The sequence below is a fragment of the Carassius carassius genome, chromosome 2 (genome assembly GCF_963082965.1).
Source record: "Carassius carassius chromosome 2, fCarCar2.1, whole genome shotgun sequence".
Lineage (NCBI taxonomy): Eukaryota > Metazoa > Chordata > Actinopteri > Cypriniformes > Cyprinidae > Carassius > Carassius carassius.
In genome coordinates, this window is record NC_081756.1 from 7,351,382 (window position 1) to 7,412,329 (window position 60,948).

General features: G+C 36.0%; 2 protein-coding genes and 1 pseudogene across 2 annotated transcripts; 1 reads left to right on the top strand and 2 right to left on the bottom strand.

The window, feature by feature from the left end:
• Positions 1-10,123: 10,123 nt before the first annotated feature.
• On the bottom strand, positions 10,124-21,464 carry LOC132096109 (5-formyltetrahydrofolate cyclo-ligase-like; annotated as a pseudogene).
• Positions 21,465-27,014: 5,550 nt separating this feature from the next.
• Positions 27,015-40,664, top strand: LOC132101343 (fumarylacetoacetase-like). Its single transcript, XM_059506235.1, has 14 exons — positions 27,015-27,194; positions 27,665-27,775; positions 27,859-27,980; positions 28,362-28,411; positions 30,407-30,497; positions 31,925-32,022; positions 33,142-33,194; positions 33,988-34,087; positions 36,647-36,777; positions 39,146-39,221; positions 39,321-39,367; positions 40,063-40,164; positions 40,246-40,363; positions 40,464-40,664. The coding sequence occupies exons 1-14, from the start codon at positions 27,030-27,032 to the stop codon at positions 40,538-40,540; spliced, it is 1,341 nt and encodes a 446-aa protein (XP_059362218.1). The 5' UTR covers positions 27,015-27,029; the 3' UTR covers positions 40,541-40,664.
• An 8,542-nt stretch (positions 40,665-49,206) lies between these two features.
• LOC132096428 (cortexin domain-containing 1 protein) lies at positions 49,207-60,284 on the bottom strand. Its single transcript, XM_059501776.1, has 2 exons — positions 60,182-60,284; positions 49,207-50,471 (listed from the first exon to the last, which is right to left on the bottom strand). Exon 2 carries the CDS (start codon positions 50,415-50,417, stop codon positions 50,238-50,240), a length of 180 nt encoding a protein of 59 aa, XP_059357759.1. The 5' UTR covers positions 50,418-50,471; positions 60,182-60,284; the 3' UTR covers positions 49,207-50,237.
• Between the last annotated feature and the right edge of the window lie 664 nt (positions 60,285-60,948).

The window sequence follows — 60,948 nt, forward strand, 5'->3', positions numbered from 1 at the left end:
TTGTCTCTGCTCTTGTGGAGAGGCTGGATCCCTGTCCTGCTGTCCTGCCAAGACAGACTCCAGTGGATGCCAGCCTGAGACTGTGTGATTTCTCCCCATGAAGGCTTCATGCTAAGTGCTATGTAAACTGTTGTGAGCTGTCCTCATCCTCTGGCACAGAGGAATCAGTTTCTAGGCTTCTGTGGAGCCACAGTGAGCGGGATCCTTTTGCCAAGCCATAAAAGCATGAATGTATACTAGATGCAAGCCTTTAATTCTTCAAAGGACTCTGAAACTGTTCCTCCTCCGAAGTCTCATATGATTGCCATTCATGCCCAGAAAACTTTGAAGGGATGTGCTGCTAATTTGATTTGAGATGTTCCATGAATATTCAGTGCTCAAATATAATCTATGAATACATATATGATTCAAGTCAGGATTTAGGTGTTAGAACAAAGATTAGAATAGTTTGGAAAGTATGGCTATTGTGTAGAAATCAGAAACATTTGTATTTGCTTTAAAACCTCATATATGACATAGTGTAAAGCATCCACATGGTCTTCCTGATATTGTACACCTTAACTAAACTGAAAGTTTTCATAAAAAAAAAAAAACAGGCAAAAAAATTATATTAATAATAATTTGAAATAAATGCATTTTTATTTAAACTTTGATTTTTTTTTTTTGCCTTTGCAACTACTTAAAAAAGTGAATAAGTACTAAAACTAAAAACTAATTATAAATAAATTAAAGCTAGGAAGAAATATTATATCCAACCAACCAAACAAAAAACAAACAAAACAAAGATAATTCGAAATACGAATTAATACCGTAATAGTATATAAATATATAAATACTAAAATAACACTGGGTTCTCCTCATAAAGTGATTAAATTTTAAAACGGCTGCCATTTTATTTTACTTATAAAGGCACCCTATGTGTAAAATGATTTACTTAATATATTTTGTGTGTATAGCAGGATTATGCATTTTAGATAATTTAGTAAATATAATAAAAAAAATATTAATATCATCTAATATTTCTGCAATATAATGTGTATAATAATGTGGGCGGTTCCTACTAAAAAAGAAACTATTAAAATAAAGCATTCTTAAAACATTTACAGAAGATATTTTAATTTCATTCCATTCTGCTTCCTGAAATTTAACATACCAGAAGTACACAAGACTCAAATACAATGCAGTAATCATCTGAAGTTGTTGAAAGTTGTGTCAGAAGATTCAGTGTTTTCATAATGTGTCTTAGTTGTAGTGTTTCGAAGCATTTGTGGTCTTGTTTCAATGCATGAACTGTTTATCTTGGCATCTATCTAATTTAATGACAAACAGAGAATTCATTTTACACATCATCCCTCAAACATCATGCCTTAGGTTGTCAATGAGCTCAGTTCTTGGTCCTTCGTGAATCTCAGTCCAGTTTTTCTGATGGCATTCTGATTTATTTCTCTTACCTCTGTTCAAAGCATTCTCCATTAACAGCGAATGAAACATTCATGAAGGAGAATTATTTAATAAACGTTGGTCGAAGACCAAGACAGGTCTATTAATCATTAGTTTCCAACAAAACAAGATTTCAGCCTTTGTTGTAGTTTTAGGATTGGAACCACTGTTCTTCTTTAATGTGTTAATTAAAAGTTATGCAGAAACCCTGAAACAAATGTGAGTCTTGTAAATGTTTAGCAACAGTGGTGGTTCCACAGTAAAGTTTTTGTTAGTGCACAAAAATCAAAGCCTTTTTGACCCTTACTGTTATGACCAACCTGACCTTGGAGACAAATTACAGACATCCTGCCAAAACATTTGTCAGCTAAAAATCACAGAAAAAAAATCTTTGTTGGTTTGACAAAGCCACGCAGCTTAACCTGAAAAGTTCTAAAAGCCTTAAAGTTGGAAAATTGGAAACGCCACATGCAGCCTACTTTTAATACTTCAAAATTCGTATGCATTAAGGTTACGGACAGGTGGCTGGATGGATGGATGGATATCTTTTATGCTATTACTGTGTGGCTGATCAAACTCCAGATGTGAACTTCTGGTTGCTCGGTATGTTCTGCATCATCTGGCTTCACCTGTTAAAGCATGAATCTCATCCACCGAGCGTCTTCATTTCACCTTATTAATTCTTTATAACGAGCGGCCGTGCTGTGAGCTGGCATTCCCTTTGATTTTTTTCCCTCCAATTAGTCATTCTCAGGAACCTAATGTTTTTGATTAAGCAGGAGGCAGTTTAAGAAGAAAACACAGAGCTGGGTGAGGAAACCTTCTGCTGTGTAATGAAAGCGTCCTCGTATAATGGGCAAAGTGCAGCTTTATTTTAATTATCACATCTATTGGGATTTCTCTGCAAATGCCAGACATTCAGAATATGAACGTATTAAGCAAACATTCACCCGAACAGTTTCGCAATTTTTTTTTGTCCCTTCCTGACCAGTTAGCCACAAGGCCAACGTTGAAATCAGATGCTTTTTTTTTTTTACTTTGAGGAACTTAAAGGGTTAGTTCACCCAGATAGCAAAATTATGTAATTAATAACTTACCCTCATGTTGTTTCAAACCAGTAAGACCTCCGTTCATCTTCTAAACACAGTTTAAGATATTTTAGATTTAGTCCGAGAGCTCTCAGTCCCTCCTTTGAACATATGTGTACGGTCTACTGTCCATGTCCAGAAAGGTAAGAAAAACATCATCAAAGTAGTCCATGTGACATCAGAGGGTCAGTTAGAATATCTTGAAGCATCGAAAAATACATTTTGGTCCAAAAATAGCAAAAACGACGACTTTATTCAGCATTGTCCTCTTCCGTGTCTGTTGTGAGAGTTTAAATCAAAGCAGTCTGGATATCTGGTTCGCAAACGAATCATTCAGTTCACCAAATTGAACTGAATCGTTTTAAACGGTTTGCATCTCTAATACGCATTAATCCACAAATGACTTAAGCTGTTAACTTTTTTTAATGTGGCTGACACTCCCTCTGAGTTCAAACAAACCAATATCCCAGAGTAATTCATTTACTCAAACAGTACACTGACTGAACTGCTGTGAAGAGAGAACTGAAGATTAACATTGAATGCATCCTTACTGAATACAAGTATTAATTTCATTTAAACTGTTTTATGGTAGGGATTCTTCATGCAATGAGTCAACATACAATGCACAAAGAAGCAGACAGAAAATTGAGTTTTTGAAAAGCAAAACAATCAGTGCTTGATTTAATAAATAATGTTTACATGAATCAGTCTGCACTTAGCTCCGTTTTATGAATTCACTGAGAACAGAACAAGAGTCATTTATGTAAGTGCACCCCCTGATTTTCTCCTATTTCTGCCTCTGTCATCATCTGAAAAGGACCAAATCAGGCACAATAACACTTGTTCCTGTAGTCGTCATGCCGAACTGCTCTGTGGAACTGCATTTATCTTGTGTTTTGTTCTTTACTGCTGCGTCTGATTTTACTGTTTTGATTAGACTAAGAAGAGCTTGTCTACATTACTGTGTTGTCTCCTAGCAATTCTTCTCATCTTCCCTCAGTAGAGGTCTGGGTGTGTTTGCTTTTCACCTGATTCTCCGTCTCAGGGCTTAGAGGCATAAGTCTCCTGAATATATGTTCATAGAAGTACAATCAAAATGTAGCTTTATAATGAATGAAATGCCACAAGGAAAAATTGTATCCTGATAAACTTAATGCAACTGCATATTTGCATTCAACAATTCGTCTCCTCTGTATCTCTCCACATCAGTTTGGAGAATATGAGCTGAACGCAGACAGCTTACGCTCTTCTGTAACAGTCGCGACACAAGGATGTGCTGTTTTCTTTCAAATCAAAGCATAAATACACGTAGAAAACACATCCTTGCGGCTGACACAGAAGAGCGTACTCTTGCGTTCAGCTCTTATTCTCCAAAATGGTGCTACGGTGATGCAGAGAGACACAGAGGAGATAAATTTGCGTACTCTCGTCAAGTATTCTTGTCACTTCTTTACGTTACGGTTGAACCACTGATGGCAGATGGACTATTCTGACAATGCTTTTTATACTTTTTTGGACCTTGACAGTGTAAGTTACTTGGCAGTCTATGGGACCAGTGTTTCCCCTAGGTTTACAGCTTTGGGGGGGGGGGAGCGGGGAGCGGGGGGGGGGGGGGGGGTTGGAAATCAAACACTTAAAGGAATCATGGTGTTCATTTGTTTCTTTTAATGGCAGCAGTGAATATATTAACTGAACAATTATTTGAATTACATTAAACTAAAAATTGGAAGATTTATTTTTATGTAATTTATCCACAAAGTGTGCAGCTTTTGTCACTGCAGTGTATCTTTCTGGGCTTCTGGAAGAACATTTCCAGAGCCTCTTGATATGGGAAGTCAGAAATGTCTGGCCCATTTATTGAGATCCGCATGCATGCTGCAAGATGGTCTCCTTGCAGCCTATTGCGGATGTTTGTCTTGACCTGCAAATGCATTAACTGTTAAATGTGATAGCTTAACATATAGCTAAAAGCAGCAAATCCTATTGTGAAAAGTTTGTATTACCCTGTTCATGGTTGAAAAGTCCCTTTCACAGTTTACACTACTGACTGGGACCGTCAGAGCAATAGAAGCCAGCAGGCTCATTGTTGGGTACAGGGCACCAAACTCCTCATATTTTGAAGACAGTTCAGACAATATTGCCAGCTGTGTCTTGTTCTAAAAAAAGGTTCAAAATGACATCAGTAACACAGTGTAGTGTTCAAGATAATGTCATGTAAAAATGTCACATTTGTAAGTTACCTTAAGTGGACCTGAGACCACTTGCTCCTTGAAAGAAGCCCATTCTTCAAGGACTGTTCCAAAATCGACACAGGAACAAAACTTCTCTACCAGTATCCTCAGTTTTGTGTGTGCAGTGTCATCAGGGAGTGTAGCTGCTTGTGGACCGAGTATTCCAAATGCAGCCACAACTCCAACCTCACAGAAACGTCTCTCGAGATGGGCAATGAGGCCATCCAAATATGGATCCATCACCTAATCAAACACATGAAACATGTTAGAAAACTATTAGGATAAATAAAACTGTGCAGCAGCTATATTTAATTTAGATCAATAAAGTCAGACAAAAGCCACATAATCATAACCTGTGATTGAAATCGTTGCCAGTACTGCTGTCTGTCTCCTGCATTACCCCCTCTTCTCCCTCTTTCCTGTTCAGCAGAGATGCAGAATGCACCCAGTCCTGAAGGGTCTTCCAAATTTTGGGTCAACTTACTCAGGTGTGAGCCAGGTTGATGACCACCAGAATCTTTTATGCCCTTTATTAAGGCCAGGGTGACTGGTACCTGGAAAAAATAAGCATATTGACTTAAGCATAAAGAATAATTGTGGTACCCTATAAATAAAAATAAATAAATAAGATAAAACATTGAGCTGAGTTATTTAAATTACCTGCTCTTTGATTGCCAGGAACATGACATCCTCCTTTTGAAAGAGCTTAGAGAGGCGTGCCAGGTGAGGGAGCACATCAGCTTGCAGATGAAGGGCGGCAATGAAGCGATAGGTGGCAAGGAATGAATAAAGTCCCTTAGCAGTAGGACATTTGCGGGTCTCTACTTCGTCTGCCAAGGCACCCAGTACAGCAGTTATGTTCCTTAGGAGGTTTTTTACTGCTTCATGTTGGGAGAGCCACCGTGTGTCCTTTACTTGCTAGTCAATGACAGAAAAAAAAAACAGTTTAAAAAATGAATATAAATGCAAGTAAAGTATTCATATGTCATTTTCTTTTAGGCATAACTTATTTACCTTCACTTTCAGCTCACACACACCGAGAATCTCTGCAGCGGCTTTCAGAGAAGCAGAGCGGTTTGCACTGTTTCTGAAGTACAGGTGTAACTGTTCCAAATGGTCTCTAAATGTAGCCATGTAAGGCACCTCTTCAGATGCATCCTTACAGGCTAGAGCTAGCCTATGTGCAGCACAGTGGACACTTAGGAGCTGTGGCCATTCCTCTGATAACTGTTTTGCTACTCCATTTTATTTATTATTATTGTTTATTAATTTAACAAGGAACAAAATATTGAAAACAGTTTAATTATTTATAAAAAGAAGGTGACACCTGTCATTACAGCAGCACCATCGGTTCCAAGGCCAAAGATTAGGTGTGTCGGTATGCCCTTCGTGTGAACAATATTTTTTAGTGCTGCCACTATTGAATCTGCTTTCCCGTCAGTAAGGCAAATCAGATCCAGGAATTGGCAGAAGACCTTACCCGCATTGTCCAAGTATCTATATGTAAAAAATTATACATTTTTTACTTTTCAATGATCTGTTATTTAAATTTTATTGGTCAATGAAATGTTGTTACACTTTGAGTAGATCTACCTCACATGAATGTCAAGCTGTCTGCACACAGATGCATCTGTGGTCTCATCAATCTCCAAGCCTATGGCTCGTGACTGAGAAATATCTCTCAATATTGGCTTTTCAATGACATTTGCCAGAATTTCAAGCATTTCATCAATTATTCTGTGTGATCTATAGTTGGTGCTTTTGCCAATCTAAAAAAGTGAAAAGATGTTTGACAAGTAAATGGAGTATGAATTCTTTAACTAATTTTATGTAAGAAACGTCCAATTACTTGTCCATATAGGGATCACATAAGACAAATAAGAAATATGGTAAACATTTACAAAAGAAACTTACATTGAGCTTGTCAAAATAGGTGCAGCCCAACAGATTAGCTAGTTGCAGCAAGGCTGGATAGTTGGTGTGGTGGGCTATTTCATGCTTTATTAGCCAGTACAAGCACTTGAATGCCCCCACCACAGCTTCATGTTCCAGGACAACTGTGGGCTCAAATGATGCAAGGACAGTGTTGCCTGAAATTATATGCATCATTTGTAATAAAGAATCAAACATATTATTGATCGAATCATAATAAAATAAAATTACCTGCTATCAAACTTGACTGGCGCTGACAGGCTGTTCTGTGATGCTCAGATGCCATATGTTTGTCAAGTTTGTCCTTTCTGTAGGACTGGCAGGGAGACTCTATAAATGGCCGGGTCTGGTTTCCTCTCACAACCGCTTGTTTATGCTGTCTACATATTCGACAGAACATTCCTAAAACCAAAAAGAAATAATTTCATTTTCATTCTTTATGTGCTATCTATCTATCTATCTATCTATCTATCTATCTATCTATCTATCTATCTATCTATCTATCTATCTATCTATCTCATAAATTGGTTGTCTGGGAGCGTAGCTTCGTAAACGTTAAAAAATGGTAACATAAGATATCTCTTTAAAAAAAATAAATTAAACGTATTTAAATATTTTTAAAATTGACTTTTGCAAATAACCTTTGTTAAATTTATAGAAGTATTTGTAAATATTAATGGACCAGAGCTTAAATAGTTTTATTTTTTAACTAACAACTAAAAAAAGATTTATAAATACTCATTCATTGTTCGTTAAGTAAGGGATATGTATAGCAACGCAGCTGTTATAGCAAATAACAACCCCGACATCTCTATAACAACCGCCTCGCTATACAGTACATTATCCCCCTTATTACATGGCCACCTACAAAATAAAAAAATAATTTGACACAAATGATTGATTTAAAAAGGAGTTTATTGATTTAAAAATGATTGTATTGCTTCCGCTAAAGAAAATAGTCCGTTCCGTGTCCATAGCAACGCTCTGTTTTTCATGGCAACGGTGTGTTATACTTCGCAGCGGTCTGTTATCAAGAAATAACAGACCGCATTCTATATTGGAATTCAACCAAGCCATGTAATAATGTTAGTTAATACATTTATATGATAAACAGATTTTAACTGGGCTTTTTTTTTAGAAGTTTTCTTTTCTATGATGCAGCATATTGGAGAGAATAATCCTGTCAGACGCAGCACTGCTGTGAACGCGCGCTGTTCTGAACGTCATCACGTGCGCAGGACATTCCCATACATTACAACACAGAGCGGCCTGCAAAGCGTATTAAATATCTCTTGTCTTATTTAATCAGCAGATTTACAATGTCCTGACTAAAAACATTTTAAACACACAAATGTAAATAGCAAGCGGCATGTAATTCATTAATATACATTTTATTGTTAATGAAATTACAGGTTTCAGTTACCCATCATGTATTACCACAATATATTATGAATAAGTTAATTGGCAAGTCATGTGTTAGATGAGAACCCTGCTGTCACATTTATATGTATGTATTTAGTTAGTTACTTACCAAGATCAGTCTTGTACAGCCAAGGGGAGTATTTCCCCTCTGACAGCCAAGCTGGGTCAAAACCTGTCATCCGGTGATGATGACTGGACTTTTGATGATTGTCAGGGGCAGCAGGATGCGCAGCACTTAGACTTGGACTGCTACTCGCAGTAGAGCGAGTGTTGCCATCTTTAAAAAACGCAAATATTTTTGTCTGGTTTAAATCTGGCTGACGCGACATATTTCCCGCCGCGCTGTCCGCTAGTGCTCATCTGTATGTGACGCAAGTGTTTGTTTGTTTGTTTGTGTGTGAGTGAGCGCGCGTGTGTGAGTGAGCGCGCGTGCGAACTAACTCGGATAACTGTAAACGCGCAAAAACAGACAGAAAAGACATAGGCCTACCATCGTGGAAATAAGATAAATAACATATTACTTAAGGGCTATTTAGTTTGTTTAATAAAATAAATTGTAATCTGGCGCTATAAAGAAAATCAAATCAAATTTACTTGACCTTCAAGGGGGGCGGGGCGAGCCGTTAGGGGGGCGGGGCGCCCCCCCTATATAATGGTAGGGGAAACCCTGGGGACAGTCACAAGCCTCCCTGTTTTCATCCAAAATCTCTTAAATTGTGTTCTGAAGATGAACAAAGCTTTATGGGTTTGGAACGACATTGGGGTAAGTGATTGAGACAGTTTTCATTTTGGGGTGGAGTGTCCCTTAAAGTTTTGGTTCGAAAGGGTTATTACGTTTGTCAAAAGTAGAACTTTTTATATTGAAAACAAACAAGCAAGTCCAGCCCAGATGTGAAAAAGGCAAAAGTACCATAAAAGTAATTCAATTGCTTACTCTTTTAGGGAGTAACGCAATATTGTAATGCATTACTTTTAAAAGTACTTTACCAAGATGAGTTTATTTTATTATTATAAATGTAAGAAGGTGCCATGCGTAATAAGGCAGAATAAGTACTGCCTTGTACATAACCAATCGCCAGTTGCTAATGTCATTGTTAATGCAGATAATGTTAGAAACTTCTTTAGCGCTATTTGTTACATAAGAAACAACATTCATGGGGAAGTTCATGTCAGATTTCGATGCTGATTTGAAATGTTATTTAAATGTGAGTGGTGCAAGCAGTTTTTAAGATTTTTGGAGTAATTACGACAGAGAGATACGGTATTAACGACAGTGAAATCCAATTAGTTAACTGTGGGGGTCTTAAAAGTAGCAAAAATACACCAAACTAAATTATAGCATTCTTAACTAAGAAATTATGCCATTTATTTACTCTCTCATGTTGTTTTAAACCTGGGGGGGGCGTGAAATGTATTTCAGGACAAGATAAGAGATCATCTCAGAGAAGTTCGCTGCAATTAGGTCAACACAGAGATATATGGAGAAAGCAGGAGGCAGATAGAGTCATTGTGGCAGAGCCTGTGACAGATGTGACCATTTCTAATTAATTTTATCCAAATGCAAATGAGAATAGAACAAAGACTTTTTAAAAGAGTCTAGTATACAGTAATGCAATGCAGTTGCTTTTTCAGTTATTAATGGTCAGATGTCAGTTGTCAATACCTTTAAAGCAGGATAGTCAATGGACCGTATGATAACAATGTTGAAAACAATTGTGCTACTTAATATTTTTGTGAAAACATTGATACTTTTCCCTCCAGGATTTTATGATGAAGAGAAAGTTCCAAAGAACAGCATTTATTTGAAATGGAGATCTTTAAAAACAATGTCTTTACTGTCATCGATTTACTGTCTTTGATGAAGAAAAATATATTATAAAGGTATACATTTAGAAAGCACATTTGTTTGCACATACACATATATTAATAAAGGGAATAATAGCATTTAAATTTGAGGATAGGCCTATAAAATAATTTAATAAACATGATACAAAGTAAATCAAGTAAGAATCAGGTACAGAAGATCATTTTACCAAATCGTTTACCAAAATTGCAAATTCTGTCATTTATTTATTCACCCTCATGTAGTTTACATCTTGTATGCCGTCATGTTTCTGTGGAACACAGATAAAATAAATAAATAAATAAAAAAAGACAAAACAATATAAAGTACCATACAAGAAGTCAGTATAGTCTTCTGATGCCTGACCGAGGAATAGACTGAAATTAACTTTTACTTGTAATCTTACCTTCCATCAAAACTAAAATAGTAATAATAGGCTACTAGTTTGAGTTTGAAAGATTTCAAAAACCAAACGTAATATAATGGCATACAGATTTAAAATGACACGAGTGACAAAATAAAGACAACATTTTCATGTTTGAGTGAACTGTTCCTTTAAAGTCAGGATAGACTGCATACAATATTTAGCCTTTTTGTAGTGAGTGTTTGGTGATTCTTATGCTGATACAAAAACTCTTCTCTGAAAGGAGTGCCCAGACATTGTTTGAGATGAGAATATGGATTCCATCCAAGCAGATTTAATGCATTTCATTTAGAAACTAGATCAATGTCGCTAGAATCATTTGTCTGACTGGTCCAGTCCTTTCCTCATCTTCATTGAGGACCTCATCAATAAGAATATCATGTTCACCCACTGGGACTTCAGTACACAGCTGCTCTTTAAAAGCCAAGGCGATGGTGTACGGCTTTCCCTTCGGGTGAGTCATACAGCGCTCCAAATACGTGTCATAGAAACCTTTTCCTCTGCCAAGCCGATTCCCCTTCTTATCAAATCCCAAACCAGGCATGAGGATAAGATCTTGTGCTCCTGTAACAAAATTAGAAAGGAAAGACATTAATTATGCGGATTATGCGGACTATGCAGATTTGCTTTTGGAGCTCAAATTACACCATTATGCACAATACCGTGAATTTCCAGGTCTTAAGAACCAAGAAACGTGCAGGGAAGCCAAACATGCCCCAAAATGAAACCGCTGAGTGGATTTTAAGCAATTCAGACGGTCATTTAAGAGCTATAAGCAAAGAGCATCTGCATGTGTGCTTAAAAAGATACATGAGGTTTATAAAAGAACATACTTCATCCACATTTTTAAATATTTCTCTGTTCGTTTGCAAATATATTCTAGCTATTTATAATGGAAAAGATGCACCATGCATGCTTCTTAATTGACTGTTATTATAATCAACGCATGTCTATTTTTGAATTCCAGTAACTTCTTTCAGATGATAGTTGTAGACATGTAAAGAAATGACAACTAGCAAATTAGTGGCTAATTAGAAGTATTGCACAATAGGCTTGAAGGTTAGCTGATTAACACAAGAACGTGGCAGTAAATACACTGCAGAAGTATGTTTAAACTAATATTATTTTAAATGCTGAACAAATTGTTTTTCAAAATGTGATTTCTTAGAGGAAGCATAGCTATCAAACTTGAGAGAAGCACGTAAACGAGGCAGAGGATGATACAAAGTCTTTAATAATCCACATGGGGTAATCCAAAAGGTGAAGGCAGAAACGCACGTACACATCGATGAGACCAGACAACCAAACATTGAACAGAATACAACTTATAAAAGGTAACATAAAGAGGGTAATTGACAAGACACCCTCAAGTTCAGTGAAATGGTTCACTCACGAATAGATTTATGTGGATCCAGTTATAAACCCATGTGTGCGCAAACTGTTGAAATTTCAGAAATCTATTAGTATGTAAACGATCACACTGAACTGCATTCAGCAAATTATGTATTAATGAATTTACTTGCTGCTTGTGATAAAAACTACACATTAATTCACACAATGAGCCTCATAAGACATGAGTAGAACAAATTTCTGCATTAACTTGTTCATTTTTACATAAATTGTTACATTTAGTATAATGCGATCATTTACAAACACAGATTTATATTCTGCTGTTGTAGCCAGCAAACACTCTACATTTCTAATGAGCCTGATGGGCCTTGTTCATGAAAACAATTTTTTTTTTCATTTCTGTAAATGTATTTGCATTTAAATTGCATTTCAGATTTACATTCCGTTTACATTCACAAATGAGGTCCACTGCATTTAAAGGCCTTACAAATGTGCCGATTTTGAAGACAAACTATAAATGACAGTGGCCAGAGAGTCTGATTTATTGGTTTACGTGAAATCTGTAACTAGTCTGAATTTGAAACACAAGCAAAACCATTAAACGTTGATATCATGGATGCAAACATCTCACAATCACATCCTATCCCTGCACGGCTTGTTCAATATTTCACTGTCAGCTCTGTTCTAATAAGCCTGTCTTCAACATTCATTAATAATGCATCAGAACAGGAGTATTACATAAACATTTTTTAACATGACGGGACTGTGTTGGGAAATCGTGTCGCTTTAAATAAAAAAGCAGATGGTAAGATGACAGCACATTCTCAGAGCTTCTAAGGTTACAGTATGTACTTCAAAAGTGTTAAAGGGGTCATATGATGTTGCTAAAAAGAACATTATTTGGTGTATTTGGTGTAATGAAATGGGTTTATGCGGTCTAAGGTTCAAAAAACACATTATTTTCCACATACGGTACATTATCGTTTCTTTTCCATGCCCCGGTTTCTGAAACTCATTGATTTTTACAAAGCTCATCGGTCTGAAAAGCGAGGTGTGCTCTGATTGGCCATTTATCCAGTGCATTGTGATTGGCCGAATACCTCAAGCATGTGACTGAAATGTTACACTCCTTAACCTATTGTGATGCCTGGTCTGACCGGAGCGACGAGACATAAACATAAAACCCATTCTAAACATGATATAAACATGATTTCTAGTCGCGTCCTCTTTAGGAAGGCCAAACAAACTGGTTTTGCTTTCTCAACGAAACACACAACATCTATACGACATGGCGGCGGAAACAACAATACTACAATGAGAATAAAAGGTAGTCGTTTTTTCTTTGTATGAACATTTGGGTGGCATTATGCAAATCTTCCCACGCAGTGATGTAGACATGTGGGGGTGTGTTTAAACGAGCTGTTTTAGGAGGGTGTGGATGAGTCTTAACTTTGATAAAGAATATCTCTTTGGTTTTGAGACTTTAGTCTTTGCAACTTTACAGATTTTCTTCATGCACCAAGAGCTTGTGACACTCCAAAGAGAAAGGAAACATTGAAATCGCATCAGATGACCCATTTAATGTTTTCTTATTAATGAGTCTGAACCAGTCCGACCATCTCTAATATAAACGAGACTACTTATATTTAGAGTCCTACTCAAGCAATCACAGATATTTAACTTTCATCAGTTCTGAGAACGTCTTTCTCAGGCCTTCAGGCTGAATCTTAGCAACATCTGGGAACATCCAAGATCTCAAATCAGTGTTTTGTCCCCAAAATTGCTCAAGGGTTCAGTCTGAAAGTGCATCAGTCCTTTGCAGGATAAAAAACAAAAACAAAAGTATCTTTTTTTCCATCTCATCTATTTATCTCCCAATCCCAGTTCATATTTGTCTAGTATAAAAGCTGAAGTAAAAAGGATTTGAAGAAACACAGGATTGTGCTGATGGGGATTCCACAGATTTATTTTGGTTACTGTATATGAAGAGCAAACTTTTATGACTGTTTAAATAATTTTTTTTCAGTGACAAAGCCTCCATCATATAATACTTCTAAAATGTGGGAAAAAAAGGAGACAGATGGAGATTTCTGCTGTCATTTATTAGACTTTATAAATTATTTATATGTATGCACTACCGTTTAAAGGTTTGGGATCAGAATTAGTTTTTAAATGTTTTTTAAAGCATCTTTACTCCAGTCTTCAGTGTCACATGATCCTTCAGAAATCATTCTGATATGATGATTTATTATCAGTGCTGGAAACAGCTTCATATTTTTTGGGAACCGGTCATACTTTTTTTTCAGGATTGTTTGAATAAAAAGTTAAAAAGAAGAGTATTTATTTAAATTATAAATCTTTTCTGAAAAAATACACAACAGTTCAAAAGTTTGGGGTCAGTAATTTTTCAATCGATCTTTTTTTTTTTAAAGAAATTTAAACTTTTATTCAACAAGGATGTTAAATTGATAAGTGATAGCAAAGATTTATATTGTTAGAAAAGATTTATATTTTGAATAAATGCAGTTTTTTTTAACGTTATATTCATCGAAGAATCCTGAAAAAAGTATCGCAGTTTCCCAAAAAATATTTGGCAGCACTGTTGCCAACATGAATAATTCTAATAATAAATCAGCATATTAGAATGATTTCTGAAGAATCATGTGACACTTTATACTGGAGTAATGGCTGATGGAAATTCAGCTTTGCATCACAGAAATAAATTATATTTTAAAGGATATTAAATAGAAACCATTATTTTATATTGTAATGACTTTTTGCAAGATTACGTTTTTTTTTCTTTCTCTGTATTTTTGATCAAATAAATGCAGCCTTGATGAGCAGAAGGAGACTTCTTTTAGAAACATTACAAGTCAACGGTAGTGTATATATTATCTTTTAAAAATAATTAACACTTATTCAGCAAGGATGCTTAAAAATGTCAAGTGACAGTAAAGACATAGATACATTAAAAAAACACACAAACACACACACACACATATTTTTTTTTTTTTTCAGGATTCTTTGATTTAAAAAAGATCAAATGAACAGCATTTATTTAAAAAAAACATTTATTTATATTAATATATAATAATATATATATGTCACTGTTTCTACAAAACTATGAGGCACTATTTTCAACATTTATAATAATAAATGAAGACTGGAGTAATGCTGGCCAAAAATTCAGCTTTGATCAAAGCAATGAATTACATTTTACAATATTCACACAAAGCAGCTATTTTGTAATAATAATAGTAATAATATTGTAATAGTATTTCACAATATTACTGTTTCTACAGTATTTTTGATCAAATAAATGCAGCATACAATGGTATTTTCAATCAATCAAACAATCAGTAAAAACAGATTTAAACAAACAAACCGATACACACATTTTTAATTCACTAAAACAGCTGTAATTGTGAGAGACTCATTTCATGTATGGTTAGGCATATACACTACGAACAGCTGCGTCTATGTGATGCTTTTCATACTACAGCCGGAAATATGAGAGCCATTCCAACCAGACGGCACACTTCATTAAGTCCAAATGTTTGTTGGAATCGTATAAAAACTTGCTGATTTACAAGTAGCATGGTTTGACCTTAAGGGGAAGACGGTGAGGAATGGAGTGTTATTGCTCAATCAGACACACCAACAGATAGGCAATGAAGTTCAATCCGCCGGATTCAAACCATTCAGTCCTGTTAGCACTTAGTGTCACAGTGATGTACAGCCAATACAAGCATGCAAAGATTGTCCAGCACACAGATTCAATGCTTGTACCTCCTTCAAACACACTCACACACCTGTCCTTTTCATCGTGGCTCGATTTCATTTAACAACATTGAACAAGTCAATTTCCATTTGACTGGTTTAATCATAATATCTACCTAAAATTACCATAATATTACCCTAAAACAATATCTAAATGGCTATTATAAAAGCATTAAATGAGGATTATACTCATTAAATAAAACTACAACAATATTTAAATAAAATATAACTGTGATAACATTTGATTTCAGCTAGTTTCTAAAGCTATACAAACTAAAATTACTAAACCTATAACATAATAAAAGAAATAACATGTATTAAAAAAATTAAAATAAAGCTAATAAAAATTCTAAATAGACAAATAGGTTATAGCAATGAATAAAAATAATAATGAAAATGACAAAAACTAAATTTTAGCTAAAAAATGTTTAACTAAAATTAAAGTGAAAGCAGAAAATATAAAATAAATTCTATTTCAAAACATTAACCAAAATGAAAAAAAAAAATACATAAATTAACAAACAAAATTTAAGTGAACAAACACTATAATAATATGTATAATTAATCAATGATACTAAAATAACACTATTTTATACCACAAAAACCTAAAACTAATAAATAAAATTAGTAAATGATATATATATAGACAAAAATTATAAAAGTGACAAAACAAACATTACTTAAACTTAAGAAACATTAAAGTGAAAAAAAGACAATCTAATACAAAACAGTAAAAAAAAACTAAGAGTACATGCACAATGCTAAACTAACACTATCTTATACAGGAATGTTGTTTCAGAGGTGAAAGAGGTTGTTGCATATTAATGAAAGATTTTAAATCTGCATGCACTGAATCGTCCACAATAGGACCAGAAATCTGTATGTAGAAAGCAAATAAGCTTATTTCATGTAGACTTTAAAGGCAAACACCTCTACAGGCGAGAGAAAGGCAACAGGACGTCCTGAGCTCAAGGCGACGGTTTCACTACACATCCACAGGAACAAAATGCAAAAAAAATAAAAAATAAAAAAATACACCCACTTTCCTCTCTCTCACACCGGGACAGTTGAGCGCGATTACACCCTCCTCATGTGAGCTTCACATATCAGCCCCCATTTCTCCTGAATGCTTGTGTATTTCATCTCCTCTTCTCTCTTTAATGCACATATACACAAACACCCCATCAAATCTGCAGCCTAAATACACAGATGTTAATCTCTGAGTTATTACTTACTCCACAGGGGTCTGCCGTCCTGTAACACCTGCCTATTTTATATTCTCCACCACACGGGTGATCTCTTTCTTACTTGCGTTAGAAAACAAGCCATTCTGCTAGCATGTACAATTTACTTAAGCTATAATTAGCCTGATGATAAATTATAGAGATGAAGCAAACTGTATAGATGATAAATTAGGATGATTAGATGAAAAGCACATCTTTGATACCCATAAACCCCCTACAGTCACAAAACCCATAAATACTATCTGTATGCATGCAATGGCATGATTTATGAGTCATAACTCACTTATGAATATATTAAATATGATGGTAAGTTCATGACTCGGGCAGTATAACAAAATATACTGCATGAGTTTGACAATAAACACTACTAAATTACAAAATAATTAAGAAATGATAGCGAAAACCCCCATGCTAATGCATTTATTTTCTGAATACACATTTCTGGTCTTATTGTGCATGATTTATTGGTAAATATCATTGCAATGAGATGCATAAACCACCTTCAACCTCGTCTTGCTTCTGTTAACACCCACTTTTCAATCACCATCCAATGAATTTCTGATGGATAAAATCAAGTCTTGCATAACTGTAAATTTCCATAATATTCTGCACTAATTTAATGCATACATTCTAGAAGTACAATGTATTTCTAACTGTATTTCATGATAAATGCATGGCTCCAAGTCACACATTTAGAGAGAATCTTATGATTACAGTAAAACTAGGTGGCGCTGCAATCTTTAGTCTGTTTCTTCTAAAGATCCAGCAAAGGCTTGTGTTCAATGCAATATACAACATTAATAACTGATTCTGAATATACTTTAAGAGAATATGAAGCCAAATGTAACTGTGGGATGAGAGCACCATCTAATGGTACAATACATTCCCCTTTCCACATCACCTAATAGCTGCATAACACTTTCCTCACATTATAATTATACTAATATTACTCTTAATAATATTAACTAACAGCTCTGCTAATATGAGCTCATTTTGAAGCTTGTTTGTTGGGCTGCACAATTTGGTCAAAAAAGTTGTGATTATAAATCAATATGACAATAATAAAAATAATAATTATTATTATTAATAATAATAATAATAAATCATGATTATTAATATTATAATATTCAACTGTTAAATCCATTAAACTGTTATTCTGCACTATTTAGTCAAAGTTGGATTATAAATTATTAAAATATTATAAAATATTATATTATAGAATATTATTTTGTAATACTTAACTGTAAAAATCTAGTATTTAAGAAAAGTGTGATCACAATAATAATTTTATTTTACAGTACAACTGTTTTTTTAATAAGTTATTTAATCTGCACAATTTGGTCAAAAAAGTTGCGATTATAAATAAATATAATAGCTATTATTATTATTATTATTATTATTAATAAAAAATATTTTTGTAATTTAACTGTATAAATTAAAGAAAAAATAAACTGTACACATTTAAGGAAAATATAATTATAATAGTAATTTTACAACTCAAAAAATGTAAAATTACAATACTATTATTTATGGTTCTTAATTTCTTAAACATTGTGGCGTTTATTTCTAAATCACATCCTCTGTCATTTGATGAGCCATATTTTGCGAATTCACTTTTTTTTAATGAATCAAGTAGCCCCTAAATTATGAATTAGGCTGATGATCTAACACTAGACAACACGCACTATCTAGCAACATGTGCAGCAATCAGCTGTATTTCAATTTTTTCAGTATTTTATTTAGATTACCTGCAATAAATGTCAAATCAAAAATCAATCAGAATAAAGCAGAGTTTTAAATCCACCTGAGGTCAGGGCTTCCTCTCGGTCGCTGTCCTCGTCTGCTAGCTGCCGGATGTCCCAGGACGTGAGGGGCAGCGTCTACACCTCTTCTGTGTCCATGAGTCGTAACATGTCCATTCGACTGCTCTTGGTGAAATATCTGGGAATGAAGCAGACTTTCCCCCTCTTGAAAATGTCCTGGAGGAAATTTTACTTGTAGCATGCTTAACCAGAATGTTTAACCCATTCTTAGTTGTATATTGCACAGTCTAGGATATGTAATTACATTACGTGTCTGTATTAACCCACAACTTAATTGCTAAAAAACAAAACAATGACACCAAGATGGAACAAATATATTATATTTTTTAGCTGACTAGGAGTCAAAATGTAACCAAAGCACTTTCCACACACCTGCAATTGATTAACAGTTTTGCCATTTTGGGGTTAAGTGTTTGAACATTCAACCTCTAAAGCAGGGGTTTTCAATCTTTTAGATGCCTTGGACTAATAAACATGAGCATATCCATGCAGGGCCAACCCATCCTTAAATTTAAGAGACATCTATACAGTTTCTTGTAACAAAAAGACAATTGATACTGTCAGTGGTGACAATAATAATAATGTGTAATATTTGATATTTAGTTTGTATTATTTTTTTTACTCATTGCTGTACTGTTTATACATTATTTTGATGTATTATTTACACACACATATATATATATACAACCCGAATTCCGGAAAAGTTGGGACGTTTTTTAAATTTTAATAAAATGAAAACTAAAAGACTTTCAAATCACATGAGCCAATATTTTATTCACAATAGAACATAGATAACATAGCAAATGTTTAAACTGAGAAAGTTTACAATTTTATGCACAAAATGAGCTCATTTCAATTTTGATTTCTGCTACAGGTCTCAAAATAGTTGGGACGGGGCATGTTTACCATGGTGTAGCATCTCCTTTTCTTTTCAAAACAGTTTGAAGACGTCTGGGCATTGAGGCTATGAGTTGCTGGAGTTTTGCTGTTGGAATTTGGTCCCATTCTTGCCTTATATAGATTTCCAGCTGCTGAAGAGTTCGTGGTCGTCTTTGACGTATTTTTCGTTTAATGATGCGCCAAATGTTCTCTATAGGAGAAAGATCTGGACTGCAGGCAGGCCAGGTTAGCACCCGGACTCTTCTACGATGAAGCCATGCTGTTGTTATAGCTGCAGTATGTGGTTTTGCATTGTCCTGCTGAAATAAACAAGGCCTTCTCTGAAATAGACGTTGTTTGGAGGGAAGCACATGTTGCTCTAAAACCTTTATATACCTTTCAGCATTCACAGAGCCTTCCAAAACATGCAAGCTGCCCATACCGTATGCACTTATGCACCCCCATACCATCAGAGATGCTGGCTTTTGAACTGAACGCTGATAACATGCTGGAAGGTCTCCCTCCTCTTTAGCCCGGAGGACACGGCGTCCGTGATTTCCAACAAGAATGTCAAATTTGGACTCGTCTGACCATAAAACACTATTCCACTTTGAAATAGTCCATTTTAAATGAGCCTTGGCCCACAGGACACGACGGCGCTTCTGGACCATGTTCACATATGGCTTCCTTTTTGCATGATAGAGCTTTAGTTGGCATCTGCTGATGGCACGGCGGATTGTGTTTACCGACAGTGGTTTCTAAAAGTATTCCTGGGCCCATTTAGTAATGTCATTGACACAATCATGCCGATGAGTGAAGCAGTGTCGTCTGAGAGCCCGAAGACCACGGGCATCCAATAAAGGTCTCCGGCCTTGTCCCTTACGCACAGAGATTTCTCCAGTTTCTCTGAATCTTTTGATGATGTTATGCACTGTAGATGATGAGATTTGCAAAGCCTTTGCAATTTGACGTTGAGGAACATTGTTTTTAAAGTTTTCCACAATTTTTTTACGCAGTCTTTCACAGATTGGAGAGCCTCTGCCCATCTTTACTTCTGAGAGACTCTGCTTCTCTAAGACAAAGCTTTTATAGCTAATCATGTTACAGACCTGATATCAATTAACTTAATTAATCACTAGATGTTCTCCCAGCTGAATCTTTTCAAAACTGCTTGCTTTTTTAGCCATTTGTTGCCCCCGTGCCAACTTTTTTGAGACCTGTAGCAGGCATTAAATTTTAAATGAGCTAATTAAGTGGATAAAAGTGTAAAATTTCTCAGTTTAAACATTTGCTACGTTATCTATGTTCTATTGTGAATAAAATATTGGCTCATGTGATTTGAAATTCCTTTAGTTTAAATTTTATTAAAATTTAAAAAACGTCCCAACTTTTCCGGAATTCGGGTTGTATATATACATACATGCATACATACATACATACATACATACATACATACATACATATATATATATATATATATATATATATATATATATATATATATATATATATATATATATATATATATTCTCTCTAAATATTTCCATGGTCATCATACAGAAATGGCAAAATAGAAAAATAAGCCACGAAAACACTTCCAAATAATGTTTAGAGTATATTCTGCTTTTTTATATCCAAAATCTTAAAAACGAAATGTGGGAGTAGAGAATTTAAAACTGTACGAAAACAATTCTAGAATAACGTATTTAATTGTTATAAATAATAAATAAAGTTCATGTATTTGGACATATTTGCTGTGATAATGAACACGACGTATTGAGTGGTTCAGAAATGATCACTGTAGCCTGAGACAGCGAAATAACATTTTGACGGGGTTTCTTAGGTGACTGAACTAAGTACCCAGCTAACGAATTTTGGTTCCCAGAACATTCACAAAATCTGGCATTCTAATGTTCCAGGAATGTTTTCTTTACGTAAATAGAACGTTCCCCTAAAGTCCGTCGGTTCCGAGAACGTTCCCCTGATAACCTCTTAACTCAGATATCATACTGCCCCATATTACAAGGCACTGAAGGCTTGTTCCCTTCCGCTGCCAGGTCAGTGACATTTACCTTCTGCGAGACAACTCTCAGTTTCTCTTGATCACTCACTGCAGACACTCGACCCTTGATTTCTCTTCTCAAAGCTTGTTTTGTCGCATGCAGAGCTGCCATAATGAATCTGCACTGCTCAAACCCAGTCAGACTGCAAACAGACGCATTAAACAACAGCCCGCTGTGATCATTGCTACAGCTCAGTTAATGATTCACTCGTGAACCTGAGCAGTGTTGCCAGATTGGATGGACGATTTCCAGCCCAAAAGCTCACAAAAACCCGCCCACTCCAACAAAAAAACGCCCAAAACTTTAACTAACAAAATAATGTGATACAACATGTCAGTCAAAGGTGTTAAGAGCCATTTTAACTCCTTAAAACGAAATAATAAATAATAACGTTAGATAAATTTCCCATGGATCAAATGGTGGCAAATACATTAAAGACAATTACCGAATATGATTAAAATAGGTTATGCAAGCAGTCACCGTCAACACATTTGATTGATTTACAATTGATTTACCGATACCCTCGAAAAAACATATGCATCATTTTCAATGTCAACAGTCAGAATTTAAATGCATAAGTGTCCAATATAAGTGATAGGAAAAAGCAACGTAATTGGGTATTTCACACTTGTTTATGCACACATATAACAGTCAAAACTGTGTTGTCATTCATTGATAAATACTGTATGAAAATTAACAACAACAACAACAACAATAATAATCGCCATCCGAATCCATGAGTTTATCACTGAGGTGGTATGTAAATTTAATTTCACAGCGGTCCACATGAGAAATACCGCCCTAATAGGGGCTTTAGTCTTTTGTGAAGTTCATATTGTAGAACATTAGCCTACATTTGCACAGTCAAAACTAAGAAGATACCAATCTGTACTGTTTAAAAGATAAAAGACAAGATCGTTTAGATATAGATTAGATATAAATAGATTATGTTATAAATTAAATAATTTAACTGTGCTCTTTTTTAGGAGTTGTAGTAATATTAGAGTCATCTTTATTGTCATCTTTCCCTCAACAGGTGTAATTCACGTTTTGAGTGTTAAAACACTCTCCCACTCTTTACCATGTAACATATATTTAGGCATTATGATCACTCATACAGTTCATACATTTAGAATTAGATCCGTTATTGCTCATGAATCATCACGTGTGTCTGTAGATCACTAGTGATTGGCTAAAAGTACGACCGCGACGTTCACATCATCATCAGCACCTCTGCACTGCAGTTTATAACAACATGATGACTGTTCGGATGCAATATATGCACACTTGAGCTTGTTTGTTAGCCAATTAGCCTATACAATTTATATTTTTGAAAACCACCAAACTGACCCCAAACCAGCCCAAATTTTGTCCACCCGCCCAAGACAATTTTTACCCGCACAATCAAATTCAAAACCGCCCAATTGGGCGGGAAGCCGCCCAATCTGGCAACACTGAACCCGAGTGGCATCTGCACGTGCGCGTGTGATCTATTAAGGCTGGATAGATTAGTCGTCCTTGAATAGGCGGAGTCAGTGTAAAATGGATTAGGCTTTCTAAGTGGGCGGAGTCAGTTCACATGTACTCTAAAGAAAGGTAAACATTCCATAGAAAAGCCTTAAAGGGACAGTCTTTGAAAACTCGTCAGTTTGTTGCAAACTCGATAGACTTTATTTTATTCCGTGGGACGAATTATGAGATTTTAGGTAGATTTTAAGTTTCCACACACTGAAAGTGACTAATAATCACTAAAAGCATCATTTTTCTTGATTTTTGGTATTAATAAAGTCATTTGAGAGAATTCTCACTTTTTAAAACTCTTGTTCTGGTGGTAATAAACTCTGTTATTCAGATTAATGGTATGATTCGTAAACCTAATTATGATACAATGTTTGCTTGTTATTTATTTCTAACAAAATGATGTTATTTTTGATTTTCAGTTAGTGTATTAAATATAGAAATATTAAATGCAAGTAAAATGTCTGTTTTAATGTTTCAAATAACTTTTGTGATAATAAAATGTCAAAACATGGACAAAATTACGGTGGCCGAGACAGCTCAACACGCTGCAACTTAAGAAAACACATGCAAATTGAAAAAACATCAGCAAATGAAGAAAACATCTTCATCAGTTTGACAACACAAGTTGTCATCACAACACATGCATATAACGAAATGCGCTGCAAATCTTTCACAACACATCCATATAAAGAAATGCTGCAAATCATCACAACACATGCATATAACCAAACGAGCTGCAAATCATCACAACACATGCATATAACGAAACGCCCTGCAAATAGCACTGACCACAATGTAAATGTTTCAAAGAGACCTCAAAAAGTGTCGGACCCGACTTGGATTTGCTTATCGTGCAGTGGCTACTGGTCAGTGGCAGTAAACTGAAAGGTGAGGTTTTTTTTTCATTGTGTTTTTAACCATGATTCCTTTATCTTTTGGATATTATTAGCCTAAATAAGCTGAATAATTTCATGATTTAATGTAAAATGTTACTTATGATGGCTAAATTCTCAACCAAATATAATTTCAAGGTTAATGAAATTAAATTTGCAATGCTTCATTAATTGTTTCTTAATGTGTTTGTGCTGTGAGGATTTGCAGCGTTTCTTAATTTATATGTGTTGTGAAGTATTTGCAGCGTGTTTCGTTGTATGCATGTGTTGTGATGACAACTTGTGTTGTCAAACTGATGAAGATGTTCTCTTCACTTGCTGCTGTTTTTTCAATTTGCATGTGTTTTCTTAAGTTGCGGCGTGTTGCGCTGTCTCGGCCACCATACAAAATAATGTTTTCTTTCATCATTCAGTGTAACAGATATATTTATGTAAAAATGAAACCACATACTTATTCTTACCTGTACTTACTAAAATTTAAAAAAGACAATTTTTATAAATTTGGTCATGAAACATTTTATTTTAAATTATTAAATATGCAATATATTTGTATAAATAAAACATATAAAAGACATTGTGCACTGTGATCTTTTTGTCCTGTTTTTTTAATGGCCACTGAGATTAAATAAATATCATAAATTAAATATTTTAAAATTAAGTATCTGCATGTTCTCGGTTCTCTGATGTTGATTAATGGTCACATGACATAAATGAAATGGTGTTTAGTAAATGCTTTATTTTTATTGATATTATTTTAAAATTGTATATTTTAATTCTACATTATGATTTAATTAATTACTAGCTTTTCATTAAACTCACAAACCCCGCAGTTCCTTTACAAACCCGTTTGGCAAAACTTGATGTAATGTAACGTTTAAAGCACTTCAATGTGAAAAATTATTTAGGTCAAAAGTAATTTAAAGTAATAGTCCTAAATTGTGCAATGGAATAGATTACGTTACTAACTAAATTTTTGACTTGAAGGGTTAGTTCACCCAGATAGCAAAATTATGTAATAAATAACTTACCCTCATGTTGTTCCAAACCCGTGAGACCTCCATTTATCTTTGGAACACAGTTTAAGATATTTTAGATTTAGTCCGAGAGCTCTCAGTCCCTCCATTTCAGCTGTGTGTACGGTATACTGTCCATGTCCAGAAAGGTAAGAAAAACATCATCAAAGTAGTCAATGTGACATCAGAGGGTCAGTTAGAATATTTTGAAGCATCGAAAATACATTTTGGTCCAAAAATAGCAAAAACGACGACTTTATTCAGCATTGTCTTCTCTTCCTTGTCTGTTGTGAGAGAGAGTTCAAATCAAAGTAGTCTGGATATCTGGTTCGCAAATGAATCATTCAGTTCACCAAAACGAACTGAATCGTTTTAAACGGTTCACGTCTCCAATACGCATTAATCCGCAAATGACTTAAGCTGTTAACTTGTTTAATGTGGCTGACACTCCCTCTGAGTTCAAACAAACCAATATCCTGGAGTAATGTAAATGATTCGTTCGCGAACCAGATATCCAGCAGCTTTGTTTTGAACTCTCTCTCACAACAGACACGGAAGAGAAGACAATGCTGAATAAAGTCGTAGTTTTTGCTATTTTTGGACCAAAATGTATTTTCGATGCTACAACAAATTCTAACTGACCCTCTGATGTCACATGGACTACTTTGATGATGTTTTTCTTACCTTTCTGGACATGGACAGTATACCGTACACACAGCTTCAATGGAGGGACTGAGAGCTCTCGGACTAAATCTAAAATATCTTAAACTGTGTCCCGAAGATGAACAGAGGTCTTACGGGTTTGGAACAACATGAGGGTGAGTTATTAATTACATAATTTTGCTATCTGGGTGAACTAACCCTTTATCAGTAACAGATTACAATTTGTATAATCAGTAAAATCAGAGAAACAGCTGCGGCTTTTTGTCATCTGTTAGCCAACTTGACCTGAGCAAAACCATTTTTTGAAAAACATTCAAAAAATTGTTGAATGTGGTCTCGTAGCAAAAGCTAACGTTATGTAACAATTATTTATTCGTTGTCTACTAGATAGAAAACCATATGCCAGCTGTTAAAACTACAGTTTATATCTTTAGGGAAGTATTTTAAGTTAATACATTTTTTTTCATGACACACAGTTGTCATGAAGGGCAAAATTATGTTTTTAAAAAATATATATTTTTGGTTTCTGACAGCAAGCTGAACAAAATCATTACTACATCTGTGATATCACCGAGTAGTAACAGCAACAGAAGTCTACATTGTAAATTATAAAACTTTAAAGATGTTTTGGGGCCCACAGTACCATGTACCAAATACCATGGGGTGGTGTTGGTGCAGTGGATAAGACACATGCCTTTGGCATGAGAGACCCGGGTTCGAATCCACTGTGAGATACCAATGTGTCCCTGAGCAAGACACTTAACCCCTAGTTGCTCCAGAGGTGTGTGACCTCTGACATATATAGCAATTATAAGTCGCTTTGGATAAAAGCGTCAGATAAATGTAAAGATAAACACACCCATGCTAGCATGCACACACAAAACCTTAAGTCATCTGCACAACTCTGAACAATTATACTTTAAATCATTCTTATTATGATACAATACTTGCCTTTCGAGTGCTGTAAATGATCTTTTACACAATGCATGAATTTGTATGACTTTGCTTAACCCTGACTTACAGTGGGTATAGAAAATAATCAACCTGTCCCTTTAAAATAATCACATTTTGTTGCTTTGCAGTTTTTGTTTTATCCAGCTGTATTTACTCACTGCAACTTATAACATCCAAGTGAAAGATAAAACACCAACATGGAATGTATAGCCTGTGTTTATTCAGTTCTGTCTATAAAAAACTTTCTCATTAAACAATGTTTTTATTAAAATGTTTTTTTTTAGAAAAAAAAGTTCCTAGAACACTAGGAATTAGTTTAAATAATGGGAACCATACCCTATAAGTACCGTTCTGCGGTTGCTACTTTCTGCTGAGTCACGTCGAATAGTGTACTTGATGTAGGGAGGATAGAAGCGCGCGTCTCTGATTGGCTGGCCGCTTCGACACGTGAGGCGGTTACTTTCATATGTCTCCAGTGAACATCTGGAAGAGGTTGCTCGCGCTGTTCTTTACTCTGAGGATTATTTCAGAGTACGACTGCAACTTCAAAATGTCTTTCGTAAAAGTGCAGGAAAAAAGTGACTTTTCTTATCACAACTTGCCTTACGGAGTTTTTTCCACGCCGGATAATGTGAGTACACGCTTTATTTAGTCCTGGGATTGATAGTATGTTTGGTCCAACTGAATTACCAAAGTCTTGTTATGTAACGAGAGCGTGTTTTACTTTTATAAAACGACTAAATGATGTTACCTAGAATATTATTTCTTCCATCGCATTTCTGTGTGGACACAAGGTTTCAAAGATCAGAATGCACACTGGAAATCTAAAGTAAACCTTTGCTGTCAACAAAGCTTTATTGGCTTTTACAATATTGCAAAAGTATAATGTGCTTTAAAAGGTACTACATATGCCTGTGTGTGTGTGTGTGTGTGTGTGTGTGTGTGTGTTTGTGACGTTGAGCTTGTAAAGACTTTTTGGAACATCTATAATCATGCTGGAGAACATTGTGTCATAAAAGCAAATACATTCTAAAATCCATGCAAAAGTTTCAAATCAAAAAATGTAATTTCTAACTCATACCACATATTTGGATAAAACAGCCGAGGCACAGAATCGGCGTTGCTATTGGAGACCTGATTTTGGACCTCAGTGTTATCAAGCATCTTTTCAATGGACCGGCTCTTGGAGCCCATCAGGATGTTTTTGAACAGGTGAGCTTCATCAGTGTAGGTTAATTTGAAGTATTATGGAGTCTTCTGCATCCTTATGTTTTTTTTCTTCTTCTTCATCAAAGCCCGCACTCAATGCTTTTATGGCTCTGGGTTATGATGCTTGGAGAGAGGCGAGAAAGTGCCTCCAGATGCTTCTATCTGCAAACGAGTCCATGCTCCGTGATGACGCCAGTTTAAGAAGCCGGTAAATGTCCCTCCCACTACATGGATATTTAAGTTTGTTACTGTACTTCTTACTGTATATTATTAAGTATGCACTGTATACTGCCTATATCTGTAACGGTACACATTATGCAACATTTTAAAATGTATGCATTTATATTTTTTTATTTATGATTATTATGTATTTATTATTTTCTTTCTTTAACATAAATGTATTGATTTATTTTTTAAAGCAGGAACCTGAAGAAAAGTTGTATTTATTATTATTTTATTCATTTAAAATTAATTTACTAAATTATTTCAATCTGGAAGCTGAAGAAAAATTCTTCATGGCTGTGTGTGGATGTGTGTGTGTGTGGGGGGGGGGGGGGTGTGCATGTGTGTGTGTGGGTGTGATTTCCAGGGCTTTTGTTCAGCAGAGTTCTGCAGTGATGCATCTCCCAGCTGAGATCGGTGAGTGCCACAGTGAAACTCTTTTCTTCAGTATAGATTTAAAGTCAGCATGAAATACCTTTTGCAACAGTTTTAATTCCATGATTGAGATATTTCAGAATAAAAAAATGTATGGTGGGACTTAGTTTTATCCATAAAGATTGGATTGGATTGGGAGAAGTGGTGTTACATACTGAAGAGCTGAAATATAAGAGGGATTTCTGATGACTGCTGAAAAGCAAAGCTGAGGAGGAGAAGGTTATTACATTTTGATGAAAGATTATAAAGACAATTTGTTTCTTTGGAAGAACATGCACTGATGAATAATACATGCATCAACACTTTCATGTAGAGGAAAGTCATGCTTTTGTCACATAATGATCACTAGAGTGCACTGTTCACTAGCTGTCAGAGCCATTCAGAAACCCTCTCTCACGCCCTGAAAGATTACAGCCTTCTGTTTGGTGTGTATTATGGGATGTTTTCCTAGGTTTATTCATTACAGCCCTTTTTAGGATAGCATAGATTTAAAAAAGAAATAAAAAAAGAAGTTTCAACTGCATAAACCGCCAACTTTTATTAAATACTTGTCACGTTTTATTAAATTCTTGTCAGTGTTGAATTACCCTTCTAACTTATGCAGGTCATTTAGCATTTGTTATTATTTATAGAATATATGTTATTATATTTTTTTTTACTTTATAGTTTTTAATGCTTAATACTCCTGTAAGAAATATAAGATTAAAGTATGATAATCTACTATTGATTTAGATTAACAGAATGCTGATCAGATTCAAAATGTATCTGATAATGATGTTATCATATTAATTAAATACTCAATTCTTGATTGGTCTGTCTTGCACTATTTGAGCATATAATTGCATTATATGAGCACCCTTAGTAAATAATGACAGATAGCTGCAGGTGCATGGCCAAGATGAGGCCCTAAATACAAGTTAAAAATCGAGTGATTCTTGAATGAACGTTTCTTTTGTAAACAAGTTTCTGGATGTGGGAAAGTTGGAAGACCTTGTGAAAGGTGGTTTTCATATTGGCTTGATGAAGGAGATTAAGGAGAGGATAGTTCATCCCAAAATTTACATTTACCAGTCAGAAGTTCGGAATAATAATAATAATAATAATAAATAAATAAATGAATAAAAATGAATAAAAATTTTTTTTTGTTTTTGAAAGGTCTCTTATGCTCACCAAGGCTAGTAATATAGTGAAATATTACAATTTAAAATAAAATGTAATATATTCCTGTGATCAAAGCTGTATTTTCAGCATCATTACTCCAGTCTTCAGTGTCACATGATCTTCAGAAATCATTCTTCCGTCCTGATTCATTGCTCAGTTATTCAGTTTATATTGGTGCTAAATAATAACTGACGGTTCTTATGAATATGAGTTCTTTCATTCTTATGAGTTTTGCTATATTCGAATAGAAAACAATACTTTTTTATTGTAATAATATTTATTAATATTATTATGTATTTTTGATCAAATAAATCCTAGATTGGATTCAAAAACATTCAACAATTTTAATTATTCCAAACTTTTAAATGGTAGTGTATTCATTTTATGTAAATACGTTGTTTCTGTAAATGTTGTACTGTTATTCCAGCTTGCATTACTTTCTTTCTTCCACGAAAACACAAAATAAATAATCTGTACTCTCCACTGGGGCTCTGAAATCACTTTTAGGAACATTGCATCAGATTTTGCATAATTTATGCCAAATGTCATTAGTAATGAAATGTCACATGAACGATTCAAAACTGAATATTGAGATTTGAGGGGAACGGCGGAGGTGGCGGTTATCAGTGGACATACAATAAACAGAAGTTTCAGTCCTAAATGTATCATTTATTTTCTCACACAAAGCAAGAGGATTAGTTATTGGTGACAGAAGTTTCATTTCTGGTTGAGATATTTCTTTAATGTGTTGAACTGAATTATGCACACAATAAACCTGAGCAGAAGTCATCTTTTATTCTCCCTTCTCTGCAACAGGCGACTACACAGACTTTTACTCATCGAGAGATCATGCCACCAATGTTGGAATAATGTTCCGTGGAAAAGAAAATGCCTTGATGCCCAACTGGTACGTGACGGCCTATTAATATTCCTCACCCTCTTAAATACTAACATCCGAAGCAAGCGCGCATCCGAATCAATTCGAGTGTTAAAGACCCAGCAAAGTTCCTGTAAGTTATTCCCAAAAACACTAGCTTTATTCTTTCCTAGCATACGCCTGTCAGGCTAAATAATGCACCTGCACATTTTCCAGCTCGCTGTGAAAAATCTCTTTTGCAATAACTATTCCCTCCAAGACAGAACCGTATTTCTTGTCACATTTTCACTTACAAGGCCCAGAGAGAGAGTCATTCGCCCGAAGACGGAACAAGGACTCGTGTGGAAATGAAGAGGGAAGTTTTCTGAAATTTAATTTCAGCAGCTCGCCTATCTGAAGTTCCCCTCGGCTTAGTCAGTCTGTCACCAGGCCTTTCCAAACGCGTGTCACTTGTTCAGGAAAGAATGAGAATTAGTCTGGAGGAAAATCTATAGTTGATTTACATTGGGCTTGAAGCCATGGGCCTGAGCTGGGCTTTTGTAGCCGGGGTGAATTTTGGAGTAGGATTTGAAGTGAAACGTTAAAGAAGTAGGTCGCACAGAAGCGTAAATTCGGTCAATATTTACTCACCCTCATGTTGCTCCAAACCTGCATGCTGTTATTTTTTTCTGTGAAACGCATAAGGAGAATTTTTAAAGAGTCTTTTAAATGCAAAGAGTTTCAGTTCTTTGCTCGAAGAGTACCTAATATAGTGAAATGGATGTTAAATTACTAATGAAAACGATCATTTTGAATGATTATGCATAAAAACCTCTTAAATAGCTGGAAATGTATATACAGTACTTTAAAAACCAAGGGCAACGATTTATATCTACCTCCATTGAAAGCATATCATTTAAAGAAATGGTGAATAGATAGAGAACATATGTTTTTTAATGTGATAAATGCTTAATATTTTTATTCCTCTGTAATAAATAATTAAATGATTTGCTATTTATAAGAGTTTTATGTGGAAGCATAAATGCATAATATTTAGGCAATCAGTGTGCATGTACTTTAACTATTAAAGTGGAATTTATTTAAATATTCATTTGTTTTGATCTTTTTTTGTTGTTTGTTTATATAAATATATAACAGTGTGTGTGTGTGTGTGTTATGTATAATCATAACTGAAAGCTAGATCTTACAGTATTTAAATGTTTTTCCATTAAAGCCATTATTTTTTATCCGCTGTTGTTCTTCATGTCTTCTTTTATGTTCTGGAGAACAAAGCAAGTCTTGCATGTCTGGATTAGAGGAACACAAGGAGGAGTAAATAATGACAGAAATCTCCTTTTTGGATGTCTTAAAGGATGTAAAATTCACCCAAAAGCTAAAAAAGACCCCCTATCTAAAGCACTGGTAGAAAGTTATGATGGGTTGTGATAAAGATAATGACATATTATCTTGTGCTGTAGGCTGAGACTGCCAGTGGGGTATCATGGGAGAGCTTCATCTGTGGTGGTCTCTGGAGCACCAATCAGAAGACCTCGAGGACAGATGAGGCCAGACGCAGGTGGATAAACCACAGACTCATCAACACAAGAAGTTCTTCTATTGTATAAAATGTAGAATTTATAAAAGCTGAAAATAAACTTTTATTTCTGTTTGATTGTGCTTAAAGGAATAGCTCACCCAAAAATGAATTGCTGAAATTCTACTCACACTCAACCTAAAAGATGTAGATGAGTTTGTTTCTTCATCAGAAGAGATTTAGAGAAATGTAGCATTGCATAATTTGCTCACCAGTGGATCCTCTGCAGTGAATGGGTGCCGTCAGAATGAGAGTCCAAACAGCTGATAAAACATCACAATAATCCACACCACTCCAGTCCATCAGTTAATGTCTTTTGAAGTGAAAAGCTTCCAGCTAAAATCCTAGTCCTCTATCCATAATGTTTTCTCCAGTGAAAAGTCACCTTGCCTGAATCAGGAGAGAAATATGCACTGACCAAGACTCTCATTCTGACGGCACCCATTCACTGCAGAGGATAAATTGGTGAGCAAGTGATGTAATGCTATATTTCTTAAAATCTGTTCTGATGAAGAAACTATCTAATCTACATCTTAAATTGACTGAGGATGAGCACATTTTCAGAATTTTTTTTCTGTCAACTATTCTTTTAAATGCAATTAAAAATATTAACAATGCACAACCATATATTAATGGTCCTAAAACAGGCTTTGTTTTCGTTGCTAAATATTTTGAAGAAAATTTTAACAGTTAAGTGCACATTGCAGTATTCTCTGTGTGAATAATGTGTTGTGCATTAACATATGGCACAGTCAGCACATTAACAAAAAACAATATGTGCACATATTGTACATTTTAATACATTTTCCTTTTTGTGTCGTAGACATCACAGCAATTACAGGCTGATTAATGGCACCAAGTTTCATGAAAAAACTCCATGCAGCTTGAAATGATGAAGCTCTTTTGATGTTTTCCTATACGTTAAATGATTTGCTCTCATTGGTCGGCAAAAACCAAAAATTATTACATTCTCTCTTGAGAACTGATCTGACACGTGTTCAAGTGGCAACTATAAATATAATGCAGATTCAGTCTGTAATGAACTCTGCTGAGAAATCCACCAAAACAGCTATAAATCTGAAATCTATATTTCTCTTTCAGCTCAGCCGCCCATCTTTGGACCTAGCAAGCAGCTAGATATAGAGTTAGAGATGGTGAGTTAAAGTGTTATGTGATATTAGTTTATTAGCAGAGCATGTTATTGTGAGTTGTTGCTGATTCAGTCCTGTGCAGCGATGATGTAAGGAACTAAAGTCTTACATAGATCTAAATCCTTCCCCATTGTTCCTATAAACAAGGCACGTAATCTCAAGAGAATGTCTTTACAAGAAAGGTACTTTCAGTGGAAATGTTTCCAAAATTGCACTCAATTTGTCACTTTCTCCTCGCAGTAATGCCTGTTATTCTTTTGCTGTTTATACTATATAATCTGGCTTAGAGCGATAAATCTCGATATTTTACAGTTGATATCTGAGATATTTTGAGATTTAAGATTTAAGAGATAAATAAAAGTCGAGTTAAAATAAATAGTCACTAAATATTTAATAGTTAAGATACTGAACATATAATATTATAAAACATTATGATTTTTAGATGCATCAAACCATCTTTGTTGTTTTTACTGTCACTTTTACTTCCTTAAATATAGTCTACGTACAGTGACTTTGCAATAATCAAAATGCATTAATGTAATTTATTTTTTGCAACTGTAAAAACAACCAGAAAAACCATTTCGATTTGATGTAATGAACTTATAAGTGGTGCGGGACTCTGTTATTTACTCATGCACTAATGTAGTATTTAATTTCTATGGGACCTTGCTTTGCCCTAGCATTCTGTTGCTTATGCAAATACTTGTCTCACTAAATATGCTGCAATATTCTAAGCATATACATTTAGGATGAGATATGCTGATATTGCAGATTTAATGTGACATTTGTCTTTCAGGCGTTTTTTGTGGGAAAAGGGAACAAGCTGGGAGAGCCAATCCCAGTGGAGAAGGCTCACGAGCACATCTTCGGCATGGTGCTTATGAACGACTGGAGCGGTGAGAACTAACAATACTCTCGCAAATCATCTAAGATGTTATATCAGATTATATAAGCTATGTATTGCAACACAAGTGTGAAAAACGAATGAGATTTGAGATTGAAAGAAAAATGGTTGAATTCCACACTTTAGTATTATCATGCATTTATACTGGAATGAAGGACTTTTTTAAGTACTTTACATTGCATTTTGCACTACCATGCAACATTGGTTTTCATTTGTCTTGTCACGTCCAAACAAACACTGTGAAATATTATTGTAAATCTAAATTTATGAATCATAACACAACTTGGAATTTTAATCATGTCTTGCAAGGTTTCTTTAACTGTTCGGAGAAGCCTGGCACAGTGAGTCAGACATGGCGGTCAGGCAAGAGTGGCATTTCTGAGCAACAACTGCTGTTAATTCATTTTATTAGTCCTCTTTCTCTTCCTAAAACTCTGATGACTCCTTCTTGAGTACACTAAACACATTGAGCAGACTGAGCAGCTGTTGAGCAGACTTGGGAAATGAGAAATACTTTTAGGGTGAGGAGGCAGAGGGCACTACGTCTGTTTACACAGCATCTGCTTAGCTGTTCAGTTTACTTTCACAGAATTCTGTTTTGTAGCAAAGTAAAACACAAGTCTTCTGACTTTTAATAGTTTGTGCCTATCCAATCAAAAAATGTACGCGGTAAGAAACCATAAAAAATCAAGAGATGTTTGGAAACCAAAATTGTCAATGTTAAGGATTTTCACTCACTTTTGTATACTTTTGTTTGCTTTTTAACCTAAATGCATGTGCATTATTTTGCATATGCATTATTGTATTGCTCTACTCTGCATCAAAACTTGCAAAGTTAGAGTAATATTATATCAGATATTTACAAATAAATTTGTTCACAGCAAAATGCATCAGTAAGTTCTAATGCATTTTTGTAGGTCATATAAAAATTGCTAGTTGCAATTTAAAAATGGACAATTTTGCCCAATATTTTTTTTTTATTTTAGGGATGCATTATTTCTATGGTGGAAATGCATCTTAAAATAGTGGATCAAACAGATTAAGCTTCTGCGGGAAAGATGCATGAGAATGCTTTATTTTAAACTTCAAGCTAATACATTAGCATAGTGTCAGTTGAACACAATCTAAGACGTTTCTTACATTTACAGAATAAGGAAATTACAGTAAATTGGAATTAATCTGAAAAATAATCTGCTAACTAATCGATTATCAAAATAATCTTTAGTTGTAGTCCTAGTTTATTTACTTTTGTACTTTTAATGTATTTTATATTTGCCATTATTTTTCACATACTTTTCTCCTCCAAAGTTCCTTGGGTCCTCACCAGAAGTGAGTCCCAGTTCTCATTTGAAACACATTCCTCAGAAATGCTGCATGTCTAGTGAGAGTCTGTAAGAATTATGCAGAGGGTAGATATCTGTATGTTATATGAGCACAGCTCCAGAATATCTTGTGCTGTTTGGAACATTTCATGCAGAGCGATGACGTCTTGATGTTGTGTAGTGGCATCTCACTGGCAAAATCTTCTGCATAAGGCTGCGAAAAAAAATCTGATGCATCAGTCTAGATGAGATTTCTAGATAAATTAATGGATTTGAGATGCAACGAATAAATAAGGAAATGAGACGGATAAAGAATATCAATTCTTTGAGGCTGCAGACTTCAAGAAAACTTCCAGTTTCAAATTCAATAATCATGCCAAATGTGACTGAATTTATTTGTCTGGACAAAAGCTTTATTGGGCTTATTTTACCAGCAAATTTTGTTTTGGAAAATCTCATTATATTGCACTCTAAGGTTTATTATGGTTAAGTGTGAGATTTTACACTGCAGGAAATTATTCCTTAAATGAATCAAATTGTACAGTTTATCTCTAAGATAAGGCTCTTACACACTGTTGCAACTTCATAGTTAGCATTTTGAGGGATCATATAAACACTTCAACTACACAAGCTGATCCACAATGTTCAAATGTTCAATGTTCATCAAACTGTAAGGCAGCATTGCAGGTGTGACAGACAAAGTGAGAGAAGTAGTATATATTATATCATTAAATATTTATATAAAAAGATTAATTAATTACCAGAATACATCAATAAAACTAGTTTTTAATTTAACATTTGGTCAGTATCCATGTGCATTATGTATGTTTATGCTTATTGGAGTTTTAGAATATTGTGTTTTTAATGCAAAGTTCCATCTTAAGGCGGGTCAATAGGATTTGGAACACAGCCTGTTTGTGCATGAGTAGTGATGTGTGCAATGAATAACTGCACATTTAATTTTAGGAAACTGATTGAATTTAGGCAAAGAATAGAAAATAGCACAGGTAATGATCCATCCTTGCCCAGATTCATGCAAGCAGCAAAAGAGATTTTAGAGAGTTTAAAGAGAGTTTAAATGCATCTAATTGTTCAGGACTCGTGCATTTAAACTGTTTTCAGCTGGGTAAATATTTTAAAGAAAATTTGTAGCCCCGCAAAACTCACTGCCACAATGCCAGTGCATGATCCATATAGGTTATAGTGTCTTTTTCTCTTTTATGTTGCAGCTCGGGATATCCAGGCTTGGGAATATGTACCATTAGGTCCGTTCCTGGGCAAGAATTTTGGGACCACTATCTCGCCCTGGGTCGTTCCCATGGAAGCACTGATGCCCTTTGTCGAGCCCAATCCGGTCCAGGTAAATTGGGTTGATTCGAAGTGTAATAGTGTGAATATTATGGGAATGGGATGACAATATAAATTTACACAGTCATCTATTAATGCATTCCTAATGGGTTGAATATAGCTGCTTGCACAATACATAGGCATCTGCTTTTTCCTGTTTATAGGTAAAAGTCTTTATTGGATATTTTATGCTATGTCTTAAAAGACCTTATTTTTCAGGTTTTGATCATTTGCATTCTGCATTTGGTGGGATTTTTACTTATTTTAAGATTGTATTCTAACATTTCACAGGGACAGGTTATGGTAAATTATGAAAAAAAAACTATTTGAGAGCCCTTTATTTTTAAATGCACAAGATGAATATTTACCCATATAATATTTATTTTTTTAAGCCATAACATGAAAATAATTGTCAGCTTATTGAGACTTATTTTATTTTATTTTAATTTTGTAAAGATGCATTAAATTGATCAAAAATAAGAATACTTTTTTTGTTACAAAAATTTTTTTTTTTTATATAGAAATGCTTTAGCAGCTCTTTGGTGCCTTTAAATCATTGCCTGCATAGGCTTTGGACAGAGTATCCAATTAGCACCAGGAGTGGCCATTGCGGACTCATTATCTTTAACAATGATGGTCATAGTTCGAATTTATTCAACTTTGCAGTCCTGTTACAGCTCTGTGGAACAGACACTTCATAATCATCACAGACAGCAGAGTGCAGACTTTGCATATAAGCGGGAAATGAGACGTGCTAAAGACTTTCTTTGAGTAACTGCTTTCCTCTTTCTCTACAACATCCAGCCACTGTGAGCGAGTGAGGCAAAAACACATCTATATTCTCTTTTTGCACATCAATTTGTTGGATCAGTAATTCACAAATGATGGGTCACAGGTCTGTTCTTTCTGATGCTTTAATTCGAATGTAGTTTTTTTTTATTTTCAGGAGTTCAACATGAGTTCTTAGATTTTTGTAACAGCAAATATTTATTGACTCTAATACTTGTCAACTGGCAAAAAAAGAAAAAAAAAGAAAGGGAATCATAGGTATTCAAAATAATTGAAAATGTTTAATATTTAAAGCCAGTTTTTATATTTTTCATTTTTATTTAAAATGTATTTTTTTTTTTTTTTAGTAATTTTTTTCATTTTGTTTCATTTTTAGTTTTTAATTATTTTAAATATTTCCTTGGGAAAAATCTGAAATAGTTTTTTTTTTTTTATATTAAGTTTTATTTTTTTTTATATTTGTATTTTAAGTAATGTTTTTAAATTCAAGTAATGAAAATGTTTTTAAATGGTGTTAATTTTAGTTAAATCAAATAACCATAGTTTAATTTCATTTATGCATTTCAACTCATTTCCATCAATCAGCAACCCAAATTGTAATGATGAGCCAGAGACGTTCGGATCCAAATGCAGTGCTTTATTAAAGAATGGTCAAACAGGCAGAAATCAGGAATGGCGTCAGGTGTGTCAGGGATAACCAGAGTCGAAACCAGAAACAAGCAGAGATCAGGGCAGGCAGCAGAGAATCAGAGTCGGAGTAATCAGTCCAAAGATCAAACACGGGAATGACAAACACAGGGAGAAACGCTCGGAAATGTTAGACAGGCTAAACAAGACTTCGCAGTGAGTGAGAGTGAGTGTGCTGCTTTTATGTGTGTGTAAATGAGGTGCAGGTGTGGCAAGGAAATTGGCTGATGATTGAGGTGCAGGTGTGGGAAGGTGATTGTGATGCAGTGAATCATGGGGAATGTAGTTCGGGTTTGGTGCAACAGTATGAGAGGTGCTAGTGTCCAAATGACATCTGGTGGTAGATGGGTGGAATGGTCCTGAGTGCAGTGCCCTCTACTGAAGTTCATGGGCACTCCATCTAATGATCGTGACACAAATAATTAATTTTTAATTAGATTTCATTTATATATTTTCTTTTCTCACTAATTTTATTTCACGTAAAAAAAAATTTAATTAGCATTTTGTTGTTATTTTAAACCAATAGTCTAGATATTATTTACTATTTTTTTATTTACTAGTTTTAGGTATTGTAGTACTTTAGCTTGAAAATGAGAAAAACTGAGAAATAAATGAAAACATGAAATAAAATATGTTTTAATATTTTAAGTAACAAATTTTATTTTATTGTTGTTTCTTTTCTTAGTTGTAGTTAACGATAATAACAAGCAACAAATACATAACTATGTAGCTCCATTATCTACCAGCAGCTGTCTGGACTATGTGAACCAGACAAACCTTGACTTCCTGATGCAAATATTGAGTTCAGATGTGCCTTTCTGCCTTCATATGTACTGCTTGAGTAGACTTCATTTTTCAGGTTCTTGCTGAGATGTGTGCTCCGTTTTCTTTAAATGATTTTTCAGGACCCTGTGCCTCTTCCATACTTGCGTCACGATGACCCGTACACATTCAACATCAACCTCTTTGTCACTGTGAAAGGTGTGTGTTAGTATCTGTAACAATGTCTGTCATTGTGCGTATGCTGCATGTTACAGTGCTCAGTCTTGTTTTCTTCTCGTTTGTTTCTCAACTGTCCAGGTGAGGGGATGCGAGAGGCTGCCACCATTTGCAAGTCCAATTTTAAGGTAAGAGATAGTTTTGCATTTGTTTTGCATCGGCACATTGCTGTTCCAGAAGTAACTCATTCTGACAACTCTTACTGTACCCATTTGATTATAAATGAGTTTCCCTGAAAAAGCCCCAGTATGAACCAGATACAGAGCAGGAAAGATAAAGAAAAACAAAGATTGCATGAAGGAATTGCATAAGGCAAAGTTAAACATACTCTACACAAATATGCAGAATGGCTGGCCAACATAGTGCAAGCGTTAGGTCTTACTGGGACAAGAAACAACAAAGTACTACTGATCATTTGGGCCAAATAAAAGCCCTACACTTTGAACCCAGTAGAGATTATTTTCACCTCCACTGGAATTTTTTTGTCGTTTTCTGTGCATAAATACACACTCTTGCTGTGTCTATGTGGTCTGTTTGCGTCATCGAAAACTGCCCCGTGCAAGTTTAGATTTGCAACTTCACACAATTACCTGATTTGCATAATTCCATTAGTGAATCAGGCACTTAAACAACACAGACTGTGCAGAGCAAATAAACAAAGCTATTCATTCTCAGTGCCTCTGTGTTGGGCTCCTTGTGTTATTTGGTTGAGGGAGAAACCCATTCCATTTCCACGCTTTCTGTATCGTCACATGCAGAGAAAGCTATTTTCTTGTTTAGTAACAGACAGCATGTGCTTGTAATGTGTTTTGTGTCTTCTCAGTACATGTACTGGTCCATGAAACAGCAGCTGGCACACCACACAGTCAATGGCTGCAACACCAGACCAGGAGATCTGCTGGCATCAGGCACCATCAGCGGACCGGTGCGTATGTCTGTGTGTGTGAGACATTTCTGCATTGAGCTGTATTATATATGTACTGCCTCTGTATTTGTGTGCATGAAGGATCCAGAGAGTTTCGGCTCTATGCTGGAACTCTCATGGCGAGGATCCAAGACTATTGACCTCGGCAATGGAGAGATGAGGACCTTCCTGAAGGACGGGGATGAGGTCACGCTCACAGGTGGGCTTTTAGAGTCTTTGTGTGCATGTTAAATGTTGGAGAGATGTCAGTTGATGGAAATGTGATCTCTGTTGTGTTGGTCTGGACTCTCTCTTTGCAGGTTATTGTGAGGGCAGGGGTTATAGAGTGGGATTCGGTCTGTGTGAGGGGAAGATCCTTCCTGCCCTGCAACAGTGACCCAGCTCTCTGAATCTCCTTCCCTTCTTTAAGCCAGACAAACCACAGTATTATGCATTATCTGTTTAAACCTGTTTAGTGGTCTTTTAGAAAACAACAATCTGAATTCACAATCTGGCATATTTCTGAGGAAGAAAAGGATATTCAGTAAGATCATTTATGTAAGGTGGCACTTGATTTTATCGGGATTGTGAAAATTGGTCATTAAATGTCATTAAAAATGAAGGAAAATGTAAAAGAACTTGTTTCTTTAGATAACCTCTGTGAAATTAGGAAGATATGTTGGTAAAATGTAATGCATCATCTTTATTTGCTTCAAATTGCTTGAAAACAGTCATTAATTTCTGCAATTCAACTTGTTTTTGCAGAAATGATTTATTTGTGAATTGCTTTGTTATTCTATGTTACTGAAAAATTATCCAATAAAGTTACTGATTGCTTTTAAACTGTCTTAAGCCATCCTTTTTTATATTTATTTATTTAATTATGTCCATAAAACATTTGGCCATTCCACGTTGCTGAGCTATTGATTTGATACAATAAAAATGCATCACACCTTTTTAAGGAATAATAATTTTTGCTTTTTCAGTATTAATTGAATTAATATATATCCTGTTTCATCTTGGAAGGGTTTTTTGTACTGCAGTAAATTCTGGGATTGCAATGGATGCAGAATGCATTGCAAAGGTGTAACGACTGGGTGAAGGCGTGGCAGGAAGCAAGTGCGAGATTAATGAGATTTAATGAAGACAATGATACAATACTGAGACACAAATAACACTGGGAGGAATGCACAGTCCAAGATGGTGGTGATGAGTGACGAATCCGGAAGGTGAAGGTGAGTTGGCAGCAGGAGAGTGTGACACAGGAACTGCGGGGAAGCGAGCCAAAGGTAAGTGGTGTTGCTTGGCGGTGGGTTGCGTAGAGTGGACGGGGTTCCGGGGAGACACGGACATCCAACGCAGAAACACACAAGAAAGCAAAGCATAGGTCACAAACATGAAGCAACGCTCTCACGAACACAAGACGCTAGACAAGTCAATATATAGGGATGAGTAATGAGTGACAGCTGTTGCTGATGACAATTAATGGAGACGCCCACAAACTAATCAGTGCTGACGCGTAACACACAGACTTCACCCACAAAGTGCAAAACCCAGAGATCAGGTACCCAACTCCTCTCCTCCGGACCGTAACCTTCCCAGTCCACCAAGTACTGAAATCCTCGTCCCCTCCGTCTCGAGTCCAGAATACGATTAACCGAAAAGGTCGGTTCCCCATCTACGAGACGTGGCGGCGGGGGAACCGAGGTAGGCGGATTAATACGTGAATAAAACACGGGTTTTATTTTGGACACATGGAAAGCAGGATGTATTCTCCTGTACGCTGGAGGTAGTTTGAGGCGGACTGTCACCGGACTAATGATCTTGGTGACAGTAAACGGGCCAATGAATTTGGGAGCTAATTTGTTAGAAACGGAACTGAGAGGAATATAGTTCATAGAAAGCCACACTTTTTGACCCACGATGTAAATGGGAGGCTTTGACCGGTAGCGATCGGCCTTGGCCTTAGTGCGCTCCCTCATCCGGAGCAGAGTCTCACGGGCTCTGGTCCAGGTGCGGTGGCACCTCTAGACAAATGCGTGAGCGGAGGGGACCGCGACTTCAGATTCCAGACTAGGAAAAGCTGGTGGCTGGTAACCTAAGCTGCACTGAAATGGAGAGAGGCCCGTGGCTGACACTGGTAACGAATTGTAAGCGTACTCCACCATAGAGGGTTGTTGGCTCCAGAAAGAAGGATTCTTGGAGAGCAAACATCGCAATGTTCTCTCTAAATCTTGGTTGGCGCGCTCAGACTGCCCGTTACTCTGGGGATGATAACCCGAACACAGACTAACCATCGCTACTAGCAATTTACAAAATTCCTTCCAAAATTTGGATATGAATTGGGATCCCCTGTCCGAAACCACGTCTACCGTCATGCCAATAGAGGGGGGGAGGGTGGTAACAAAATCTAGTGCGATATGTGACCAGGGTCTCGAATGGACAGACAGCGGTTGAAGAAGCCCATCAGGAGGCCAGTTAGATGACTTACCACTGGCGCAAACTGAGCAAGCCAAAACAAAATCATGGACATCACGAGCCATAAGTGGCCACCAGAATCGTTGTTTAACTAACCCCTTGGTTCGGCTTATCCCTGGATGACAAGCAACGTTAGAGCAGTGACCCCACTGAATATCTTCGAACCGTAACTCTTCCGGCACAAATAAACGATTCGGTGGGCAACCGGACGGAGGCATTACCCCTTCTAAGGCCATCTTGACCTTCGATTTGACCTCCCATACGAGTGCTGAGACGACTATTTTCTCAGGTAAAATACACTCGGGAGTCACCGGGCGGGCGGAGGGATCAAAAAGACGTGACAAAGAATCGGGTTTGACATTTTTGGAACCCGGGCGGTACGACAGAGTAAAATCAAAACGACCGAAAAAAAAGTGCCCACCTAGCCTGCCTGGAATTGAGTCTTTTGGCAGTTCTAATGAACCTCTAAATTCTTGTGATAGGTCCAAACAATGAAAGGTACCCCTGAACCTTTCAACCAGTGACGCCACTCCTCTAAAGCTAATTTGACGGCCAACAATTCTCTTTTACCAATGTCATAATTGCGTTCAGCAGGAGATAACCGATGAGAGAAAAATGCGCAGGGATGCATCTTATCGTCCGAGGCAGCACGTTGGGAAAGAACTGCTCCTACCCCCACCTCTGATGCGTCGACCTCCACCATGAACTGCCGTGTGGGATCAGGGGCTACAAGGATGGGAGCCAAAACGAAGCAGCTCTTGAGGTTGGTAAATGCAGTTTCGGCTGCATCCGACCACCTGAACGGAGTACTGGGGGAGGTCAAGGCCGTCAGAGGTGAGACTAGTTGGCTGAAATTACGAATAAAACGTCGATAGAAATTGGCGAACCCCAGAAACCGCTGTAGGGCCTTACGGGAATCTGGAGATGGCCAATCTATCACAGCCTTAACTTTGTCAGGATCCATACGTATTCCCTCGGACGTGACGATATACCCTAGGAAGGGGACAGACTGTGCATGGAATACGCATTTCTCCACCTTAACAAAAAGCCCATTCTCGAGTAATCTCTGGAGCACTCGTCTGACGTGTTGAACATGTTCCTGGAGAGATGAAGAAAAAATCCGTATGTCATCCAGGTAAACATATATAAACTGATGTACCATGTCTCTCAACACGTCATTAACGAGCGCTTGGAAAACCCCTGGCGAGTTGGAGAGCCCGAACGGCATCACCAAATATTCAAAGTGCCCTCTAGGGGTGTTAAAGGCGGTTTTCCATTCATCCCCCTTCCTGATGCGGACCAAATTATAAGCATTACGTAAATCCAATTTTGTGAATACGGATGCTCCCTGTAACCTCTCGAAAGCTGAAGACATCAATGGTAACGGAAAGGTGATCCTTATCGTGATGTTGTTCAGCTCTCGGTAGTCAATACAAGGTCGCAGAGAACCATCCTTCTTACCCACAAAAAAGAATCCCGCCCCCACTGGAGAAGAGGAAGGGCGGATGAACCTCGATGCCAAGGAATCAGAAATGTATTTCTCCATGGCCTCCCTCTCCGGAATAGAAAGAGAGTAAAGCTTGCCTTTAGGTGGAGACTTACCTGGCACTAAATCTATAGCACTGTCGTAGGGACGATGCGGTGGAAGAAAAGCAGCACGGGACTTACTGAACACCTCCTTCAGGTCCAAGTACTCTGCGGGCACGTTTGATAACACCATGGTCTCTTTCTGAAAGACAGAAACAGTCACAACAGGACAAGCAGAAACCAGACAAGACTCATGACAACTTTCACTCCACAAGGTGACTGAGTTGGAACCCCAATCCATAATCCGAGTGGATTATGTTTGATTAACCAGGGGTGACCTAAAACAATGGGAGCTACAGGGGAGTCCATGAGGTAAAAGGATATGGTTTCACTGTGGTTGCCTGAGGTGAGCAGAGTTATGGGTTCAGTGTAGTGGGTGACGTGTGGCAGTTCCTGGCCATTGAGTGCGGTGATATGGATGGGATGAGACACAGGAAGGACAGGAAGGTTCAAGTGACGTGCAAGGAGGGAGTCAATGAAATTACCTTCGGCCCCAGAGTCCAGAAGGGCGTGACAGTCGTGAGTGTGGTTCTCCCACCACAGTTTCACCGGAAGGAGAGTCGATGATGTGGTTGAGGTCTTCCCGATGGAGAACCCGATAGTAGCCTCAAACTTACTACCGGGCTGGCTCTTTTACCGGGCATGAATGGATGGAATGCTCTGAGCCACTGCAATATAAACATAGTCCTTGGGACCTCCGCCACTCTCTCTCCCTCCGGGAAAGCCGAGCTCTACCCACCTGCATGGGTTCGTGATCGTAGACGGGACCGACCATGTTCTCTCGACTCGAGCGGCCCCTTTCCGGAGAGACGTAATGGCGTGTAGGACTGACTTGTCTACCCAGGCGGTTAATCCGAGCGTCCACCCGGAGTGCCAGGTCGATTAGGCCGTTGAGCATTGGGGGCAGCTCGAGGAGGTAGACCATCCTTCTGAACACAGTCGGCCAGCCCTTGTTTGAGGTCCGAGAGCTCGTGAGTGGCCTCCCTGCTGGCTGCGGCTCGATCGAACACCCGTTTCATCTCTTCGGAGAGGGAATGGAACGAGGCGCAACACGGATGTTGATTCTCCCACACCGCCATCCCCCATAAGGCGGCCCTGCCAGAGAGTAGGGTAAGAGCAAACGCAACCTTGGACTCCTCTGTTGCGAAGGTGCAGGGCTGTAATGCAAAGTGCATGGAACATTTGTTAAGGAAAGTCTTGCAAAAGTTTGGCTCACCGGAGTAACTTTCTGGCGCCGGAAGTGGTCCTGGGAGGTCTCCTGGGGGACGGGCGGCGCAGGCGGTGCAGTGGGCGCAGTGGGAGAGGTGAGTTGATGAATCTGCTGGGTGAGCTCGGACACCTGTGTCACCAGCGCTTGGATCGCGCGTCCGGTGTTCACGATGCTCTCCTGCTGCTTATCCATGCGGTTGACGCTGTGGTGAATGAATTCAGACAGTGAAGTGGTGCTCGCTGCTTCCATGTTGGGTGAGAGCATTCTGTAACGACTGGGTGAAGAAGTGTCAGGAAGCAAGTGCGAGATTAATGAGATTTAATGAAGACAATGATACAATACAATACTGAGACACAAATAACGCTGGGAGGAATGCACAGTGCAAGATGGTGGAGATGAGTAACGAATCTGGAAGGTGAAGGTGAGTTGGCAGCAGGAGAGGGTGACACAGGAACTGCGGGGAACGAGCCGAAGGTAAGTGGTGTTGCTTGGTAGTGGGTTGCGTAGAGTGGATGGGGTTCCGGGGAGACACGGACATCCAACGCAGAAACACACAAGAAAGCAAAGCATAGGTCACGAACACAAGACGCTAGACAAGCCAATATATAGGGATGAGTAATGAGTGACAGCTGTTGCTGATGACAATTAACGGAGACGCCCACAAACTAATCAGTGCCGACTCGTAACACACAGACTTCACCCACAAAGTGCAAAACCCAGAGATCACGGTTTTACCAACCATGACAAAAGGTAATAAAACAGCCAAAAAAAATCTATAAGCATTGTGTATTGTATATTATACATGAGCAAAAATGTATTTTATACCATTATAACTGGATATGTGATAAACAAGATGTTTAATGCCATTGTATTTTAAAGGATTCCTGCAGCATTTATTCTTCTTGCAGCTGGAGCCAGACTGTCAGATCCTGTCAAACAGGTAAATGAAAAAAAAAACATTTTTTATTGTTATTGTTGTTGTTGTTTTTTATTAAGCAAACTCTGCTATTTACCTAATTATCTTTGGTATTTGAAGTATTTATGATATTAATATGTGTGCCATAACAATTAATCATGGTATCACCAGTGTTTATGTAAAGGCAGATGGTATGGATACTCTGAGACACATTTAAACTGACAACAAAAATGAAAAATTTAATGTATGATATTATGAAATATACCTATTATAAATGCGTTGTTGTGACAGACCCTCCCATTTAGACTCCTCTGCAGTCAGTCGTTTGTGTTGCTGGTAACAGATGGTGCTGAGTGAGTTTGGCCGTGCGGTGGAGTTCACGAGGGCCGCCTGTGAGTCATTGAGTCATCAGAGGTCAGATGGTCCATTCACGACTCCTTCAGTGTAAGTCTGAACGTGTGAACGCGTGAGTGCTCATGTTGTTTTGCAGACAGAGATAGAAGGATCTCGGTTTCTCTCTTACTGTGTGTTTCTCTCCCTCTGTGATCAGACTTTTATTCATGAATCCTGGCGGCCTCACAGATGGACCTCTAGCATTTGACCTTTCGCTTCGAGAAGGAGAAAAGCAGGTGATAAATCTTTGAATACAGTTTGTGCTACCAATAAATGTCTGTTGCTGTCAGCTCTGTACATATTTCAGCATGGTTGAATCCCTTCTAAAGAATTAAACAGCTTAACTAGCAGAAAACTAGTACAAAAAGTCTGCAGGTTTCACCTGGGTCTGGTCATTTACTACCATTAAGTGTTGTTATCATTAACTAAAGCTAGGACTCTTAATGTTTTAGTTAATAACATAAAACTGAAATAAAATATAAATATTAGATCAAAAGCAAATTTAACAAAATACATTGAAGTATTAAAGTTACTAATATATTATAATAATAATATAATATATTAATTTGTTTCTTGAGGAGCAAATCAGCATATTAGTATGAGTTCTGAAGGATCATGTAAGTAATGATGATGAAAATTCAGCTTTGCATCACAGAAATAAATTTCTTTTTTAATTAATTCAAATAGAAAATGGTTGTTTTAAATTGTAATAATATTTCTCAATATCTTTTGTTTTTATTATGCGTGTGTGTGTGTGTGTGTTTGGCTGAATTTTCAGCTAGCAGCACACAGCCAATTTCAGAGCTTATATATGACTTTATACGGTATATCAACGTTATATTAAACTAATATTTAAATCATAACATATGATGAGTTAAAATACTGGAAAATCGTATTTTGACTTGAATTATTCATCATATAATTTTTTTAACATTGCTATTGATGAGTTCAAAGTTATTTTAACTATTTAAAACTATTTAAATACATCCTCCTGGTCTTATTATGCAAAATCCATCAGTACCAGTACATGGTTTTTCATATCCAAAAAGTAAATTTTATTTTGATAATTTTAGGCTATAAAATCCACGTCTAATGGATTAGACACATGTGTTAAAATACAGTGTGTACAAACCCCAAAACAAAAACAACAACTTGTGTTATTACTTAATGTTACATTTAGTTTCATATAGTGGAAGTTGAACATTGTCGCAATTTTTTTTGTATAAAATCAAATATAATAAATAAATAAATGAGAGCAAATCATTACTGGGTTACACTTGATGAATAATTCAATCCAACTTAACTGAACCCTTGAAAATGCCACATGATCATTTAAAAAATGTATTTTGCATCATGAAACACCTGGCCTGGAGTAGTAATAATGTCATAATAATGTCTGCTGTATTTCAAATCAGGACTTCAGTTTATGATGCAGCTCTTGTACTCTGACTCTGCAAACTCTGGCATGAACGAAACCCCCAAAACTAACTAAAAGAAAGGGTTTAGGGTTTACAATTTACAGCCATTAATCATTTACAATGCAGACCTTGATAAGGGTTACGTAAAATGTTGGCCACACTGCCAGGACATTTATTTATAGTGTTTAAATGAATTGAACAGCAAAGGAAAAGCGGAGATATTCGCTGTACTTTGGGAAATAAATACTTGTGTTGAGAAAAAAGGGAGCTTGTGGTTCTTATGATGGACAACAAATGCTTTTGCTGTGCTGAACCATCAGCTCATTTTTGAGCGCTGCTTCCTCTGAGTGTTTAAGATAAAAGAGGGAGTGATGCGAGGGAAAGAGAAACTTTTTTGAATGAAAGTGATCACAACACGACCAGAATTGCTATCAAGCTCCTCAATTCTGCTGTCTTTGAATTGACAGCACATCAAATTTGTCTCTGCAATGCTTTTTGTCACAACCTCCACATGAGGAAAGTTGAACAACAACAGCAAAATACATCTGGTTGCAGAGATAAAACCCTCTTGACAGGTAAAGGACTTGATATGCTCTGTAGATGTCAGACTTTTGATTCGTAGTGATGCTTTCTATCAGAAACACACAAAATTTTTTATATAAGTAATTTAGTAAAAATACAATTAGGCAACATTATGTTTAGGTTATTCATTCTTAGTAAATTGCACCCATGATTATCATACGTTTTAAGATGAGAACGCAAAAAATATAAATAAAATAATAATAAAAATACTAAATTGAGAATTGAGCTGAATAATGACACTGTCTTCTGTAGAGTTGGTTTATAACTGAATTATGTTTGCAACACTGTTATTTCTCTGTTTATTGCTGTGAAGCTGCTTTGAAACTATATGTATTGTCTAAAATGCTAAATTAATGTGATATGACTGGATTAGACCTGAATTCCCCCTATAATTTAGTGTGGCATTTAAAAATCCCATTATAAAGCTTGAAGATTTGCAGTGTACTCACCAATGGTTGGTGATAATTCACCAGAAATACTAGAATTACTATAATCTTTATTGTGGTTGAGAACAGATATGTAGCACATAGGCATTTTTACATCAGACAGGACACTGGTGTTTTGTTGTTTTGTCCACTTCATTTATATAACCTCACCTGAGGCACTTGATATCATGCGGTGCAGACTATAGCTCTCTGTTAATGCGTACCCTTTGTCAAGGACAACAGAATCAAACCACATCTGGGGATCAGATCGTAAGAGCCGATAAATGAGAGCACACTCTTTTAAAGACAGTTTTTGGCATTTTTCATCTTTGGGCATTTCCACAAGGCCTTCAGTCAAAGTTTTGTCTTCTTGCAAAACTTAATAACAATTAAGCTCATACGTATGCATGTCTGTAAATGCGAATGCTTGACCAATCTATTGCAAGTATGCAGTCCCATTGTAAATACTGTATTTGCAGTGATGCTACTCAAGGGGCGATAGAGCAAATTACTGTTCCATTAAATCATAAATAAGCATTTTGGCTGTTGACTAACCTCCTAACTAACTGTTGTTCCACCGTGAGTGTGTAAAAGAAAACTGATAGTACGAAGGCTATAGCTCCCCTTGTGGCAACGCTGTAAAATTGTGGAGCTTATGTAGCTAGAAGTGTTTTCCTTGCCATAATTGGATTGGTGTTTCTTGTATAACATTATTAAATATAAAAATATACATATTTTATTATTACAAATTCAGGATGCATTGGTTGTGAGAACATGGAAGTGTCAGATTTTGTGCTTTGGAGTGATTTCGTTTTACTAAAGCTCATCCAGGGTAGAAGGAAAAAAAGAGGATGTTGACGTCAAAATCGGCTTCATTTCTAAATGCATGCCTTCTTGTTTAATAGAGTTGGGAAGAATTCAGCTCCGTTTCCATGCAGATGTCTTCAAAGCTAGTAATGCTGCATGCGAGAAGATGACTATCTGCTTAAATATCACGTAGATATCCGTGCATTGGTTGAAACATGATGTCAGGGTTTGATTAAATACAGGTGCATGTTTATTTGCAGAGGTCTTGGGAAAATCTGCTAGTCGTCCAAGTGCTGCTCCTCCCAGGTGGAGGTGGGAATGGCGCTGTAGGGGTCCATGATGACTTTGGCACAGCGGATGATCATTGCCAGCAGAAGCAGACATAGAAAGGCGATGCACGCTAGGGTCAGACCCTGGTCCACGTCCACAAAAGCGGGGTCTGGCGTTGTCTCCTCCATCGCTTCGGTCTGTCCGCTTTAGCCCAGGTCTCTGCTACCATCCTGATTGCTTATCTGTGGGTCAGGAAACGGAGATAGAAGTAAATTGCTGTCTGCCAGAAAGACTAATACACTGAGCTGGCTGAATTTCTGAAGGATCATGTGACACTGAAGACTGGAGTAATGATGATGAAAATTCAGCTTTGAATCACAGGAATAAATTACATTTTAAAATATTTTAAAATAGAACACAGTTATTTTAAATTGCAATATTTCCCAATTTTCCTGTTTTTACTTCATGCACACATCTATGTAAACTTGTATTGCATCACTTCTCATGTTGCTTTCCCCTTCTTCATTTGTTTCTTTGCATTATGCATCTGCTAAATGAATAACTGTAAATGTTTATTTGTCATTAGTGTTTGTACGGTAATGTTTCATAGTTTGTATTCATACAGCGTGCTGCATTTATGGGGTTTATGAATCATTGATGAGATCATTAAATAAGTATTATGAATGTGATATTGAGTCATCATAGTGCCTTAGTAATTTAAAAGAAGTGCATAGTGATGAAAATGTGTTTGCGTGCATTAGTCTCCTGTGTTAAGAGTTACATTCAGTGCAGCACAGATCACTGATGGAACAGATGATCATTGCCTAAACCATTCATTCAAGATGCCAAGAACAGGTTTATTGAGTTCTGTTTGTTTCAGTTCATGGACTTTTAGTTTGTAATTCTTCAGTTTTCATTTTTTGGTATTCCAGCACTTCCTAATCATTATTAGTTTGATCTGTTCAGCTGTGTTTTATTAATTATCTTTTTTTGTGCACTCTTGGTGTGGTCTCGAATCACGTATACATGTGTTTGATGCCTGCCTGTCTGTCTTGTTGGATTGTACTATTAAACTTTGTTTGGAACTTTATTCCTCTGTCTTTGTCTCTATTCCTGTATCACTAGTGACACAGTTTTATTTCCTCATTTTTATAAGGACAAGAGTTTAATCGATTCCTATCGGATTAGTAGCAGAGTGTGTGTCAGTATCAGCTCTTTTATTCATCTGCTGCAGCTTTGGTCAATTTAACTGCACACAAAAAGGAAAGAAATAAAACAAATGGCTAATGCATTTCTTACTGGCATTGATTGTCTTTTTACTGTGCTTTGATTGTGATTGGCTGTGAAGTAGGTTTGCTACTGGTTATTGACTCCAGTGTGTGTTGCATAAATGTCATTTGTGCAAGGTCACATTGCTCACCAACTCTATTTTAAAACCATAAATATATAAGAATTCCATTCAGATGGTTGTAGAAAAGGGAAAACATTTTGATAATTTTGATTTCTCCAGTGAAAAAGTCATTTAGTCTGAATCAGGAGTGAAATATGCATGGATCAAGAACTGGTTACAAGTGAAAACAGTGCAAAACCATTCTAAACCAAATATTTCAGTGGATTTTGATTCGAGGGACAACAGGGGATTAACTTTTTCACTGGAGGAGGGATTTTTATGGGTATGGACTCTTAAAAATGCCTTAACGATTAATTTGTTTCTTACAAACACAGCTTTTCACTTCACAAGGTGTTAACTGATGGACTGGAGTGGTGTGGATTATTGTGTTGTTTTTATCAGCTGTTTGGACGGCACCCATTCACTGCAGAGCATCCATTAGTCAGCAAGTGATGCAGTGCTACATTTCTCCAAATCTATTCCCTTGAAGAAACAAACTCATCTACATCTTGGATGACCTGAGGATGAATAAGTTTTCTGCCAGTTTAAATTTTTGGGTGAACTATTCCTTTAATTTTTTGTTTGATTGTTTTGTGTCCTAAGTTTGTAATATTCTATGGTTCTTGGATCAGAACACTTTTATCTCCAAAGATTGGAACAAATACTTCTGAAATTCTGCAAAGGTCACTGTTGCACTCTATTAGTTCTGCAGTTCTGAATCTTACTTAGTAGAAAATGATACTGAACTTGTACAGACATTATTTGTATTATATATACAAAGTCATTTTAAGTGACGTTATGTGAAGTTAATGAGGGAACACTGAAATATAGCACTTAATGGCTTATAATGTGCCACTAAGCACCAAAACTACATCTTTTTTTAATGCAAGAACATAATTTTTATATCAGTGTTTTGATCAATGTTTTAATAAGTTATTTTGCAAGAGGCCTTAGATTTCTGCGTATTTTAAGTTAAAGAATAGAAAATATTTTATTAAAGGACTGTGTGTGTTCTTGAGCTAAGTAATGAGGCCCAAACCTGTAATGTTCTTTAATGCAGTTCCCTCAATGTACAGAACATTTCTCATTAATCACAGTGCAGTTGAGCGCTGAATTCAATATGTGATGCCTCACCGAGTCTTCATATATCAATATGATACTATAGCGCTATTCCAAACACACTTAATGACCTGCATTTAAACTCAATATTAATAAACACCAAGAATGGATCAAAAACGAAAAATACCTTTAGCCCTTGGATACTAAGTAGATTGATATGAGTAATTTTATATGAAATGATTAAATTTTTGTCAAAATATATTTCTTTACGTATTACATTTTTGGATGATAAAACAAATTAAATGAGGTACCTCATCTCAGCTTGATGGACAAACTGGAAGATTTGTTATTTATTGATTGATTGTTACAGATAGTTACAACTCTAAATTTATATTAATCATGACTTATTGATTGTTCGGCAAATGTTTGCTTTGTAAGGTTTTCCTCATCTTGAGATATCTCACTATTTTTGCATTGCTAAATGTTTTCTTCTCACTTTTGCATGTACATAACGCAGAGCAATCTTGACAAAAAAATATATAATAATAAAAAAAGATCTAATAATCCATAAGTCACAGTGCTGTCTGAATTTGCATTAGTTATTCTGGTGCAAAACCACTAGTTTGTAGTACAAAAAAAATGTGCACAGAAAAATCTATATAAATTTGAACACAAATCCAGCAACACTTGTGGAATCATTGAGAATCATAAAAAGTAGCTATTGATAATCAGTCATTTATTATGCTAATACATTTTGGCACACAGGCCTAAAAGATTACACATAAAGCAATAAAAAAAAAAAATTGCATTCAGCCAAAGGGGAAATCAAGACCAGTTTATGGCTTTGTGTTCAATAAGTATGACATTGCATTAAACAAAAGTTTGTATTCTTTAAAGCCTATTTTCAGAGTCTTCTACATATTTTGTAGCATTGCATGCTATCAATGCTTGCTTCACAACAAAGCACTTTTTCATTTTTTCCATGGCCACCACCAAGATCCCAATGCATGGTCCAACAGACTCCGGAGACAAACCCTTAGACAATTGAAATCTACATTAATAATGAAACAAACTTCTAATCTAAGAGGCCTAGTTGGGAACCTGTGTCAGCAGGTTTGGGATTATCCATGCATTCATCAAGCCCTTTCAGGTCTTCGGTGAGGTCCGGTCATTAAGGGGACATGCCGTTGGGTCTTATTTGGGACTGGTAATTAGTGTGCAAGGATGCTGGTAACCGCATTAGCAATTTAATGGAGAAATACTGCTGTCACAGAGAAGAAAACCTTTCATCTCTGAATTACCCCAAGTTTTTGAAAAAGACTTGTTCACATTTAGAAGCCGCTTTGTTTGGGGAATAAAAGCAAACACAGACCGTATGAAATTAAAAGTTTCTGCTCCGAGATTATCTCTGATAGCCAGCTAGCTCCGAGGGATATCCTACATTTATCTTTTCAGTCCTTTTCTGGAACCATCTCATTTGAAAGGAGATGAAAATCTGATAAATAGGTTTCACTTTTTCGGTGTTTGCAACTGAGTTTCTCACTGGAACCAAAACCAATTCTTGACAAGCTAAAAAGAAGACGAAAGTTTTGTGTTTCTTAAAGTTTCCTTAAAGTTAAACTGTCAACATTTTAGTGCTACAGAAAGCTACCTGAATAATAAATCAGTGCACACTTGCTATCCACGTATCCGATTGTGTAACCACGTTTTGGTGATTAAAGGGTCTCTAAAAGCTGTTGCTGGAGATAAATTCTTCCTGCAGCCATGATCATTTAGGATGGGATTGTGTGTGACATTTGCAGTATTTTGATAATTGGCTGTCGAAGCTGGGATGGGAGATAACATCAGGGTGTGTGAGGCAGAAACTGAAGTGCCACTCAAGCCTGACATGAAGAACAACTCAATTTATGAGTGACTAGAGGGGAAAATACTCTCTTGGACCTCTTTGGACAGTCTTGAGGCTTTGTTGGGTTTTGTTGCATTGTGCCCAAATTGGAAGCATTTTTCATAGCCAGTGTGTGTGGATGGGAATTGTAAGTTATGTTACCATTATCCCTCCAGAGATGACACTTTTACATTTTTTTTAAAGCATTAACAAATGCATAATTTTCTTTTTCTTTTTTTTTTTCTTTTTTTGTTAAAAAGCCTTCCTTATAATTAGTTCTAACCATCATCTAAACAAAAACACATTTTGCAAAAAAGTATCTTTAAATATAATTTAATAATTGGAAACATAAAAGTAATGAATAATGCATGTCAACATTAATTGAATAATTCATTTGTACTTGTTTTCCAGTCAAATCTGCAAATCCTTAAAATAAGATGTATTTGAGCAGCAACATATGCTGCATAAAATATTAAGACTTATTTTTATAGATTTAATCTTAAATGTAAGTGTATTTTTTTTTTTTTTAATTTTAACTTAAAACAAGTGTAAAAAATAATAAAACAGTAAAACTAATTGATATATTTGCTGCTGAAATCTATCCTCTAAAATGACGGTAATATAAAAAATAACTATTTATATTAATTAATACATTCACAATTAATTCATTTTATAATTAATGCATGAACATCATCAAGGTCTTCCCAAGAAAATTTGTCGGATTTCTAGAAATTTTAAATGGAAGACAAAAAATGATTTTTTGTTTTCAGTGAATAGGTTATTTTAGTATTTTGAGCAACTTTAATACAATGAAACTTTGAACAGTATGAACAACCAGCTAGTGTCACAAACTTTAAGTACATAACTATTATAATAATAACTATAATAATTTGAGACTGTTACATGAATATTTTTAACTGACTCAAGAAAAAGTTCATGAAACAAACGTTATGTTCACATTTTATGGTTGCTGTTGTGTGCAACTAGTGAGACAATGCAGTATAATGCTGCAGATTTATTTCTGTTTAGTTATTTCTGTTTGATTAATTCAGACTACGTGCTGTAGGAAACACTGTATTTTAGTACATGTGCTTTGGCAGCAGAATACAGACATTCGAAAACTATTAATCAAACTGAAAGTCTTGGGACTGCTTCGGTTCCAGATTTCTTAACAAATGCAACTGGTTCTCGATTCCCAGCTGTAATGATGTTTGCAACCATCTGTTCGGCCCGATCCTGCAGCATGAACACTCTCCAGCTTTCTTCAGCAGCTCCTTCATTACAGTTCTGTCTGTTCATTCCTTTGCATTTAACCCCAGGGATCAATTTTCTCGTAATACCTCTTTAACCCTCCCTTTTTTTCTTTATTATGGTCAATCTTCTCTCTCGCTCCATTCCCACTTGCTTCTCCCTCACACTCTTTCCACATTGTCGATCTTTATGCATGTATGCTTTTTTTTTTTTTTTTGTAGAATACATCACGAGTATTTAAAGGGCTTATCCCTTGTATTATGTTCAAATGCTGAGTATGACTGGAATGTTCTGGGTCAAAATTGATCCAAATTAAATTCAATACAATTTATGAGAACATATGATTTTTAAAGCTGTATTTAACAACTAGTTTTTTAAACACTTTTTTATACAAAATGTGAACATTATAATTATATAACAGGTATGTATTTTTTTTTAAATGTTATTTTATTTAAAGGTTTTATATATATATATATATATATATATATATATATATATATATATATATATATATATATATATATATATATATAAGATTTATATTTTACATTTTAATTTACTATTATTATTATTATTATTTTAAGATCATGGATATGAATTTTCAGCAGAATTCACATGCATGAACTGATAAAAATGTATGTTATGCAGCATATACAGGCATATGTATTCAAAACTGTAAATAAAACTGATTATTGAAGCACCTTTTAAAAGAAAATACTATTTCGGTCTTTCTACACATTTTCAATGTGTTACTTGCCATTTCTTTGTAATTAATTGTGAAACTAACTGGCAATTTGTTTCTACACCATATTATTTTCAGTGTATTTGAAAAACTGGTATAACAAATTACTTAGCTAAGTAATTAGCAGGCATGTTTATAACCCTAAATGAGAAATAGTCACAATTTCAAGAAAAACAATTCCATTGACAGCCATGCCAATGAACTCAGTATGCATTAACACGGTAAAAAAAAAACAAGAAGCTGAACACTTCACAGCATCCCATCATTTGATTTCACATGTGTGTCTGGATCAGATGATTGGGGGCAGCTGAGGTGATGTGATTTCTTTTAGCCGAGTGTGTGAAGAAACCAGCCAAAGGGCTTTAAATCAATTCCCCCACAATCCCAGTGGAAACAAGCCCACACGAGTTCAGTTGTTCTTACTGTCCTCCTTCTCATTAGGTCAAGAGAAGCTGGATCTACTGTTCTTCTCTGGCACTGAAAAATCAAATAAACTGCTTCATATTAGTGTCAGATAGATGTATATAATATCATTTCTGAATTGATAAATAAATAGGTTTATCTCTGGCTTCCTGAATGTTTGCTTTAATGGCATTGGTTTGGAAGTTCAGACGACTGAGAAGCGTGTTTGTAATATGCTGGCTAAGCATTCACATGCATCTACTTGCACGATTGAGTAAATAGTGTGTTTCAGGCCTTAGTTTGCATAATGTGTTTGGTTTGTGTCTGCGCATGTTTTAAGGGGTTATTGTTTAGCTAACTGACAGTGTTGTGGCCCAACATGAGACTAATTAAGATTGCCAGTAAAGCACACACCAGTTTTGTTTATTGATATACTATTATTATATTTACTAATAGTTTGAAAAACTATCAAAAGTAATTTGAAGATGCAAGTTTTTTTTTTTTTACATTCAATATATCACCCAGTCCCTGAAGACTCCTGCCTTGGATCTATGTCCAAGAAGTTTACTCATTGTTTACTTGTACACTTTGTGCAAAATAATTATTGTTACCAAACAGGTTTTCAAATAAATATTGGGTCCAAGGTTTGGTCGAATATACAGTAAAAAATAAAATAAAATTCAATAACATTTTCCAAATAAATGTAATTAAATATTAAAGGCACAATATGTAATTTTGAGGGTGCATGTTCAAAACAAAACAAAATAAAACATAATCAAAGACGTAGTTTGTACATATTGTGCCTTTAATACACAAAATAAATATTGGGATTTCAAGGTTTATCTGATGTTGGAATTGCACACTTTGGTTCTAACAGACATCCTTCTCAATTAACAGCTTTTCAAAAGTAGAGAGCTTTTGAAAAAAGAAAACATTAAGAAACATATAAAAACTGTTGAGGTTTTACTAGTGACCGATTTTGTTTTGGAGGCTCTTAAATGCACCGTTATTTTAATTTGCAACTGCCATTGAGATAAATGAGAATGCTAATAACACTCTTTATTTATGATAGACTTTTAAGGTTGTTTAAACAAACACTTTCTGTCTACTGCTATTATTCTTTCATTCTGTTTCATATACATTGTGTCTCTCTGTCTCCTGGGTTTATCTTCAGGTCTCTCTGGCAGGAGAGGTAATTCGTATCTTGGTGCCAAGAAAATATTGCTTGAATGAATTTCCTTCATGACCTCCATCTGATTTAAAATTTAAAATTAGATTATTTCTTATTAATAAAAAATCATGAAAGGGTGATTTCAAAAAGGCTGGGAGCCACAGTGATCCACAGGCTTAAGAGTGAAAGTTAAAATTAGTAAGCTATGGTTTAATAAATTATATTGGTCATGATTTCAGCACAAATTGATGAAGTGTGTTTGCCAGCAATGTTCCCTCTCATAATAATATGCCGCGTACAGGACACACACACACACATTTTTGGAAAGAAAATATTTAAATCGAGTCTCAATAATAATTTTACATTTAATACAAGTCAGAATGTCGCAGTCCTCCTGTTTTGACTTATTTAGATGTCAGGAATAACTTTATCCTTTTTACTAAAACACTTATCAGCTGATGACTTTCAGCTATAAATTGTAATAATATAATGCTCATGATATTTTAAAGATTCATTCTTTTAAAGGTACAATTTGTAAGATATTTGCAGTAAAATATCCAAAAACCACTAGGCCAGTGTTATATATTTTGTCCAGCTAATTACTAACAATATCTATAATGTTTTCAACTACTTGTAAATCGTGAGAAAATTCCCATTTTAAACAGTGACACGGAGCAGTGCAGTCGCCTGTCAATGACGTTTGTTCCCGCCTTTAATGACATAGAAACCACGTGACAACAGTGTCGTGGATAAATGCAGAAGTAGTGTCTAGCGTCCAGCATACCTCTAGCTTGCTTCAAGCAGTTCCTTATTTACTACTTCTTGCACGTTTTATGGTGGATTGTTACTTATTTATGAAACATAATTACTGTTTACCGTCTGCCGCTGGTTCTGTCGACAAGGACAGCTCCCATAAACGTAAGCATACGGGCCAACCAAACGAACCAAGAAGAGTTTGGGACAAGAGGAGAGAAAGAGCAAGGATTAATATCGGTGTTGCATTTTCTAGAGGGAGAGAGCTTCGCGACAAACTTCAACTAGAAAGAGATGCCGATCTCGCTTGTGTTTTACTCGACAGGTGAGTTGTTTTGATTCGTATCTTTACGGAAAACGTATGCTATTATAACGATCAACACGATTAGTATTATGGGGAATACACGCCAAACGCGGGGTATCACATCTCTAGACCCGCGCGAGGACACGTCTGATCCATAGTCTGATCACGTCTTTGCATCCGTTAAATCCATGATTTATCTTTCCGTCTGATTGATGGCCGTCAGTGGTTGGGTAGAAGACAACTAACCCCATCATTCCACGCTCCTTCTTAGTGTCATCAAACTACGCGAGTGTTATTGTTTTGGTTGTGCGCCCTCTAGTGGCAGGTCCTACAACCTGTACCTTTAAATCAGTCAAACAATTTTAACTTCATAATTAGTGATATAATTGCCCTCGACATCACAGCCACGATAAAGTCTTATCTGTCAGCTATCAGCAACACTTTTAGCATATATTCTTATCAACTTTTAACCAATGACCAAGAAATGAAATACACAATAAAGAAGTTTAAATTCAAACACTTCAGAAATGTAGACCCCCACCCAAACAAAAAACCATCACATTTATACCTCCATAAAATAGATTTTATGATGAATAGCTTGTCTGTGCTTTAAGAAATTGAAAGTGTTACAATTGCCTCTGGTCAGATCCGTACAGGTGTTTTTTATATTTTTTATTTTTTTACAGCTATTGTATGAAGACAAAATGATTCACAGGCAAAAGCATCATAGAAGGGGCTTTCATCTTCAAGACTGCAAAAACTTTCTGCATTTTCTTGGCTGTGAAAGACAACTCGTTTATTAACTGAAGATGAAGTCAACAATCCTCAAGATCCAGCTGCTCTAACATTCAATGGAACATGCAACAACTGACAGGATCCTAACTGACCAGACCAGAGATGCTGTGAGCGATCTCCCGTTCGAGTTCCTCGCGGCTGACGAGAGCGATCGAGTGGCTGGCAGAGCAGCAGAGAGGAGAGAAAGGATGTGGTCCTACCTGAACTCACATCCTGTGGAGCAGAAAGTGTGGATGAAGTGTGTTTCCTGATGCATGCTGCAGAGCGACTGACACTGAGACACTGATGCTGCTGCAGCTCAACGCTCACTCTTACTGCATTGCTTCTGAACACACACACACACACACACAGAGAGAGAGTGAGAGAGCAAGTGTTTGGAAAAGGAAGTGATGAACTCGCACTCCACATACAGTACAGTACTACTCACAAAAAAATGTCCTGGTTGTGAACAATTTATGAACAAATCTGATCTATTAATCTTTGTCTGTCTATCTGTCTGTCTGTCTAGAAGAGGTTTTGGGAACGTTTTAAAAATGAGACATTTTTTAACATATCTTAAATGTTTCACAAAGGAAAGAAAGTCACACTGGTTTGGAACGACGAGAGGGTGGGTAAATTATCTATGATGAACATAAATTTTGATTTGAATCAAAGTATTCAAAATTGTAAAATGAGACTATTGTACAATTTATGGCTAAATATTCAAATATATACAAAAAATATAAATTCATCTTGCACATATTTACTACTTGGTCACATTTTTCCTTTTAATATACCTAAACATCATTTAAACAAAACTGTACTCAGGGAGAAACACTGCATAAAACTTAACTGATATGTAAGTGTTTTTTTTTCACTTGTTTGTATTTAAAATTTATGAAAATATTATTAAAAAAAGGTCTTATCCATTAGTGGTAACACTCCATTTCAGGGTCTCTTAACTAGTTGCTTATTAGCATGCATAGAA

Excerpts from the sequence above, each read along its gene's own strand:
- LOC132096428 (XM_059501776.1), bottom strand. The coding sequence starts at position 50,417 with ATGGAGGAGACAACGCCAGACCCCGCTTTTGTGGACGTGGACCAGGGT.
- LOC132101343 (XM_059506235.1), top strand. The coding sequence starts at position 27,030 with ATGTCTCCAGTGAACATCTGGAAGAGGTTGCTCGCGCTGTTCTTTACT. Across the intron at positions 34,088-36,646 it reads GCTTATGAACGACTGGAGCG|CTCGGGATATCCAGGCTTGG; the intron begins GTGAGAACTAAC and ends TTTATGTTGCAG. Across the intron at positions 36,778-39,145 it reads TCGAGCCCAATCCGGTCCAG|GACCCTGTGCCTCTTCCATA; the intron begins GTAAATTGGGTT and ends ATGATTTTTCAG.